The 70,959-nt window shown below is 42.0% G+C and overlaps 4 protein-coding genes and 2 non-coding genes across 7 annotated transcripts in view; 4 read left to right on the forward strand and 2 right to left on the reverse strand.

Moving 5' to 3' along the window:
* Positions 1-11,207: 11,207 nt before the first annotated feature.
* Positions 11,208-16,470, forward strand: cd83 (CD83 molecule). Its single transcript, XM_020654601.3, has 5 exons — positions 11,208-11,337; positions 11,451-11,587; positions 12,583-12,811; positions 13,934-14,037; positions 14,137-16,470. Exons 1-5 carry the CDS (start codon positions 11,292-11,294, stop codon positions 14,302-14,304), a joined length of 684 nt encoding a protein of 227 aa, XP_020510257.1. The 5' UTR covers positions 11,208-11,291; the 3' UTR covers positions 14,305-16,470.
* A 1,680-nt stretch (positions 16,471-18,150) lies between these two features.
* Positions 18,151-18,232, forward strand: trnas-aga (transfer RNA serine (anticodon AGA)). The gene has a single exon. It is a non-coding gene; the product is annotated as a tRNA-Ser (tRNA).
* Positions 18,233-19,056: 824 nt separating this feature from the next.
* cfap418 (cilia and flagella associated protein 418) lies at positions 19,057-25,800 on the forward strand. Its single transcript, XM_020654609.3, has 6 exons — positions 19,057-19,300; positions 22,042-22,144; positions 22,382-22,446; positions 23,262-23,327; positions 23,544-23,639; positions 24,541-25,800. The coding sequence occupies exons 1-6, from the start codon at positions 19,155-19,157 to the stop codon at positions 24,698-24,700; spliced, it is 636 nt and encodes a 211-aa protein (XP_020510265.2). The 5' UTR covers positions 19,057-19,154; the 3' UTR covers positions 24,701-25,800.
* trnas-aga (transfer RNA serine (anticodon AGA)) lies at positions 21,498-21,579 on the reverse strand. Its single transcript has one exon. It is a non-coding gene; the product is annotated as a tRNA-Ser (tRNA).
* A 140-nt stretch (positions 25,801-25,940) lies between the features above and the next one.
* Positions 25,941-33,938, forward strand: wdr73 (WD repeat domain 73). Its single transcript, XM_020654611.3, has 9 exons — positions 25,941-26,986; positions 27,846-27,980; positions 28,803-28,870; positions 29,348-29,433; positions 29,537-29,625; positions 30,262-30,329; positions 30,752-30,916; positions 32,351-32,710; positions 33,632-33,938. Exons 2-9 carry the CDS (start codon positions 27,922-27,924, stop codon positions 33,868-33,870), a joined length of 1,134 nt encoding a protein of 377 aa, XP_020510267.2. The 5' UTR covers positions 25,941-26,986; positions 27,846-27,921; the 3' UTR covers positions 33,871-33,938.
* A 6,771-nt stretch (positions 33,939-40,709) lies between these two features.
* plekhf2 (pleckstrin homology domain containing, family F (with FYVE domain) member 2) overlaps positions 40,710-70,959 on the reverse strand; it is a 31,294-nt gene continuing 1,044 nt past the window's right edge. Inside the window, exons 1-2 of one of the 2 annotated variants that reach the window (XM_065957568.1) lie at positions 64,518-65,352; positions 40,710-47,555 (exon numbers count right to left, since the gene is read on the reverse strand). In XM_065957568.1, the coding sequence (XP_065813640.1) occupies positions 46,804-47,555; positions 64,518-64,569 (804 nt within the window). In that variant the 5' untranslated portion in view covers positions 64,570-65,352 and the 3' untranslated portion in view covers positions 40,710-46,803. Of the gene's footprint in view, positions 47,556-64,517; positions 65,353-70,959 lie in introns of those variants that run through there. The other variant, XM_020654606.3, reaches the window with a different exon arrangement.

Genomic DNA, 70,959 nt, shown 5'->3' on the forward strand with positions numbered 1-70,959 from the left:
GTCAGCATGACCTGATCAGGTCTTGCCAAGTTCTCGTAACTTATGTTATGTTTAAAAACATTTACAGACATATTTTTTTAAAAATGTAATTGTTACAACTCAAGAAACATGCAGTTGTAATAAAGTTTCACGTTACAAGGTTATAATTTGTAAAAAAAAAAGGTATCTAGTCTTCTTCTGGCGTCATTCAGCCTCTTTATACAAAGTTCAAATTCTTGCTTTTAAAAGAGTCAACTAACAACACAACAGGATCTCAACACTAAATAAATAAATCATGACACAGAGTGCAGGGAAAGCGTTTATTGCTCTAGTCTAGAGAGAAGAAACTGGATGGACTTCACAAACGTTTGGCTCTTGTTTGTTTGATGGCACGTTACAGTACTTTGGTACACAGCACAATCCCATGATTCACTATGGCTTGGTGGTTTTTGCAAACAAATTCATGAATGAGACAATATAAAGAAAAAACAGATTTATGAAACAGTGTAAAAAACTGTAAAAAAACAAACACAACAACAAACTATACCTGGGGAGGAGTTCCAGTTTCAAACAAATAACACTTACATTCAGATAATAAGAAAAGATACATTCATTCCAGCAAACACTGGAAGTGGTAACACACAAGAAGAGCACTTTTGTTTTACTTTTGCATAGCGAGGCAGTGGGGATCGTCGCTCTTACTTGGCCTATAACAAAATGTACATTATCAAGTGTTATTGTGACCAGTTCCTGCTAACACTGCACCTCCGTCGGAGGCTAAATGATTTAAAAAGTGAAAGAGGATTGGGAAGCAGGAAAGAGCATCTTCAGAGTTCTTCAATGTTTTGAAATATGATCCAAACTGATTCTCAGATTTAAGACAAACATTAAGACTGAATGAAAATTAAACTTGTTAGAACTGAAACAATATCAGTGATTATCACGGCTGGAGTAAGTTATAAGATTTTATATCTGATTTTTTTGTCCGAAGAATCCTCAAGTGTGTGATGTCACTACGATTATTTTACTGCTCCCGTTGTTGACATCTACGATTACAGGTCACCAACAGAATGCAGCCAATGAGAGCGAGCACAATTGGAAGACTCTGCTCACACTTCAAATTGTTTAAAGCCGCACATAAACCGTCTTCTCAGGCAGGATTTCAAGCTAATTATTTTTTGTGTTTTTCGCTGCAAAACAGAAAACACGCAGCAGGACAGCCAGCTGACGATGTCGATCGTCCTCCATATTTGTTTTTCTTCTGAAGTCACGTTTGATCTCACAGAGTGTCTGTCTGAAATGGTTACTACAAACGGCAGGTGTGTGGGTCTCCCATCTGGGTTGCGGTGTCTAGTGTGTGCGTTCAGATTATGATAGTAAAAATCTGAAATTGTCCTCATATCTGTGGTCTCCCACGTTTTTTAAAATCTGTTCAGCTTTGAAAATCATCTAGTGTGTGGCCAGCTTTAGGATTACATTACATTTCAATCATAAAGTTTTTCATGATTCTGTTATTATTAGCATATTTACCTGGCATGTTGTCTAGCTCCCCGTCTTTGTGTAAAGAAATTAAGTTTGGACTTCTAAGTCACCAAAGAGAACTCAGTTTAACCCCTCTGGAAAACCAAAGGGTGGTTAGAAAAAGTGCGTAAAAAGACTAAAATTCTACTGTAATGGTATCTCAATAAGCACAAAGTAGAATGATAGATCTATAAAAGTGCATAAAAAGTTTCAACTCTCTTCGCTGATGTGATATGCAGATGATATGATGCTTTACCTGAAACTGTCCACACCAAATTAGGACTCATAGGGCATCTTGGCAGTGACTTTTTCAAGAGTTTTGTGCATGTTTGAAAGCCCTCATTCCCCCCCTAACAATTCAGTCGTGTCTCATCTCGAGTTTTTATTACCAAATATCAATTTTTTTCCATGATGCCAACATCTCGTCTACATCAGAAGGTCGCCAATTAACTTTTATCGTTAAAACTGCTTTACAAGAATCACACAACGCTCCGCTCAACAGTGTGCATGTGACATACACAGCTCTGTGCAGCGGTGAATTACGTTTTAATCACACGACAAAGTGATTAAAAAATCTAATTCATTGCCAAAAAATGTTATAATTTAAATTTTAGCTATTCGTTGTTGCAGCCTAAAACTCTAAAGATGGATAATGTAACATTTCCAAGCAGCTCGGGTAAAATCAGATCGATATGAAATGATTTAAATATTTAAAATGTCGACTTCTGCTTTCAGATTTAAATGGAATCGTAACGGATTCTGCTGGTTTTTATAACATGATTTTTTTATTATCATAAATTAATAGTCGGTCTTTGTGCTATTTGCTCATCTGGCATTTGGGCGATATGTTTTGTGACTTTATGAAAGTCATCATAGTGGTTTTTTTCCCCTTAAAAAAAAATATATAAATGTGTGCTTTGTTTAATTCGACTGGTGTACAGGTGGACCAATCAGGTGCTTTCTGCTCTTTCCTGCTTCGTCTCTCTTTCACCTTCCTTGCTGGTTATTCTTTCTAACAACATTCCCATTAAAAAGTGCTTTGAAAAGGAAAGACAGATATTTTTCAGTGCAAATATAAAGTCACCTTTTAAACCATTCATTTCCAAAAACACAAAACGGAAACATCACAATCAATGTTCTCGTAAGGCAGCCATGTTAGAATGTAAACACAGTGATATGTGGATTTATTTGTTTTCTGGCAATCGATCATTCCTATGTAGCCTACATCACTGTTTCCTAAACATCCAATTAGTAATCTAATCACACGACAAAGTGATTAAAAAATCTATTAATAACACAAGACAGATTTTGATTTGTGCACGTCTGTCAGTTGCATCTCAACCCTTTTTGTCCCTGATTATTCCTACAGCTACCTAATCTCCTATGTTACTATTAATACCATCTTGTTCTCGTTTCCCTTCGTCCCTTTAATGCTCTAAACAAGGGGTCCAAATATGACGGCTGAGAACCATCTTTAACTGTTCTTTGGGAAGCTTTGAGTCATTGCACGAAAAGTAAACAAAAGAAAAATAAACAACAACTCCAAGTCGCAGAGTGGGAGAGGCTGCTGGTTCAGGAAGTGTTTTTTTCAAACTATACACTAAATGCAAGATTTATATTAAATATATTATATATTAATAAATATTAAAACAAGAGCATAAAAAGGATCACATAGGGTTTATCCCTCGTTTTAATATCATTTCTGAGAAGTCGAAGCATTCCCTTTAGGTCCCTTTTTAAAATGTCCATTTTTACAGCAGCATTAAACATGCTCACAACCTGGTACAAAATAAGATTTGGGCCTGAGTTAGCTCATGTTCTTTTGGCACTAACTGTACAGAGGAGGATTTTTCTTGTAAGGCTAAGAGTTTTGCATGATCGGGGGCTTGGAAAATCTGAGTGACAGGCGGGAATGTTGTAGCAATTTGCCAGGAAGGTAAACGCCCGCCTGAGCTCCACTTCTTTACGTCTAGATGGCCTGAAAGGTAGTTTAGGACATATCCAGGATGGCCATCGTTTGGCCTTAGAAACCAAAGAGTGACTCATCCTGCATTCAGAAAACATGGAACCCAAAACCTTCTGAGGTCCAAAAACAAGAAAAGCTTGATTAGTTACATATTAGCACCATTAAGAGTTAGCACCGGTCAAATCGTCTCTTCTGATAATTAAACTAGGCGAGTCTCATGCCCAAACCGTCAGTCAGGTAGCTGTGACCAAGACTTAACTTCCTGAACCAGAATCTCCTCAAACGCTGCAACTTGATAGAAGTTTTACCGGAAATCACAAAAGACTTTTACCTTAGCAAACAACAAAAGTGATGAGATGTTAGTTGTTGTTTTTTGGGGGGGTAAAAGTTATCTTAGTTTGAGTTGATTTGATATACGGGTGATCTCTGTATATCAAGCTTTTTTCTGTGATCTCTGGCGGCTGCATTAAGACATAAAAAAACACTAAAAGCTACTTCCACCAAATGCCGCAGAGGATGGAATAAATACTTTAAATAATGGGGGTGTTATGTAAATAGGATGTAAAGCAGGAAACTTGTTTTTCTAGGTCAAATCAAACAGCGGTAAGAGTCACCCAACAAGAGATCAAAACAGATGTGAGTCCTCGAGTGTAGCTGCTTCACACTGCTAGGCACTGCTAGCGAGGTAGTGGGTAGTTTCATAGCTTATTAAACATTTTGAAAAAAAATAGACAAAGCTTATATAAATATTGCTTAACATCTTTCTAAAGTGCGAGAGGACGGCAAGCAGAAGCCAGAAAATCTTGAGCGGCAGTGTACCATAGAGACAACTGGTTTTCAGAGCTCGATCGTTTGTTCAACTAAATGATCGCCCCATGAAGAGGTAGCAGCAGCAGCAGCAGGATAACGGACCCTGCAGCAAAAAGGAAAATAAGAAAGGTTACCTCACAGCGAAGCCAGAAGTATTACAACTCATCACCCACAGAACAAGTAGAATCCAGCCTTTACTGTTCAGAGGACATATGATCCCCCTCCTCCACCTTTTCAAACAGACCCCTCCTCCACCTTTTCTAACAGTCCTCCTCCACCTTTTCTAACAGTCCCCTCCTCCACCTTTTCAAACAGACCCCTCCTCCACCTTTTCAAACAATCTCCTCCTCCACCTTTTCAAACAGTCTCCTCCTCCACCTTTTCAAACAGACCCCTCCTCCACCTTTTCAAACAATCTCCTCCTCCACCTTTTCTAACAGTCCTCCTCCTCCACCTTTTCTAACAGTCCCCTCCTCCACCTTTTCAAACAGACCCCTCCTCCACCTTTTCAAACAATCTCCTCCTCCACCTTTTCAAACAGTCTCCTCCTCCACCTTTTCAAACAGTCCCCTCCTCCACCTTTTCAAACAGTCCTCCTCCACCTTTTCAAACAGTCTCCTCCTCCACCTTTTCTAACAGTCCTCCTCCACCTTTTCAAACAGTCCCCTCCTCCACCTTTTCAAACAGTCTCCTCCTCCACCTTTTCAAACAGTCCTCCTCCACCTTTTCAAACAGTCCTCCTCCACCTTTTCAAACAGTCCCCTCCTCCACCTTTTCTAACAGTCCCCTCCTCCACCTTTTCAAACAGTCCCCTCCTCCACCTTTTCAAACAGACCCCTCCTCCACCTTTTCAAACAGTCTCCTCCTCCACCTTTTCAAACAGACCCCTCCTCCACCTTTTCAAACAGTCCCCTCCTCCACCTTTTCAAACAGACCCCTCCTCCACCTTTTCAAACAGTCTCCTCCTCCACCTTTTCAAACAGACCCCTCCTCCACCTTTTCAAACAGTCCTCCTCCACCTTTTCAAACAGTCCCCTCCTCCACCTTTTCTAACAGTCCCCTCCTCCACCTTTTCAAACAGTCCCCCTCCTCCACCTTTTCAAACAGTCCCCCTCCTCCACCTTTTCAAACAGACCCCTCCTCCACCTTTTCAAACAGTCCCCCTCCTCCACCTTTTCAAACAGTCCCCTCCTCCACCTTTTCAAACAGTCCCCTCCTCCACCTTTTCAAACAGTCCTCCTCCACCTTTTCAAACAGTCCCCTCCTCCACCTTTTCAAACAGACCTCCTCCACCTTTTCAAACAGACCCCCTCCACCTTTTCAAACAGTCCCCTCCTCCACCTTTTCAAACAGACCTCCTCCACCTTTTCAAACAGACCTCCTCCACCTTTTCAAACAGACCTCCTCCACCTTTTCAAACAGTCCTCCTCCACCTTTTCAAACAGTCCCCTCCTCCACCTTTTCAAACAGTCCCCTCCTCCACCTTTTCAAACAGTCCCCTCCACCTTTTCAAACAGTCCTCCTCCTCCACCTTTTCAAACAGACCCCCTGTGGTCTAAATGAAACATCTGTGCTTTGGTCAAAATATAACATGAATTAAGCACCAGAGGAGCAAAGTAGGGCACAGATGAATGATGAAATCTTGATGTGTGTCCCTGTCAAGGGACTGTAGAATTAAAAAGGTGGACGACAAGGCAGCTGCCCAAAAGTGAAGCCAAACAATTAGAACTCCCCCTACTGAGTGGCTGCAGTGTATGATATAAGCTCCGCCTCCTCCATGTCAACAGATGGGACATGGATACATTTTCTCCAACATGGTTTCTGTCTTACTATTTAGAACTTTAGAAACTGTGAGTGTCTACTTCAAACAGACACAATAATCTGTTCTGCTGTGGACTGAATCCCCTGAGTGACCTTTGACCTTAAATCAGGAGGTTAAAAGCGATATTTGGTTTTAGAGGAAGGGGTGGGACCAGACGATCCCCGCTGCACAGGCTCTGGCTCCAAATGCTCATCATGTCAGCGGCCATCACAGAGGGGTGTTTTAGCTTTGTTTTTGTACATACAGAGGAGGTGGAGGCGTGTTGTCCATCTTTATATACAGTCAAAAGTAGGGATGCATGTTAACGGGGAGAGGAGAAGGGTTCAGATTTTCTATTTTCCCTGGATTTGTCACCATGTTAGTCTGGTTGCCATGGTCGCAGATCAATCAGATTTGGTAATCTATAAAAAGGGAACCCGCTCTGGGTCTTTGTAACATAACAATGAGTAAGGTCTGTTACCTGCTTTTTGTATCATAACAATGAGTAAGGTCTATTACCTGCTTTTTGTAACATAACAATGAGTAAGGTCTTTTACCTTCTTTTTGTAACATAACAATGAGTAAGGTCTTTTACCTTCTTTTTGTATCATAACAATGAGTAAGGTCTATTACCTGCTTTTTGTAACATAACAATGAGTAAGGTCTATTACCTGCTTTTTGTAACATAACAATGAGTAAGGTCTTTTACCTTCTTTTTGTAACATAACAATGAGTAAGGTCTGTTACCTGCTTTTTGTATCATAACAATGAGTAAGGTCTTTTACCTGCTTTTTGTAACATAACAATGAGTAAGGTCTGTTACCTGCTTTTTGTATCATAACAATGAGTAAGGTCTTTTACCTGCTTTTTGTAACATAACAATGAGTAAGGTCTTTTAGCTGCTTTTTGTATCATAACAATGAGTAAGGTCTTTTAGCTGCTTTTTGTATCATAACAATGAGTAAGGTCTGTTACCTACTTTTTGTAACATAACAATGAGTAAGGTCTGTTACCTTCTTTTTGTAACATAACAATGAGTAAGGTCTTTTAGCTGCTTTTTGTATCATAACAATGAGTAAGGTCTTTTACCTGCTTTTTGTATCATAACAATGAGTAAGGTCTTTTACCTGCTTTTTGTAACATAACAATGAGTGAGGTCTTTTAGCTGCTTTTTGTATCATAACAATGAGTAAGGTCTTTTACCTGCTTTTTGTTAAGTGTCTCGAGATAACACTTGTTATGAGTTGACGCTATACAAATAAAAATTGAGTGATTGATTACCTGGTGCCGAAAGAGAACCAGAGCAGGGGACGCCCATGAAGTTGATCCTTTCCTCCTTAACGGTGCCCTCCGACTGTGAAGAGGACAGAAAAAAATCAACCCTGAACATAAAAACCTCAGACTGTTCTCAAAAGTCTCACAACATTAACACAAATGTTTTGTAGTTAGGAGGAAGATGCTGTTTTCTAAAATGAAACAGTCATCAGCTCGCTCTTGTCAAAGCCACTAGACTCCTCACACAGCTGACCCTGTGTCCACCTAGCGTTTATTTTCGTTTATTTTAATTTAGTTGTTTTCGATGAGGTTGCAGCAGAAAGCGGCCGCCTGGAGAAAAAGCGCAGCGCCCAGTTCTGCTTTTTTTTGTGTGGCCGCTCCGAGAGCTCAAGCTGAAAATCTTTCAACTTTTCAGGAAGGCGCTGTTGACGTCACCGCGCAGTAAAAAGTAAAAGAGCAGTGTCGATCATACAGCGGCTGCTGTCAACAGACTGTTGTCATGGAGACAGGACGGCGCTTTTTCTGCCCGGAAAAAAACTCTTAATATGTTTGTGCTAGTGGTCGATTCTTATGATGTAAATTATTATGGATTGGTCAATAAAACTAAAAACTAACCACCTGTCTGTACCGAGTGAACCCACTCATCTGGAACTGGAACTGAAAACTGAATGTAAATCAACTCAGACACTGTGGAACAAACCTTCCTGAGGGTCTGAGAGGAGAATATTGAGATTTTTAAACGCAGTCTTAAAACTCATTTATTCAGTCTGGCTTTTATATAGTGCTTTATATAAATTCAAATCTTAACATTACTGTTTTGTCTTTTTTATCCAACTACAATTTTAAATATTCTATGTATTTATTTTAATATCTTATTGCTTTTGTGTTGTATTTAATTTTTTTAATTCTTATTGGTGTGCATTAGTATCTCAGTGATTTTTTTAAACAATTTTTTCGTCAATAACTTTTCTGCCCTCTTGTAAAGCACTTTGAACTGCAATTTAATTTGTCTGAAAGGTGCTGTGTAAATAAAGTTTGATTGATTGATTGAACTCAGAGCTCAGGGTTAGACTGAGAGTTTGGTGAACCTTTAAGAGGAGAGATGTAACTGTTGTTTCTGTTTCTTTAGGATCTGTAAAGTTGTCAGACAATCTCAGAGTTACAAACACCAGGCTTCCCGTTTCACTCGCTCTAAAATATAATAAAATGGATGACTTACCGTCTTGCACACCGTCTTGGCCTGTAGGTCAACACATTTGTCCAGCAGCATCACTCCTTCTTTAATCTCCTTGCACGGTGTCATGCAGCCACTCTGCGACCCTTCGGTTCTGTAGTAGGCGAAGGGCTGCAAGAAGAAAAAAGAACAGCACAAAGGCAATCTGATAATGAGCAGATTAAAAAGTGATTTTCTACAAGTTGATGTAGAGGCTGATTCCCTCAGCTGTGTTCCCCTAAACGTACCGATTCTATTCTGTCCCCAATATCGGTATCAGCCTCAAAAACCCCAGATCAGTTTGTAAAAACATCTCAGCTACATGTGTGCGTGTTGAGGTGAGATTTTTTACCGTGTCGTTTTCGCTCCATGTGAGGTCCCAGTTTGGGTTGAAGCTAACGACGTGTTGGTCACAGCATTTATATGTGGAGTTGCTACGCATCACCTCCGAGCTGCTCCTCACGCTGGTAACAATTACTGGGTGTGCAGAAGAAGAAGAAGAAGAAGAAGAAGAAGAAGAAGAAGAAGAATCAGGCATGTGAATGTCAAAGCCGTGTTTTTTCATTTTTCCCTCCAAAACCTGAAAGCTTCCAGATCGGGTGCTCAGAGGTCACACTTTGCTGAACGTATCTCACATATACTGAATTTACCTGCCACTAAATGTATCAAAAAATATAACAGGAGGATCGTCAGATTCACCTTAAACCTGTTCACCTGGGACGTGATCACTCTGTCGACAGCATCAGAAACATTTATTCTATTTGACGCCATGACACGGGCAGACACGAGGGAGTTCTCAATCAAAACAATCATATAAGATGACGTCGAGGCCGGCGGGGAATCATGGGAGTGATTCTGCTACTGCACCCTCCACGGTTGGGGCGGCACACGATCCGGGGATCATTCAAAGTGCTTTCTCTGTTTCATCTCACCTGTCTGAGTTTATCATGCAGGTGTCTGTATCGTAATCAGAAATGATAAAAAGTGGATGGGTGCGTCTCTCGTTGTTTTGCTGTTGTGTTAATGTGTTGATCTTTAGTGTTTGAACAGGCCTGTTAGTATGCGGGGGAGGGGTGGGGGGGGGGGGGGGGGGTTGCGAGCTAAACAAAGGGGTGTAGTTTAGGAATTAATCCATCAAAACTCCGACACGTTTTTTTGTGTAACTTAGACAAGGTGCAGGAGTTTAAATGACATTTTTATTGGGTGCACAGGGATTCTATTTTTGGAATGGATATATTTAGATTTTTACTAACGGGGACAAACATGGTGCATATGGTACATTATATTCACTCAAATGGTACTTTAAAGCTTTAAAACATTACTTACATCCATGCATTAATTAGTTCTTAATTGCTGTGTTTTTTTAATGAATTAAGTCAGTTTAATCAATAAATGATTCTGAAGAAAACAGAAAATAAGACCCCCTGAATGTGACCCCAATGTGTAAGTATTACAAAGATCCCAAAAGGTTGACAGTCACCTCATAGTAACCTCAAACTTTCCTGACACGTGCTGGGGATTCCCCTGAACTTTATGTAAACAGAAACTGACCTTCTTGGAACAACAGGGGAATCCCATTGGCTGCTTTCACTTTCGTAGGGGGTTTACAGACTATATCTACACTATAGAATAACAGATTCACGTATTTTTGCATTGTTTATGTGCTAGCATTAGCTCAGGGGATTCCTATCACAAAATGCTTCTTTATTGAACATGTATTAAAAAGTTAGCAGAAAGTCAGTGCAGGTCCGGCGCAGCTAATAGGACGACTCGACAACACAGCAACAAAGAGAAGAAAAATCAACCAATCAGAGGGTCACAAAGCAGAAACAAGTGTAACTATGATGTAACAACAATATGTGTGAAATATATTAAAGTATAATAACAACAGTAAACAAAGAGTTACATGTGATGTGATCGGTTAGAAAGGAGCCGCAGAACCTCATTCGAAAAACTGCGATTTTAATGTTTTTTCTGTTTTCTGACAAATTTCTTCAGCAAATAAATAAAGTTTTAGATATTCAAGTAAATCTAGAGGTGGCGACAATCGATTTGGCTGGTATTAACTTGACTTTTATGGGACAGTCACTTAACAATACAGTATTTAGGGTATGAGAGCAGGCCTACTAGCTTAATGCCGGTGTCTTTAAAAGTTTACAGGACTCTTCCTGTCGACGTCACTGTCGCGCCGATTTGTCCAGAAGTCGTTAAACTTCACTCCTATGAATGAACGTGTGCTTTTTTTGAGGCATTAATATGCAGCCAGAAGAAGTTTAATTTTGTTGGCGCAGCATCGCTAACGGGATTAATACGTAATGACGTAATGACGTTAGCCCGTTAGCCCGTTAGCCCGTTAGCACGTTAGCTTTGACATGTTGGTAAAATAAAGTCACAAATCAAAAGCTGCATTCTCATCAGGGACTCTCAACATAACGCCAACGACGTCTTACTCACTGTGCACAACATATAAGTAGATAAGATGAAGAGATGATTTCATGATGATGATCTTGTGGTGCAGCCGCAGGACACGCTGGAAGATAAAAAAAGATGGCAGAACGCATTAAGCCCCGCCCCCACCACGCCCCCGCCCCGCCCCCGCCCCGCCCCCATCACGCCCCGCCCCCTTCAAGGAAACCGTTCCTGTTTAAAATAAACACACTGCTTACTTCTGCTTTCGACATCGTGGTGTATAAAAGCTGCTTCCCAGAATCAGGACCAACAACATCATGATGACTTCAGAGTTTATCAACGTGGCTCTGCTGCTCTCTCTGTGTAAGTATAAAAAACTAATCTCACTTCATTTCAACAAATATGATCTGTGTGATATCTCCTCTGACGTCTCTACATGCACAGTGATCAAACCTAACGACAGGTGTGTTTCTCAGGTGGGTGTCCTACTCTCAGCATGACTGTCAAACACGACGTGGTGGAGGTGAAGTCTGTGGTGGGACAGGACTCCATCCTGCCCTGTCCCGCGGTTTTTAAACCAGGGGTGGAGTACTTATCACTCACATGGTACAAGGTAAAACACACCTTTATTTCATGTGTTTGATTTATACACACAGACTGACACTTTTGGATTTCTACTTCAGTTTGTGGATTTAAAACAAATAATTATATATATTATAATTTCCTGGCGCTTCAGCGAAAGCACACACGGCCTCATCTGATTGGCTGGTTTATATTTAAACGTTTACTTTCACTTTCTGTAAGGAACTCTGTCTAAGCTTAAGTAGGACAAAGCTGTACTTTTCTTTTACAGTATGCAGTTTAAACAGCATAAAGTTTAACAGTTACCAGCCTCTTCTATATATATTACAAATGTTTAGACAACAGAATCCACGTTTCATGACCATGAAAATACCATTTTATCTCTGTCAATTAAAGGTCAGGACATTTTATTTTTTTTGTACTTTTCTAACCAAAAGTCAGTCATTAAGGCAGTTTCTATGAGTAACACTGAACTATTATAGATTTAAAGCAAATGTTCTCTTGAGACACTTTACAAAAGAGCAGCTTAAAAGACCTTCCTCTTTGTTATATTATTAGTTTGTTCACACCTGCAGAAAACTCCTGAAAAACTCCTGATATCTGCAGAAGTGGTGGGTGGGGGGGGGATGTTTATCATGGTGCATAGACTTCAGCACGTTTAACAAATACATTAGGAAAGTTACTTCTGATGAATTTGTGCATCTTAAACTGTGTTCAGGAGTTTGCCTTTGGACTGGATGTTGTTTTTCACACCGTTCTAAAAGGATTGAATGTGCACTTTGTTTTTCAAAGCGTCAGCACTTTTGGAAAGTGTTGATCATTAGAATTAAAGAGGCAGTGTTGTTTTTTTTAAGTGTGTGTTATAAAGAAGCACTGAGGGAGGAACTTATGCAGGTGTTTAGCAGTATCACATTTAAAATGATTAAACTACAAATAAAACCACCGTTAGTGATAGTCAGTGAATGAAACAGTAGTTTAATGATGGTTACGCAGGTCCATAACGTATGTGTTCTGATGATGTCACAGGCGATAGATCCTCCCTCGTCCCGTCTCAGCGGCCTCCTGACCCGAGACCTCCCGAACGGCACGACGAGCTACTACCTGGGCATGGAGCGAGAGATGGAGCTGCTGGAAGACTCCCCGGACGTCTTCATGCCCAACGTGACCTGCGCCGACCGCGGCGTGTACACATGTTACCTGGCGGCACCCGTGGGAGAGCAGAACAGGGAGAGGCAGGTCGTCCTCAGTGTGGCAGGTAATACTCACCTGAAGTTTCTAATTTCTCTTAAGAGGATTCATTTATTTCTTTTTTGTGGTAAAGTCGCTTCTCTTGTTTGAATAAGAGTCAGACAACTCTCGTATCACAGTTTGTGTTTGGCGTCCTGACTCCGACCTCGTCGCTTCTCACAGTTTTATTTTACATGAAGACATTTCAGTTGAGTTCAGTGGGAGGTGAAACATCGCCTCAGGTGTCGTGATTTGAATCAGAGGAAGTCCAGACTCAGTCAAGTTTCACACCATGGTTTCAGAGTGTAGGTTTCATAGTGAGAAGACCTTTCAAGCATGTCTGCTTTTAAAAACGTGGGAAACCCCCCCCCCCATAAAATCTCACTTCAGAAGAATTAGAAGTAACTCGTAGCCTCTTATTGGTTAACAAGAGCTGTGTCTGAAAGGAAACTACTCTCTGTGAAGACAGGATGTTGTAAAGGTGTGTGATCATTATCCTACCCTGTATGGTGCTCTCGTTGTATCCCTTAGCAACACCTGCAGGAGCACCAGAGGAGCTTTGTGACCCTGTATAAACCAGCTCTCTCTCGCTCCATGAAATACTCGTTTTCTGTTATTTTTTGATGTCACTTAAATGTCAGCAGTAAGGCGGGAAAAGTCACTAAAACATAAAAAGATTCATTCTCAGCCTTCACAACAGGATATTAATAATGCTTTAAAAATGCAGCTTTGCAGGACAAAGGAACTTTATCCATCCAAACATTAGCAGCCTCTCCAGAAACAGTCGATGAGAAAGCGTCCTTGTGTGACTTGATTTGACTAACTGAAGGAGTTTCTCATGACTCAAAGGAGTGAAGAGAGATAAAGGATCAGCGGTCATGATAAATTGTCTGCTGAACACGATCTGTGTGTGTGTGTGTGTGTGTGTGTGTGTGTGTGTGTGTGTGTGTGTGTGTGTGTGTGTGTGTGTGTGTGTGTGTGTGTGTGTGTGTGTGTGTGTGTGTGTGTGTGTGTGTGTGTGTGTGTGTGTGTGTGTGTGTGTGTGTGTGTGTGTGTGTGTGTGTGTGTGTGTGTGTGTGTGTGTGTGTGTGTGTGTGTGTGTGTGATCCAGTTTATTCCGGCTCAAACTTCAGTTTCTTTTCTCCTCCAGATTGTTCTGATGAGTCGTCGGAAACCCTGATAAAAGACGCTTACATGGTGGTTGCCGCCACGCTGCTGCTGATCTTTGCACTCATTATTTTCAAGATAAGCTATGTAAGTGATTTTAAATGTGCTTACACACACACACACACACACACACACACACACACACTGCAGCACTAACACAGTTTCTCTTTTCTGTCTCCGTCGCAGGTTTGTTTGAAGAACATCCTCCGAGAACGAAACGATACGACGATAACAACGAAGGAAACGTTATTGGACGCTAAGCTCAAACCGCTCGGAAAGAAGGACCTCATGTCGATTCAGACTTTGGGTCCCAAACCGTCGAAAACCACCACGAAGAAACACGCCTGTGTTTGAAGAGAAAGTCTGCGCTGGAGTTTCTTCTTCAGCAGAAAGAATCACAAAAACCTCAAAAGGGTTCTCAAAAATTGAGTGTCTTTGACTTCATTTAGAGAACTAATGAAACATGTTTGAGCCTCTGAGTGAAACATAAACAAGCCGAAGGAGGCTTCGAGGTCTGAGTGTGAACGCAGAGCTGAAAACAACACACTCAGGGGTAGTTTTGCGTCTCTTTACCTTTGAGCTTTCACACTGAATCTACGTCGGTACGACATCACTGCAGACGTTTAACAGCAGTGCAGTTTCTCTCCTCTTACTCGTCTGTGTCTACCTCTAAATAACTCCGCCCCCATCATTACGCCTCCATCTTTGCCTTTTCTCGGTCCTCTTGACTCCCCAGGCTGACTTGGTCATTTTTTTCCTCCATCCTGGAGCGCTGCACTTGGAAAATGTTCACTTCAGCACTGGACAGCGCCACCCATGTCCGCCTTTAATGACTCTTTTTCGGCCATCCTTCTTCACCTCTTCCCCCTCTTCATCCCCCATCATTACACCTCCTCATTACGGCAATGTGAAAGGGGCTATTTGAAGAAAGAGGAGGGAGGAGTTTATGGAGAAAAGGTTGTCTGTTGATTTGTTTTATTCTTTGAGATTTTTATTTGTTGTAAAGGAGGATTTTAAACAGGATTATGTAAAGTTAGACAAAGTTCTAATTTAAGTGCACACTTTGTAGACATGTTACATCTGTTGTTTTGAAGTGTATGTTAGTTATTTATGGATTTAGAGACTTTTTTTACTTGGTGATACTGCACCTTTAATTTCAGAGTTAAATGATTATCATGCATCTCCTTTTTGTGGTCTTACTGAGAATATAGACACATTATATAAATCACATGACAAATATGTCCCAAGGCTTGACCCAGAATTTATTAACAAAAAGAAAATGTTGGTAGCGAAACAAATGAGTAACATATATTAAATAACAGTAAACACACATTCTTATTTTTGATATCTTTTCGGACTTATTTACTTTGTATTTAATATTACTTTGTGTTTTTTACTCATATTGTGTGTTTGGATAACCTGCTGCTGTAACGCCACAATTTCACAGTTTGGGATCAAAAAAGTAATTCTATTCTATTCTAAACCCAAAATATGGAAGCCTGCTATACTGACTTGTCTCAAATGTTTCTGAACATGAAACCAGACGGAAAGTCTGAATCATTAGCAGAAGTGTGACTTCTTCTAAGTACGCCTCCCATGTTAAATATAGAGGTGGGAAACTTTGCATTTTACTGTATTTTTACACTTAGGGTAGATATTAAAGACGGGACGGGCCTGTCTTTAATATCTGAGTTTGTTAAAGTCTCTGTGAGTTATTCTTCATAAGGATGCACAGAGAAAGCAGTACAGATTAATACATGTTTAAACAGTTACATTAAAAACCTGTATCTCAATCAGGAGAGACAAGATGATAAAGAACTTTATTTTTTATTTACAATAACCTCTGGAAGTTACAATCCAGGATTTATACCTTTGACCTCTCCCTAAAGCCGTACTGAGTTGGAAAAAGGACTTGCAGGAGTGTGCAGCTCCCTCTACTTTGAACGAGTTGTAAGAGACTCTGAATCTTCAGGAGCCGGTGTCCTCTGAGGATTTTATCGGTCTTCTTATTGTGACTCTTATTGACCTTTTTTTTGGCCTTGTTTGATGCTTCTTGTATTTTGTGATCATTTTATTCTTGTGTTTTATTTCTAAAACAAAGTTAACATGTCTTTATCTGGCAGCTCTTCTAAAAGATGTTCTTAATCTCAGTGAGACTTTTCCTGGTTAAATAAAAAAATATTGGATAATGTGGAAATGTGACTTTGTCTCTTGGACTCTTTGTGGTTTGTTGATGTGTATCAGACTTCAGGCCACCTCTGCATGTGTCAGCGCCCCAGTTTCCAACCACCCTAGTCCTAATAGTCTGGACACGCCCCTGAATTACTGACAGTAGAAGGATTAAGAATGGATTTTAAAAAAGGTTAAAAGCAAAAGGTGAAATCACAAAAGCATGAAGACGTGATTTAAAGGATGTTTCTGTGGATATTCAAACCCTGTGTTGTGCAGGATTTCTCTTTTTTTATCTGAAATGCCCAAACTTCAGAGGATATTGTTGCAAATAAAGTTTCTTTAATGTTTGAGGATAATGTTTGTTGTTGTTTTGTGACGGTATTATTACGCAATAAAAGAAGAGTTTGTTGTGAGCGGTAGATCTCCTGACTCTTGTTTCCTTATCTGAAATTTGAAAAGTAAACGATTCAAAGTGGAAATAAAGACTCAAACAGAGTGAAGGGAACATTTGACTGTTAGGAAATGATCTCCTTAAACTGAAAGTTGTGGGTGAAACGGTGCCGATGACACCAGACAGCTGTGATTTCCTATAGATTAACATCCGCAATATGCACAAAAAAAACACCTTTAGTGTGAATTAGGTCACTGTAAACTCTTTTTCTTATCTCTTCAAACTCGCCAAAAAACACCACAGGCAGGGGCGTGTCCAGAGGTGGCATGGGCCCCCCTTCAAATCTAATTGGCCACCCCAAAATCTTTAACTATTACTGCCAGAGGCGGGACTTGTGTTCATAGTTTCCCATGTGAAGATGTTTATTTACAATATTTAAAACACTTTAAATTGTGACTTTAGACCAACATATTGTTTTGAGTCCTTGAAGAATTCAGATTAAAATATGTATGTGGCTGTTATCTTGCCTCAGTTGGACACGCCCCTAACCACAGGATCATCTTTAAATGCATTCAGATCTTTGTGAACTTACACAAAGTAAAGGAAGTGGAGATTATTTTGTAATTTCTGTGAGCATACAGAGTGGAAAAATTCATCTTTTTGCGTTCACAGTCATTTAATAAAGAGACAACTCGGCTTTCTGAGCTGTGAAAGCAAAATGATCACACAAGGAAAATTACTGTAACATGGGTTTAAAACAACATGCATCTGCACACTGTCTAACTTGCAAACAAACATTTATTGACAACGTTTCAGTTCTAGCCAGTGTGCGAGAGTTCACCTTTAATTAAGTTTTTGGTGGAGACATTTCTCTCCTACAGTCCTGTGATGGATGTGTGGAGGTTTTTTTCTTTTTTACAATAAAATATAAACACAGTTAAAGAAAGTCATGTTCCTATTGTTCCATGGTTTTATTTCAACAGTTATTATTGTCACATTGCAACATTGAAAAAAGGGATTGAAGATGATTGGAGTTTCGTCCACAAGAGGGCGCTCCAGGATCGTTTAAGGATTTAACTGTCAGGTACTTTTTATTTCCTCGACTTTAACATTTATGTGACACAGATGGAAACAAACATCTCGTGTGGTGGACTCTTTTCTCTTTTTTAATCTTAATAATAACATGCACCTCTAAGGACAATGCAAAATATAGCAGACACAATTCTACACATCCGAACTTTGCATCCACCCTGAATGACTTTACAGACACTTCAGACACTGTGTGCTGGTCACAGGCTCATGAACATGAACCAAGTGTAGCCTACAGAACAGGAAGGACAATTAACTAATGAAGTATACACTTATAATCCTTTGTAATAACATATCTGCCCAAAGAAATAAGATGTATACCGTGTTGTAACTCTTCCACCTGGCCAGGTGCATGCGATTTGTTTTTTGGCAGGGATGCATTTCTTGGTATAACACCGGTACTGCCTTTATTAGACTTTTCAAAATGATATATTTTTTAAACAAAACATTTATATGAATTGTTAGTTTTCTGTACATACATTAAAAAGCTGTTTTTAAAAAACAAACTCAGTTTAGCAGCTCGATATTGATGACAACTGAGTCATCTGGTTGTCGTGGCCGAGTGGTTAAGGCGATGGACTAGAAATCCATTGGGATCTTCCCGCGCAGGTTCGAATCCTGCCGACAACGTGACGTTTTGTTTTTGTTCTTCACAACAAAAAACTATAATTTAACTTTTATTTAACTTTACCAAATTGAAGCTTAGTTGTCCTTTAGGGTATGCTAACAGCTAGGCTAACCATTCATTACTTATTTGATAAAGTGTATAAACGGAATTAACACATAACGGTACTTCCTTTTCAGTTTCAAAATAAAATATAATGCTGAGTCAAGCACTTGACAGTCTATGTTCTAGATTCAAGATGTGTAACCAGTAATAAAAGAGACAATACCTGTAGTGTTTTATTGAGATAGTCTGTCACATTTAAAAGTCAGTAATCTCACATTTACTCATATTTTTTAAAAAGTACCTCAAGTTGTCAAACAAATTAAGTTGTTAGAAAAGGAAAATATTTGCCTATTGATAAGAAGTATTTAGAAACAGAAAATGGTAACACTCAGGTGAGATACTAGGATATATATTCAATTCAAATCAAATAACTTCAGTTGTGTAAAAGAGCATCAATGCACACACAGCTCAGCACAAAAAACAAACAAAAACACACACATAGGAGTCTGTATTAAAAGCATGATAAATAGGTCATAAATAAAAGTTATGAGAGATTAAAAGAATAGTGTTAAAAATATATAAACAAATGGATCAGCCATTCATGAGCCTGAGAGATCTGTATCTGTGGCCGGAGGGGAGAAGTTTGAAGAGATGTGTGTGTGTGTGTGTGTGTGAGGTTTGTCCTCCTGTTGTAAATGCTGATTGGTTGTTGTGATATTGAAGGTTGAATCCTCTTTTTCACCAATGTAACTTTTATTTTGAAGGCAAGGCGGCTCCTCTTCCGCTCTGTTACCTAGCAACGTCGAACGCTCGCCTGCGTGCTCTCGGCTGCCTGCTGCTGGGTAGCTAGGTTAGCTCAAAGCTATCTGATAGATCGACACGATGATCGATGAAGGGGACGACGACCTGGACGAACTGCTCGATGAAGTGGAGGAAAAGTTTTGTCGTAACGTCGCCGTCACTTCGCGGGCTCTGGTGACGTCGAGTGAGGCTGGGAAAAAAGACGAAGACGGTCGGAGAAAACAAAGGTAAACAATGTAAACAATGTAAACAATGCTAACTCTGCTAGCTGAAACACAAGCAGTGGGATGTTTTCATGTTTTCTTTATGTTTATTTTAGTTTTGTAGCCACCGTGTTCTGTTTAAACGACCTCAGCTTCACTTTAATGATGAGCAGGATGTTATTAAAGTCAGCTGTTCATAACAACAACAACAACTTTCATCTTTCTAACATTGTTGTGAAACCAGATTCAAGATTCTGTTTGTTTATATTTTGTGTGATGAGTCTGAACACATTAAAACAGATGAAATGTTCTCACAGCCCCAAAGCAGCGTGACAGACTCATAAAGCTGCTGAGGATTAAAGTCAGGTCCTCAGGTGCTGCTTGTCAACAGGTAAAGCAGGCAACTGTTTGAGGCCCCCAGGACAGTAGGGGCCCCACAACGGCTGACACACTTTAAACCACAGCATATTGACAGTAGGAAACCTCCCTAATGGGGCCCCATGGGACAGCACTCACTCTCAATGCCCTGCTAAGTGTCACATTCAAGATTCAAGATTTTTATTTGTATTTGTATTTGTCACGTGCTCATCCAGATGTGCAGTGAAATGTGAAGATGCAATAAACACTCAAATGACTAACACATATATACACAGTAAAATAGAATATAATGTAAAAAATTTAAAAAAAGAATTAATTGAATATACAAAATATAGAATAATGTAAAAGTGTCCAGGGTGTCAAAGTGCAATGTGCAGATTAGAATGTGTGGTGTGTGTGCATCATGTAGTCACAGTTCTGTTTATGTTTTTATCTGAGGAGAGTGGAGTTAACAGTCCGGACAGCCGGAGGAAAGAAGCTCTTCCTGAGTCTTTCTGTGTTCGCCTTGATGTGTGGAAGACGCCTGCCAGAGAGTAGCCACGTAAACAGTCCGTTACCTGGGTGGTGGGGATCACTCATGATCCTGTTTGCCCTGGCTGTGCTCCTCCTTGTTAAGTGTCACATGCATTATTGTGGGAAAATAATAATGAGCGCTGGTTGGAGGGGCCCCCAATGAATGTTTGCCTAGGGCCCCAACAGACCATAGAAGCCCCCGCCCCCCCCCCCCCATGAGGTCTAAAAGTAAAAGTTTCTAACTTAGATTAGAAACAAACTTTGAAGGTGTGACTAAACTTTTGTCTTCGTTAGCTGAAGGGGAAACACTTTTATTCTGATCGGAAAGGCCATGTATTTGTTCGGTGTCTTTAATTGAATCTTACTGAATCCTAGTATTACAGTAGGCTGTAATTCCCATTGGCTTGTTGATTTGTAAACTTACTGATGGTATTTTAAGGGCCTTTGATTGCAGCACAGAAAAAGGTGTTTGAAGAGATATAGTTACCACGGGAACAGGTCCTTCAAATTCCTTACCTTACCCCCCATATCCCACACAAAACTCATAATGATGCACAAAGTACCAGTTCTACCGTGGTGAAGAAATACTGAATGCTTATTTTCATTTACCCAAAGAGAAAAGAGAACTTGATTGTGAAGACATTTTAAAATATCCACTTTAGGGCCCGACCGATATGGGATTTTTTTGGGGCCGATACCAATATCGATATTAGGCAGACAAAACAGCGGATACCGATATCTGTCTTAGATTTATCTTCAATCTGTAGAGATTCATATTCACATTTATTGTGTTGATCTCTCAAATGCAGTTATGTTATAATTCACTTAGCAGACGCTTTTATCCAAAGCAACTGATGCTCTTTGACACAAATGAAGTTCCTAACGGATAAATAAAATTATTTGAATTGAATATATATCCTAGTATCTCACCTGAGTGTTACTGTTTTCTGTTTCTAAATACTTCTTATCAATAAGCAAATATTTTCCTTTTCTAACAACTTGATTTGTTTGACAACTTGAGGTACTTTTTTAAAAATATGAGTAAATGTGAGATTACTGACTTTTAAATGTGACAGACTATCTCAATAAAACACTACAGGTATTGTCTCTTTTATTACTGGTTACTTCTTACACATCTTGAATCTAGAACATAGACTGTAAAGTGCTTGACTCAGCATTATATTATATTTTGAAACTGTGAAAAGGAAGTACCGCTATGTGTGAATAGCCTAGCTTTTAGCATACCCTGAAAGGACAACTTAGCTTCAATTTGGTGAAGTTAAAAAGACAATACAAGCTTTTTTTTGTGGAGAACAGAAACTAAACATCACGTTGTCGGCAGGATTCGAACCTGCGCGGGAAGATCCCAATGGATTTCTAGTCCATCGCCTTAACCACTCGGCCACGACAACCAGATGTTCATTAGGATCACAGAAGTCGAGCTGCTAAACTGAGTATGGTATTTAAAAACAGCTGGCTATTTCAAACACAACTGGAAAGTAACTGAGCATGTTTGTGCATCCTCACTCCACATGATGATGCTTGTTGTAATTAATATAGCGCCCTCTGCTGGTGACAGGCAGAAAGCTAACTGCTAGTGTAATACAATGATCATCAAAGGAAATTTTAGCCGATACCAGTATTCACCTGATAAGCTAATATCGGCCGATATCATCGTCTGGCTGATTAATCGGTCGGGCTCTACTCCACTTTGTTTAAGGTTTAAATTGGTGAATGTTTTCTCCCCACAGGTTTCAAAAAGCTTCAAAATCCGGTGTAAAAACGACGACCTAACCATTACATATTTAAATGATAAATATGAAGGTTTCATTAAATGTTTTTTTTTACTTAAAGTTTGGTTTCTTCTGATTTAGCGCCACAAAACCTGCACAGCCCATAAGCAGCATCTCTGAAGATATCGACGCTCTTCTGGAGGACTTACTGGAGGACGACTTCCCTGATCGTCCTCAACAAAAGGTGATCATGTACAGGAATCAGGGCCTGACCGATACAGGACTTACAGGTCCAGTACAGATATCGATTTTAAGGAGAGAGAAAATGTAATCTGTCTTAAATCTCTGTTTGATCTGTAGAGATAGATAGATTCATGTGTTGTGTTGATCCCTCAAATGCAGTTATCAAACACTTGTGGAAAAGATTTATAAAAAAAGACAGTATCGTCACTAGCTCTTCATGTACATGCTTTCCCCCCAGACTGACCAGTTTCCTAAAGCGACACAAGAGGAGAAGAAAGCATCCTCACAGGGCGGAGGGAGGAAGTAAGTTAATTCATTCATTTTGAATTTAAAACATCAACAACAACACGGTCGGATTGGAAATCATAAATAAACCGAGATTCCGATCCAAATTGAGGGAATGTTGCATCTCTGGGAAAGGAATCAGTTTATGGAGCAATCTTTGCAGAGAAACAGAAGAATCTGAATCAAACATATTTAACACAAATAAAGTCAGTACGTTGAGGAAATCTGATGAAATTTGATCTTTAAAGGAGGAGTCAGTAGCTTTTGTCGTTGCAGTTTGTAAACACAACATTCAAACTGGACCCCTCCTTCTGGGCTCATCGCCAACAGAACAGTAAAATCCAGTAAGAGGACAGAGTCTCTGCAGACACAGTCACCACCTCACATGTACGGAGGCCCAGAGGGGACGATGGAGCTGCATTTATATTCTGCAAATTCAAAACATTGGAGAGAGCTTTATTTCTCTCCCCCCCCCCCCCCCTCTCTCTAGAGTCACCATGTGGTGGACACTGAAGCTTCAGTGTTTATCCAGCTCTGCATCGAGTGAGGCAGCAGTATAATATAAATGACTGCTTTAGTCAGTGGAGTCTGGTGGCTTTGGAAAGAGTGATGTGATGGCTGTTTGTGGCACCAAAACACATTTTCTTCTTTTCCCAGTGGCCGGGTTCAAACGTGACCTCGGCCCTTTGCTTCATGCCGTCCGTCCACTCATTTCCTAAGTTGTGCAATAAAAAATACTCGTATTTGTGATGTTCTGTTTTGATTCTTTTGAAGCTGAATCCTGTTTTTTCTGTGCGTTCTGAGACAATCTGCACTGTTTGTTTTGGATCCAGGTGCTGTCCTGTTTTTGTTGGCGGGAGTTCTGCACCAAATGGTGTCGGAACAGCGACGTCGAAGAGGTGTGAAAACAATCATTTATACTCTGAGCGTGTGAACTGTCTCGTCTGTTTTGGGTTCACAAAGACACAGAGCTGATCTTGAATATTATTTAGTGAACTCAGAGGTCAAAGTTCACCTATTAAATAAAGCATACAAGTATTTAGACAAACAGGAACATAATGACGTACATGTTCTGCCTTCTCCTTACCTGTTATTGATCATCACCGTGGCAACAGGTGTTGTGACCAGCTGAGATGTACCTCCTGTGACTTCCGGGTGCTGATGTTTGACGACTGTGAGTGGGACTCGTCCTGTGATTACCTTTTCCTCAGGTGAGTCTGCAGTGACACAAACCAGACCATCAGCGACAAGAATCCCTGTTTCATTACTGATTATAAATAAAGATGTTACAGATATGGATCCTGATGAGGTGATTTATGGAATACAAGTGCAGAGTTTCACAGATGTTTTCTAGGTAGGAGGAAGAGACTACGACACACATGCAGGACAAAGGAGGCGCTAACTTCTCCGGATTAATTATCAAATTCAGAGAGAAGAAAGAAGAGAAAATGTGTCACAATTTGTAAGCCGTTGGGCGCCATGTTTACTTCCCACTTGGGGGCGTGTCCAGACTTTTTGACTGGGGTGGCGGGCCCACATGGGGCTGACTTATGCAGGGGTGTCATGAAGTTTTATTAATTGTTTTACCCTTTCTATCAACACTCATGATTTGGGGGCGCGCTGGTGGTGCAATGGTTAGAGTGCGCGTCCCATGTATTGAGACTCTCATCTCAAGCAGTAGGCCCGGGTTCACCTCCACCTGTGGCCTCTTTCCACATGTCATTCCCTGCTCTCTCTCCCTGGTTTCCAACTCTGTCCACTGTCCTCTCTCTGCATTAAAGGCACAAAAAGCCTAAAAATAAATCTTTAAGAAAAAAAAACACTCATGATTTGTACTAGTAAGTAACGCAATTTCATAGCGTATACGTTTTCAAAGCTTGATCCTTTAGGCAGGAAGAAAGAAGCTCAGGACACAAGAACTCAAATTATTGTTTGATGGAAGTAAGCTAATTCATTAAACAGTAGCTCAAGTATTTTTGACTGAATATTGACATTTTGATCCACTCCCTAACACACCACAGTGTCCTGTTTGACTCCATACTAGTGAGTCAGTGAGTCGGAGTGCTGAGGAGCTGAGTTTATTTATCCTCAGTGTCTCTGCGTTCTCTGTAGAAACAACATGCCGGACCGTCACAAGCTCCGAGCCAAGCTGAAGAGGAGGAGAGGTTTCCGGGCGTACGCCTGTCAGTGCAGCTGGATGTCCACGTCAGAGCCGACAGACCTCAGAGACCGAGATCAGCTCAGATGGGTCTGTGGAAAACACCAGGACTGAAGAACACAAACACTCACTGAGACGATACAGTCAGACACACTTCTACTTTCCATTCCTCTCTCTCTCTCTCTCTCTCTCTCTCTCTCTCTCTCTCTCTCCGTCTGTCTCTCTCTCTGTCTCTCTCTCTCTCTCTCCATCTGTCTCTCTCTCTGTCTCTCTCTCTCTCTCTGTCTCTCTCCTCTCTGTCTCTCAGCTCACACAAAAAAATCAGCAATGAAATCATGAGAATGGAAACTGGCAGAGTTTCGACGGAAATATTTATGAGAAGTCGAAGCAGCTTCATCAATAAAAAACCATAATGTTTTTAACATCTTTAATGGCTTTCACACTCGCGCAAAAATCCTTAAAAACCTCCTGAAGTGTTCACTCTGAGCGTCATGTGATCACTCAAACATCTGAATGTTTCTCTCTTCACTCTGAGCGTCATGTGATCACTCAAACATCTGAATGTTTCTCTCTCCACCTGAAGTTTCTCCTCCAGCCTCCTCGTAGTTATTCTGCAGAAAGTCAGAGTGAGCTGATGTGAGAACACAGCAGGATATAATCAGGAGAATTCACCTGGAGCCAGTGGGAGGAGCCAGTGGGAGGGGCCAGTGGGAGGGGGTGGTGACCTTTATTCACTGTGATCACTGCACGACCATAGACTGTCTGCACGCCACCTCTACCATCTCCGTGCTCTAATGAACCTGCTGCTGCATGTTTCCTGTTCTCCAGGATGTTCTTCTCCTCTCTTTAGTTCACACTGAGATTCTCTACAACTACACGTAGCACTGATATGAAGACACATATTCTCATTATAGCTCTGCTGCTTCATCCGCTACTTCCACGTTGCTCTTTTTACCTCATGCCTCATGAGACCCGCCGCCCCCGCCCGAAAGAGCTTATGTGGAAACGTCTTTTTTCATCTCCTATAAACACTTGAGTTCGACGTTAAACTGGACCAGACGATAATTGAAACACTGATTTGTTGAAAGGTTAATCAAAGATTTTATTTTTAATCAGTGTGAATCAAACCTGAGTGCGATCTAAATATTAACATTCTGATTTTCATAGAATACATTGTTCCATCCTTTGTCTGATAATAAACCTGTTGAACTGTTTTCCAGCCATATTTATTGAAATGTGTTGCGTCCTTTGATGTCCCATTTTTTACACTTTGCTTTTTGCACTCAGACTTTACTCTAAACAGCAGCAGTCATTGTTTTATTCTTTGTTCTTTTTAGCACAACTTGTAGGTGCAATGGGACAAAATCTGTTAAACTCATCGAGGAATAATCATAGTATTGAATGATTGACTTTAAAGTAACACTCGATGGGTATTTCCTTATAAATATCTGTTAAAGGTCACATATCATCCTCCTCCTCTTCTTCAGTGTAAATAAGTCTCAGAGCTCCTCAAAACATGTGTGTGAAGTTTCTTGTTCTAAATCCACTCTGATCCTGTATTTGATCATGTCTATAAACCCCTCTATTTCAGCCCTGCTCAGAACAGGCTGTTTCTGTGTCTGTACCTTTAAATATGTAAATGAGCGATGTCTGACCACGCCCCCTCTCTGGAAGGGCTTGGGTGTACTCGGTGCTTTCTCGCTCCTATTGTTGTCCTATTGTTTACGGTGAGAAGGCAGACTCAGAGGGCAGAACAAACACCTAGCTGTGGGAGTGTCACCCACCTGGGGGAGGGGCTACTGCCCTTTGTGATGTCATGAAGGGGAAATCTCCAAACGGCCTGTTTGAGCACACATTTTCTGAAAAGTGGAGCAGGCAGAAGACGGAGAGGATGGACTTTTCTCATCATTGGGGGGTTTGTAGACAGACTAGAGACGCATGTTTGTGTTAGAGGAACATGGAGAAGAGGATTTAGCAGAATATAAATGAACTGTAAGCTTGTTTTATTGTTCGTCTTAATTAGATACTGATTCCGTGTCTCAACCTGTCAGTGCACAGTTAATAAAACCCAATAGTACAAGTTAAAGTCGACATTATTTCTCACCTTATTGTCATGTTCGCCTGTCAGATTGTACCTCAGAAAGTATTACAGATGTTTCGTTTTCTCAGGAACGATCTGTATTCTTGGTTCATCCTGCTGCTCAAGTCAGAAGAAAGTTGTTTGAATGTTGTGATTTGCAGTTTCCTGTCCTGTTGTTGTTGTTTCTCAGTAACTGTGTTTGCAGTGAAGATAGTCTGCTGTGATCTCGATGCGGCTTCTAGCAGCTCACTGATGGAGAGTCACAGCTTAGTGAGAGGAACTCTGCAAACACAGACAGAGCCACGAGGAGCGACAGCAGGGTGAATATTTCAGTCTCTGATGAGTGACAGCGAGGTGTGAGTGAGTGCACTGTGGGTAATGCAAAACCTCATTTAGATTTTCATGTTTTTTTTTATTCCACCTGCTGGAACAGAAGTAACAAATTTGAACTAAATCGCCTTCAGGATAAATTCTCATTCAAGGAGGACAAAGAGATGGACATTTTTCTTCAGGATTCATCCTCAGAGAAACTTTTCCTGATTACATTTCTTGCTGTTTTTGAGGACAGGTCATTGGTCCTCGTGGTCTCAGCAGATGTTGTTGGGTTTTTGTGATGTTTCTTGTGTGTGGCCTTTTTGCCTTTATTAGATAGGACAGCTGAAGGGAAAGGGGAAATGTTTGGAGAGAGAGCGTCAGGGCTCAAATCCGCCTGTGGCTCCTTTCCTTCTTCAGACTCTATCCACTGTCCTCTCTTTCAAATAGATCTGATCAGCCTGCAGAGGAAACAATAAATGAAAAGTGTATTTATAAATATATCAACACATTTGGTAGTAGGCTAAAGGGGAAGTATTATTATTATTATTATTATTATTATTATTATTATTATTATTAATAATAATAATAATGTATGCGTTTCCTACTATGAGGGACAAAAAATGACAAGTATAAATAAATAAATGAATATTAAATTAAATTAAAATAAATTAAATTAAATTATGAGTATGAATATGAATGAAAAATGAATACATTTATTGATACATTTTTTTATTTATTCATGAATTTATTTATTTATTTATACTTACACATTTTTTGTCCCTCAGTGGGAAAGAAAATCCGAGTAGAAAGCAGTAGGCTGATCTGTCCAGCAGGGGGCGCTTTAACTTTATCCTTCACTTTAAGAAACCCGCGGGAAACTCAAGAATGAGAACTACAGGAAGTGAAACATCAACACAAGTCTCCGTAACGTGAGAGGAAGATGGAAGAATCACAGTTTGAGGATGTTTTAGATGACTGGTTCATCGAGTCTCTGAAAACGTGAGGAATTTACGCTTTATGTTTTATAGACTGAAGGGTTATCCGTTTATTTACGTTGCTAGGCGACCCTGCTGAAGCGAACCCCGCTTTAAAACCCCTCACTTTCATCTCCCCTGCTTTTCCTGCAGGTGTAGATTATATTTATGTAACTTTAAAAGACATTTCCTTTATTAAATTGAGCTGTTTTTCAAATCGGCTGTCACTTTAAACACTTGGCTGTTTCAGTTTCCCCTAAAAGGACAACTTTCAGAGCTAAATCCTGCTTTTCCACAAGTCAACACCAGCCCAGAAGAGTGTAAATTATGTTTCAGAAACTTACACTAAGTGGGTTAATCTCATGCCGAATTGAAAAGTAGTTTCAAATGATTCAAAAAATGAAGTCACAATGTGTAGTTAACGTTTTTGTGCTCATGCTCGAGCTAGGAAATGTCAAATATGAGCATTTTATGAATGGAGTCTGGTGGTAAAACAAAAAGATCCTACAAGTTTGAAGATCAAAGTCAACCTTCAATACTTCCACATGTGTGTAGACTCATAAGGGGGATGTCTGGATGTGATTATAATAGTGAAACTGTAAAATGTATATCACAGCAACATTTCAATCTGAACACCTGTGGCTGCTTTCAGGTGTCTTAAACTGTTTCTCACACTGTGTTCCTGAAGTTCAACAACACATGACAGTCTGCCTGCTCAGTCTACAGCTCTTATAACATCATGTTCTGTGAATTCACGCGTCTGTGATCCTGGTCCTGGACTTGAGGATTTTGCAGACACACACCTGTTGATGTGTTCAGGTCAGTAACTCAGGTCTGCTTCGTTCAGGTACAAAGACCTGCATGTGTATCAGCTGGAACATCCCACACAGGTCATCGAGTGGACGTCGGGGAAAAGTGAGTAAATCTAACGTTATAAGCAACATCTGGACACATTATAGTCTTTATTATCACCACACATCAGGACTTACTCAGCTGACAGCTCGGCCTCTTACTGGTTTGAACCACAGACTGTAACAGATCCCATCACTTCACTGGCTCCCCGTCTGTTTTAGAGTTGAAGATGTGACTGATCACTTTAGAATCTTGTCTGGGTCCTAACCCCATTTACGTCACAGACATGCTGACCCCTTGGGATATGTTGGGGCCTCCGGGTTGTTCCTAACTTTAGGGATGGAGGTAAGAGGGTGGAGTCAGAGGAATAACAGCGAATACGTAGGCTACTGAACATATACAATGGTTGTTTTTGATATCGCAGGAGGAGATGTTTCCACAGCGCTGCGTTCAGACACAGAGTGAACATTGAATATCTTTGTTTTCCCTTCTTAACGTTTGTTTGTTTGTTTGTTTGTTTGTTTGTTTGTGTTTTCACAGCTGTGTGCGTCGTCGGATACGCTCCGTCTCACAACGAGATCCTGGAGCTGCGTTTACCTCTGAAACTGTTTGCTGATGAAAATAAGGTAAGGCGTCCAAACATGATGACTCACCTCCCGCTAAATGCCCCCCACCCCCCTCCCCCCTCCCCAAATGTCACTATAAGCTTCTGCTGCGTGTTGTGTTCAGGGCCTCTGTGCAGAACGGGATTTTAAAGTCGCTCACGGCGGTTTCACAGACGGTCCTGTTCACTGCCTCAAACACGTCCCAGGAACGAGGTGAGTTTTCTCAACATTCATGTGGAACAAACTCGCTCTGTTTCTCTACCTGCTCTAATGGGATGGGGGGGGGGGGGATAATATGCAGGAAGGATTTCTCTTTTGTAGGATGTCATGTAGGTAGAAAAACTAAAATCTCACAGTAACACACATTACAGAAATACATCGATACAATCTCTTTTATTTGAATGATCGATGGAATCAAAAAGTTCAAAAGCTTTAAAAAAAAAACTCTAACATGAGCAGAAGCTCAGTCTGTAGGGACTTGGGTTGGGAACCGGAGGGTCACCGGTCTAAGTCCCGGTGCGGACCGAGTCTGGAATTTGTCAGGCAACTGGAGTTTAAGCACTCGAGGTTAATCAGACACATTTCTGAACAAAAGGTGAAAAATGATGATCTTGATTCTACTTCCTCCGATGTGAAATGTTGCTGCTTTTGTGTTTTTTTTAATTTGATTGTAGAAAGCTGAAATGTTTTGTGATTTTTCCACAGTTGAGTCCTTGTTTTGTGGTTTTACTACATTTAGTTTGTGAGGGTGGAGGATCTAAATGTGTTCACAGCTGATTCCCCCTCATGAGCAGGAAGAAGGATGTTAATCACGCTTCATGTTTTCTGTTCTGTGGTTGTGTTTGTCAGGTGTGTTGTCACCAACGACGGGCGGAGCTCAGACCTGCAGCTGTGGGACCTCGGAGGAGACGACAGCGGTACGTTTCATCAGCTTTAACATCAGTGTGAAGTAGACCTGCACGATGTGACACGTATACACGATGTGTGATAACGATATGAAGGGACATAAATAGATTGAATAGAAGAGGGAGACAGCTCTCTGTGTTTTGAATTTAGACTGACTGAGCAGCTCGAGTCTGAAACCATGAAAACTTACTGGATATAAATGGTGTTTATTAGAAGTGTTCATTTTAAGCTCTGTGATTGGCCGGCTGTTTAAAAAAGGAAGTCTATCATTAACGCACTGAAGCTACTTTAAGTCAGTTTTATTTTCTCACTTGTTGCTTCTCTGTTTTTATTCTAATCTGTTTTTTTAAGTGATTTCTAAAATGTTCATTGGAATCAGATTTTTTCTCTTAAAGTGATTGGTCACTTGCTTTTTGTTATCGTCCAATCACAGACGTGATCAGGAAAACAGGAAGTATCGAGGGGAGTCGGAGCGCGTCGGAGAGCGGCAGCAGGATCGCAGCTCGACTCTCGTCCCCGCCTCGAGTTCTCCACGGAGCTCGGAGCAGCGACGTCCGACTGAGCGAGCTGACCTCAGGACGGACTCTGTACACGCTCGGTAACGCTGACCTCTTTCATGTGCCACTCTCACTGATCCACACACACACACACACACACACACACACACACACACACACACACACACACACACACACACACACACACACACACACATGATGCACTTCTTTATGATGGTGGCTGATCTGTTTGACTGTCAGTAGAAGTTGTTCGGCATAAAAACACAGAATCTGTGGACTCAGCGGGCTTTGACTGAAAGAGGAGAGAATCTGGATCTATCAGCCGCCATCTCTAAATCTCTCTAAACCAGGGCTGTCCAAAGTGCGGCCCGAGGGCCATTTGCGGCCCTTGAGAGGATTTTTTGCAGCCCGTGACTTAAATGAAGAATCAGAAGATTTTATTAACAAGCGCTGAACAATATTCCTAAAATAGAAAATGTTCAGTAACATGTATGTTGTTGTTTTTTTTAAATCTACAGCTTTTACTTTTTTCCACATTTTTTTGTAAACTAGCAAGAAAAAAAGTTTGGACACCACTGCTCTAATCAGATAAGTGCATGCAAACCTTCTCGCTTTGCGAGTTACTAGTCTCAACACACTCGCCCACCGCCGGCACCAGAAAACCCAAAAAGATGGCCACCTGTGCCTGAAGGTGGAACATAGTCAGACGATATGTTGTGAATTCAGAGACTGGCAGAGGAAAACCATTCCACTCTGTCAGAGGGGAAGTTAATGGATTTGTTTTGAGGTTAAAATAGTCGTATAATAAGTGCTTTCATAGTAAATCCTGAGATCCTTGAGCACAGAGAGAGAGCTGCAGCTGAAGACCTGACCCACCTCCTTCAGTCCGACTGACCTACCTGCTTGAAAAAAAAACTGATTAGACTTGAGTGACATTTTGATATTTCACTCTGTTCCCTCTTGCTTTGCTGAATCAAATTGCGGACAGTAACATCAGCTGAAGTCTCCTGACACTAAACTCCCGCTTCAGGCGTCACGATCTGACCTCCGGCGCTCTCCTCTCCTCTCCTTTAATATTTGTTTCAATTAAAATGATCAGTGTGTAAAATCCACCACCAGGGGGCTCTAAATCAAAACAACAACAATAGATGACGTCGAGGCTGTCGGGGAATCATGGGAGTGATTCTCTCTGCTACTCTACCCCTCCCCCCCCCCGCCCCGGATGAAAACGAACTCTGAGTTGACCGTAGTCATGACGACCGGGTGAAACCGACCATGATGAGCTAATGTATCAGAGTATAATTGACATGATGTTTTTATCACAGCAGCACAAACAGCAACAGAACGGCAGCTTTCAGGAGCAGCTTTCCTTATGCAGCGACCTATGACGTAACGTCCGGTGTTTCCATGGCAACCTAAAATAACCACACACATAAACTCTGATGAACCAGTGACGCTGTACTAGAAGGATCATTTATATTTTGGTGACGTGTTTTTTGTTTTTGTCCCAACAGAGGCCGACTCAGCGGATCCTCTGACGTCTTTACAGTTTGTGAGTGACAGCGTCTTCCTCGCCGGCTGCTGTAACGGGAGCGTTTACGTCGCTGACACTCGGACGCCCGACGCTCCTCAGCTTTCACCTCCGCCGGCGTCCTCAGCGTCATCGGCCCTCTGGTGGACGGACGCCTCAGAGGGTCTGTCCACCTGCAGGCTCGTCAGACTCTCCTCGTCTGGTCGGGCTGTGATGTCAGATCTGAGGAAGCTGGGTGGAGCGGTGAGTCAGGCTCAGCTGGAGGTCCAATCACGTCGTTGCGACCTGGGTGATGTCACGGTGTCATGGGCTCCGACGCTGGACGACTGTGTCGCAGTGTCAGGTTAGTTCACAGACTCACAGTAAGCCAGAAAATATTCCCACTTCAGAATCTCTGCTGGGATTTTATTCTGTCATGTGACCCCGATATCTTTTTGTAGTAAAGGACGTAAAGATCTTAAAACAAACGTTCATTTAACTTAAAGCAGAGATACGTAACTCTGCCCCCTAGTGTTTAAAATGTGTACTGCAGTCCAAATTCTAAACATCATAGAGAGCTGTCTCTCCCCCCTCCTCTCTAGAGTGGATGCTCACTCAGGTCACCATGTGGTGGACTCTGAAGCTTCAGTGTTTATCCAGCTCTGCATGGGTCTGTAAACCTTTCTGTGTTCTAACCTCTCTCCATTTTTCAAAAGCATCTCCAATATTGATCCTAGTTTGAGCACGTTTCTGCTCGTGGAGCTTATTAGAAACATGCAGAGGCTTTTTAGGTCGGGTACAATCACTTCTATCTGAACCACTTCTCTTGTTGGTTTGACCTGATAACTGCTCTCATATCTGACAAACCGAGGGGCGTGTCTTAAAAGCGCCTACCTTCTCTGGTCCAAACAAATCCAGAGCATTCAGGAGCAGAATGTAAAGTTAGAAGGAGGACATACTGGCTGCTGCATTGTTGTCAGAGAAGCCAGCACTTCAACATAGCATGTTTCCTTAATGATCAGAGAGTAAGATACCTTTATCATCTCACTCTCTACACATCTCACTGATTGGACCTTTAAGGGTTTGTTTTTTAAGCTTTTAACAACAATTACAAGAGAATCACAGCTTTTATTCACATTCTTACGCCCTCTTTAATCAAAACCTACATTGAACAAGTTAATGAAGCTTTTATTAACACTAACAGTTAATTAACTTGAATTATTCAATAAGAAACACCTTCCAAGATGAAGCGTTGACAGAATCCTTTGTCACCTCCCTCCTGCAGGTTTCAGCGGAGTCGTTCAGATCTTCGACACCTCGCTCTGGAGGTCGGAGCTGCAGGAAGCTCGGCCGCTGTTCGTGCATCGCGGTCACACGGTTTCATCTCCGCCTGAAGACGGCGTCCCCGTCCTCGTCACCCACCACGTCTGGCATCCTGAGCTGCCGAGGACGCTGCTGTCTGCCGCCTCAGACGGCTCCGTGCACGTGTGGGACTGGGTCGACCAATCGGCAGCCAGCAGCTGATGTTCTGTTTCAAAGTGTATTAAAAGACAAATCAATAAAAAGTGAAAAAACACAAAGATTAAAGGAGATCTATTCTGCTGATCCATCTTTAAATACAGACATTTAATGTTAAGATGTCCGTACTAAACCTTTTTTTTCACAGTTTTTTTAAACACGTTACTCAGTTGTTGGTGTAATTCCCGGACGTGGTTTCCTGCTGCTCTGAATGAGACGTTACGAGAACTTGGCGAGACTTGGCCAGAACCCGAAGTATGAGAGCAAAGTTGTAGGACACGCCCACCATGAAGCTCACTCAAACGTCCCTACAACTGCAAACAGCTGGCCAATCAGAAGAGAGTGGGCATGTGGGGAGGTGGGGCCTTAAAGAGACAGTAGCTGACGTTAAGCGTTTCAGGCAGAGGCTGAAAATGAGGGATTTAACTGACGGACGCTGATGATCAGATACATGAGGAGGTCTTTGAGCGTCACATCACAAAACATTACTCAACAGGCGTCCCAGACCGACATCATTAATGGTGAGAGTGAGTTTAAGAGATCTACTTTAAATAAATCAACTTTCTTCGCTGTGCTCCTTCCTGCAGGACAGAAAAAGCGAACAGCCGAAAAATCTAAGAAATGGGAAAAAGGCAGAAGTTAATTTCACACTTTGCTGCCTCCTCTCTCTCGCGCGTGCCACTTGAGCGTATCATTAGACTCTCTCCTCCATAACCACAATCTCTAAATAATAAACTGCAGCCTGGGACTGAACTCCTCCGTTTTAGTCCTCACTCAGAGCTGAGTAAATATCCTGTAATCCCTCAGTGCTGTTAAAAACACACAGACAAACCCTCCACTTCACTCTTCAGTGTTAAAATGCAAAGAGATTCTGGGGTTTTCATCTTTTAGGAGTTCACTGTCTGTGTCGTCTTCTGGTTTGTTTAAAAAAAAAAATACCATTATGCTTCAAACTATAAACTCTCCACCAATAATGCAACATTTTTTATTTAGAGCTTTCAGTCACGGGATCAGTGTGGAGCTCAAGAAACTAAACTTCTGTTTCAGGCGTCACTATATGACCTCTCCTCTTTAAACAAAAAGAAAAAGTCATTTATCCGCAGTGTAGTGGCAATCTAACAACAACAAGTGCCACTGGAGGGAATCCGAAGTCATTTCCAACTCATGGTGTGTAAAAAAGGAAAGTCCGCCGTTGATTACGTTTGAAGTCTTTTATTTCTCAATCTTAAAAAGCACCAACAAAAAGACGAGTGTATACTGCATTAGACAAAACGAACTCGTAAACAAAAACAAACACTAAACGCAACAGGATCCAGACAAGATCTTCACACACACTCATGGTTACCTGTGTCTCCCCTTTCTCCTTACCTGTGGCTGCGCTAAATACCTACTATGCCCAGGTGTGCAGGTGACGTAGCAGCAGAAAACAACATTCACATAACAACACACATCAAATTGGCTACAACACACAGCATGTGTTGTATTAGGAAGTTATGTACAAGAGGTAACCGTGCTCAGGCCCGGTTAGTCCTGGAGCAGTGTGACCACAGGCCAGCGGGGAAACGTGCCTAATGTGAAAACGCCCTGAGATTTAATGTAAGGTTGTTTTGTCACTTGTTTCTTGCGCCTGTGGTAACACTTTCAGGGTACAAGGGGACAGGTGTTGCAAATTAGCATTTTGTTATAAACACTAAGAGCATTGCATCTGGAACTTGTGCATGGCCGCCCCACTAATATAATGGTAGGGGAAACACTGCATGTTAAATAAACAAACAAATAAATAAATAAAACAAAATCTTTAACTAACTCCATATATTAATAAATTTTGAAAAGAAAGAACCCTCCATGCTGCTTCATTCTGTAGCGAGGTTTTTAAATTGAGCGACAGAGCGGCGCGCTGTGAGTCTGAACTCTCTCACGGCCTTAATGACTGCAGAGACGTTAAAACTGAATAATCTCACAATGATCCTGCAGACTCTTTAAAAACACAGCAGAGAGAGAGAGAGAGGTGACGTCTACGCTCAGCAGGCGGCTCACTGAGGAGGCAGCGAGTGACTGACAGGTTTTATTTTAGCTCTAATTAAATTCATTACAGAAACATTTCACTTGACTCTGTTTAAAAAAAAAGATCCCAGCAGTCTGTAGACGGATGAGAGGCGTTCAGTTTGACTTCACTCCTGATAGAAATAAACCCTCGATGTTCACGCTGTGCGAGGATCCATCAGAGCTCATTTTTTATTTCTGAGTCAGGCTGCACTTTGTGAGATTTAAAGCTCCCGCATACAAACAAAATCATGTTTATTGACAACACAGGAGCTGAGTCTTTAATTAATATTAGCTGGTTATGATGGAAGGTAAGACTCTGTTTTGTTCCAGATAAACTTCCACTTCCACTGTCCCTGTTCCTCTTATGAAGGCATAAAAAGTCCAAAAATAAATCCAAAAGAAAACCTACTCAGGTGCAAAGACATCAGACCTCTCAGGAGTATAAATGAGTTTAGAAATGACCAGCAGTGATGTAAAGGCAATTTAGTACAAACTTGTTAAAACTGATAAAGACCTAAATGATTGTCATGATAATCTAAGCCTGCGCTCGGTGTTTGGCCCCGATCATCATCACCTGATTACGGTTATTATCCTCAATTTTCAGGTGACTAACGGTCGCGTTGATTACCTGTCGCTCACAGTGTTTGAACAATAGGGCAGCGCTCAGTACTGACGCCAGAGAAGAAGTAAACCATTTTTCATTTATAGCAAATAGAAGTTATTTCAGATATAATCGCCTCCTGAAACTGAACAGGAACAGGAAGTCTTTCTGACCAAACCAGACATTGATTTCTATCGTTAGACTGATTAATACTGGATTGCTTCACAGAACTTCTACAGCCTTACACTCCCAACAGATCTCTTAGGTCCTGTGGTCAGGATTTATTGGTTCCCCAGCTGCAACCTCCGCTGTTGAAAATTGAAGCAGATGTGGAAGTGCAAAAACTGGAGATCTTTGAGTGTCCGCTAACCCGCCTCAGCTCCAGCTCTCAGCCTGTCGTTAGGGTGACTGAAAGTTAGACTGAGACAGCATTTCCAGCATGGAGACCGCCATCGATGGGACTCCAGCGCCCCCTGCAGGAACAGACGGGTGACGCCATCGATGGGACTCCAGCGCCCCCTGCAGGAACAGACGGGGGACTCAGGCTTCAAACATTCATATTTACAGTCTGTGATTGCAAAATGTATATTATTGTCAAATTGATTGAAATTGCTAAATTTCAGCGTCAAATTGATTTATAATTGTTTTGCGTGGTATCGTTACATCCCTAGCAGTTTCATAAAATGTATATTAATACAAATTAAAAGTACCCGTTAAAATACCTTACATTTATTCTTCAGTAGATGTACTTAGCATGAAGTTAGTAAGATGTGTTTATGAAAAGCTATTTAATCAAACATGATGAGATTCTGACCTTGAAAAGGTGTTTGTACTTCATTTTGGCCCCAAACGGAAACACAAACGATCCAGACTCCAATCATAGCTGTTAGCCTAGCTGTTAGCCTAGCTGTTAGCCTAGCTGTTAGCTTAGCTGTTAACCTAGCTGTTAGCCTAGCTGTTAGCCTAGCTGTTAACCTAGCTGTTAACCTAGCTGTTACCTAGCTGTTAGCTTAGCTGTTAGCCTAGCTGTTAACCTAGCTGTTAGCCTAGCTGTTAGCCTAGCTGTTAGCCTAGCTGATAAATATCAAAACATGAAATAAATCTAATGTTTGTTTCCCGCCAACGGACCAGCGGATATTTTCTTCTTCTTCGGTGTTAATTGGCAGTTGGTTTAACAGTCGATTGGCTCAATTTCGCCCCCTCCTGGACTGACTGTGAACTGACTCTCCTCCAACAACGACGTCAACGTGCAGCAGTGCCATCTTGTGGCAGCGGAAGGAAATACAACGATGCCTTAAAGTGTGCCTCGTAAATTTAAATACTGGTCAACGTAAGTGTCCCGTTAATATACTTTACTGGAGTCTTTATACCGAAATATAATATATATATATATATATATATATATATATATATATATATATATATATATATATAAAAAGCTGTTTTTCAACAGTTAAATAACTTCTTGACATTGAGCGACAGTTTCGATGTCTTCCAGTCAGGTTTTAGACAAAATCACAGCACTGAGACAGCTCTGGTTAAAGAGTTTAATGACATCCGTTTAAACACAGACAGTGGCAGAACCTCAGTCTTAGTTTTACTTGATCTCAGTTCTGCGTTCGACACAGTTGACCACAATATATTACTCGACCAACTGGAAAACTTGGTGGGAGTTTCAGGCACAGTACTAAACTGGTTTGAATCCTACTTAAAGGACAGGGACTTCTTCGTGTCTATAGGTAACTTCAAATCTGAGCAAACAAAAATTACTTGTGGAGTTCCCCAAGGTTCCATCCTGGGGCCTCTTCTGTTTAACCTCTACATGCTCCCACTAGCTCAGATTATAAAAAAACAATAAAGTAAGTTATCATAACTACACAGACAACTCACAAATATATATAACAATGTCGCCAGGCAACCATGGTCCCATAAAAGCACTGGGTAAATGCATAGAGCAAATCAATGAGTGGATGTGCAAAAATGTTCTCCAGCTAAACAAAGACAAAACTGAGGTTGTTGTTTTTGGAGCAAAGGAGGAGCGACTAAGAGTCAGCAATCAGCTTCAGTCAGTAAGATTTAAAACCACAGACCAGGCAAGAAATCTGGGCGTAGTGATGGACTCAGACCTCAATTTTAAAAGCCACATTAAGACAATTACAAAGTCAGCCTACTATCACCTGAAGAACATATCAAGAATTAGAGGACTTATGTCCCAGCAGGACCTGGAAAACTCCATGCTTTTATCTTCAGTCGTCTTGATTACTGCAACAGTGTCTTTACAGGTCTGCCTAAAAAAATCAGTCAGACAACTGCAGCTGATCCAGAACGCTGCTGCTAGAGTCCTCACCAAAACCAAGAAAATGGATCACATCAGTCCAGTTCTGAGGTCTTTACAGTGGCTCCCAGTCTGTCAGAGAATAGACTTTAAAACCCTGTTGCTGGTTTATAAAGCGCTTAAAGGTTTATGGCCAAAATACATTAGTGACCTCCTGATTAATTACGAACCATCCAGACCGCTCAGGTCGTCTGGGACAGGTCTGCTCTCTGTCCCCAGAGTCAGAACCAAACACGGAGAAGCAGCGTTCAGTTTCTATGCTCTTTATATCTGGAACAAACTCCCAGAAAACTGCAGGTCTGCTGAAACTCTCAGCTCTTTAAAATCAAGGTTGAAGACTCACCTGTTCAAAGCTGCCTTTCATTAAACAATTTTAATAAGATTTTAAATGTTAACTCTGCACTGTAACTTTTAACTCTTTTTATACTTTAATTGTATTTATTTCAATTAATTTCATTTGAATTATTTTTATTTGAACATATGTTCAGATTTAATGATTCCAGTGATTTAAAAAAAAAAAAATTATGTTCTATTTTAATGTTTCTTTTCTTTCCTCTGTCATGATGCTTTTGATGTCTTGTGTGAAGCACTTTGAATTACCTTGTTGTTAAAATGTGCGACATAAATAAACTTGCCTTGCCTTATACTTCACTGAAACTTTATACTGGTCTCTACACGACGGTGAATTTGGGCCAAATTAAGGTGTTTAAATGTTTTAAATATTAATAATATTAACAATATAAAATATTGTTTTCAGACAATAGGGAGGCAAACAAATAATAAAGCAAACAGACAAATAGTTTTAAAGATTACAAATAAAATATAAATAAAAGCTGTGTTGTAAAATAATGTCTATTATGAAAATAAAGTAATTTATAAGATAAAACGTCACAATTTCTAGGCCTACATAAAGTTACATCTTTGATCTTGTGAATTTAATTTTCTTAATATTATACCTTTATTCTCTAAATATTGTCCTGTTATGCGGTCCTTAAACTCCGTCATACAATTGTGCCACATGAGAGGGAAATATTTCACTTCCCTACATTTTTCACTTTATTTAAAATTGAATAAACAGCACTTGAAGGCACCACTGTTACTTTTTTTCAGACATTTAAAGGAAGAATGTGCAGCTTTATGATCCAGTAGATGTCGCCCTTGAGCACCAGCATTAAACCAAAACAAACTGCTGTTTGGGGACACTGCCATTATTCTGAAGAGACTTGGGTTGGTCAGCAGTTCAAGCCCTGGTGCGGACGAAGTCTGGAAACTGGTCTGGTAGCTGGAGAGCAGCCAGTTCACTTCCTGTCATGTTCAACATCAGTGTAAAATTCAATTTCCCCTCGCTGGATTAATAAAGGATAACATCTGAAGAAACGTTCAAATGATTGGTCAGTCAGTTTTATTCGTAGATAATATAAGTTATGAGTAAAACTGCATTTATCCTTGAGAGCAGAAGTTATCGACCTGTAAAATATGTCCATATTCTTTATATTATCTGTAAACTAGTATAGCACGCTCACTGCACCTTAATATGTATATTATAATCTGAAGAATATACCGGTACTTATATCTATAGCATTTATTTATATTCATAGCATCCCATTAATCCAGCCATATACACCCAATAATTCACTTTTTTTTTTTAGTCTACATACTAAACTGTAAATTTTGTAATTACTGTACATAGCACAGATTCTTGCACTTTCTGCTTATTGCACTTCTGGTGAGATGCCAAACCTCATTTCGTTACTCTATACTTGTATATGTGTAATGACAATAAAGTTGAATCTCATCTCATCTCTCGTTTTCTCGATTTGAAGACCCAGAAAAGAAGAATAAAAACAACAGAAGACAGCCGTCCATCTTTAAGTTATTTATAGACAACGTACACGTAAAGGTTTCTGAGAGGTTTAGTAATGAACACAGGATATGCTGGGTTACATTCTGATTGATTTAGCCCTTCTTCTTTTTTTTTCTTTTTTTTTTAGAAGCTTTTAGAAAGAATTAAAACAACAAAATAAAAGAACTAAGAAAAAAAACAACACCATAAAGCAACAGAGAGGAAATTAAACCTGCATGAAACAAAAAAAAAACACTTGATCATATTTTCAGTCGCTCAGGACGTCTCCTCTCCTCAGATCTCAGGATCTGCAGCTTTTTTAAGTTTTTCTTTATTGGAGAGGACAGCTGATACGCCCCCTTGTTCCCTATCCCTCTTCCTGCATATCATCCCATGTCCCCCGTATCCCATTTTTCAAACCCGGCGCAGTTTCAGAAGATCACTAAAAGGACGTTTTTCCTCACCTCTGTAACTTCTGCTAAAGTGCACATGATGGATTAACACTGGGTCGTTGTAATATAGCAATGAGTAACGTCTTTTATCTGCTCTTTTTGTAAAGGGTCTCGAGATAACAACTTGTTATGAATGTTGCGCTATACAAATACACATTTGATTGATCGATTAACCCAGACAGAGACTAACAAAAAAGTTCCAAACCATCATGGCGGCCGGTAAAGGTCATGATCAACAGAGCTTCATGAAGGACTTTACTGAGGAGCAGTGAAGAAAAGTTTACTCACTGATGCAAGAAGCTGTGGAGTGTGAACAAGCTGCAGATACTGACAGGGAGGAGGAGGAAGAGGAGGAGGAGGAAGAGGAGGAGGAGGAGGACGAGGAGGACGAGGAGAAGGAGGAGGAAGGGGAGGGAGAGGAGGAGGAAGAGGAGGAGGAGGAGGAGGACGAGGAGGACGAGGAGGAGGAGGAGGAAGAGGAGGAGGAAGAGGAGGAGGAAGAGAAGGAAGAGGAGGACGAGGAGGACGAGGAGAAGGAGGAGGAAGGGGAGGGAGAGGAGGAAGAGGAGGAGGAGGACGAGGAGAAGGAGGAGGAGGAAGAGGACGAGGAGGAGGACAAGGAGAAGGAGGAGGAGGAAGAGGAGGAGGAGAAGGAGGAGGAGGAAGAGGACGATGAGGAGGAGGAGGAAGGGGAGGGAGAGGAGGAAGAGGAGGAGGAGGAGGAGGACAAGGAGAAGGAGGAGGAGGAAGAGGACGAGGAGGAGGAGGACAAGGAGAAGGAGGAGGAGGAAGAGGATGAGGAGGAGGAGGAGAAGGAGGAGGAAGAGGACGAGGAGGAGGAGGAGAAGGAGGAGGAAGAGGACGAGGAGGAGGAGGAGGAGGAGGAGAAGGAGGAGGAAGAGGACGAGGAGGACGAGGAGGAGGAGGAGAAGGAGGAGGAAGAGGACGAGGAGGAGGAAGAGGAGGACGGCCGAGCACAGGGAAAACATCGTCATTTCAGAACTGTACAACAAAAACAAAAAACCCAAACACACATCTGTACAAATGTACAAAAATCAACAGGATTAAAACGCTGAATCATCATTTTTTTTTAAATCGTCCGACGTGGTCACCGTGGATCTGACAGGACGACGTCAGAACTCGGACCTGCATCAGAGTCAACGTGCCAGCTTTAAGTGCAATCCACAGCACACCTGAGGCCCCCCCGGACGCCGTGTGCTTCTGTGTCCGCCTCCTCCATCATCTGCACGGGCGGGGGGGCGGCCTCGGCGAGTATAAAGGACAGCTGGTTAGTGATCATCATGTTCAATTCTCCAATCACTTCAGTTGCTGTAACCGCAGCAACAAAACACACAAACAGCAAATTAAATCTGTAAAACGTAAAAGAAATAAAAAAAGAAGAGAATCCCTTTCTGCTCCCGGCTCTGCTGCTGAGTGTACGTAACCACGGTAACCAGTGACCTCGTCTTAAAACACACCAAAAAAACCAAACTGAGACCTAAAAGTAGTTAAGTTAAAATGTAGATACACATCTGGTGGAGCTTTTGGATGCAGCTGCGACGGTTTGATCTCAGGTAGAGTCGACTTCAGGTGTTTCAGGTGTGGAGACGTTTATTAACCATCACTTTCTATCAATGTGCACCTCTGAAGAGCTTCATACACACATCATCCTCCTGCACCTGAAGCTACTGAAACCCTACGTTGTGGCCAGAGACAAAGATTAAAAAATAAAAGGTAAAGTAAAAATCAAAAAGGATTTATCCAGCGAGTTTCATAAACATAACTGAGTCAGAATTCAGGTTTTCGGGCCCCCAGTTTCCTCTCCACACATTCATGCCAACATCTCTTGAGGGACCTCGGCTGGTAGCAGTGTTTATATATCGAGTAGAAGAAGTGTGTGTGTGTGTGTCTGTGTGTGTGAGACAGGACGAGCAGCAAACATTCTGAACTCATCAGTCATAAAAACATGTGAAGAGGCAGATCTGTCCTCCATCGCAATGTTCAACGCTCTGATAACATAATTATAACCCCCCCTTAACTAAATGATTTCTTCTTCTAAACAGCGCCCACAGAAAAAAAGATACATTTTTGCTGCAGTCTGATAAATCATCATGATGATAACAAACACAAACGGTGCGCTGCTTCAAGCAGAGAGAGAGAGAGAGAGAGAGAGAGAGAGAGAGAGCGAGCGAGAGCTCAGTCATCGGTGGCGTTCAGGAGCATTTTAAACGTCAAAAATGAGAGAATTTAACCCTGAAAAGTTCTTAATTAGTCAGTGTCTGCCACTCACTCTGTTTGACCTTCATCATAAAGATTGCAGCTTCTGATGTTTGCATATTGCACTCTGCCGTGTTGCAACATAAACAATACTTAAATTGATTTTGCAGCCCTGACGCACTCTGAAGCAGAACGGGCGGGGGGATCGTTTACGGCTGTGATTCAACACAAAGAGGTTTGAGATTGAACATGTATTTTTGACAGTTTGAGTCCTTTAAACACAACATGGTGTGCAAAGAAACTGCTTGTGTTTAAAGCCCTTTGTTGAGACGAAGCTGGACCCCATCAGGCAGAACATGATGAAGACCAGGACTCGGTTTCTAAGCAGTATGGGAGTCCTCGTCTCCGGTTTAAGGAAGTAAGGGAGGATTGATTTTAAAATGTATTTCTGCTCATAAACAGGAGGAATATAAAGTATGTGAGGCGTCTACAACAGGAATGAAACTCTTCAGAGGAGACAGCAGGGAAGAGAAACTGACTACAGCAACATTTGTGATCGTGACCTTTGTGCTCAGCAGCAGGTAGTTCACCATAATCCAGAGCGGCCTTTTCACTTCCTGATACGGAAACTGATCACATGATCTGAGTCACACACCTGTCATGAGATCTGAGCAGTGAGAGGAGAGTTCTGGTGGTGGAAACACAAGAGAGAAACAAACAGGAAGGGAGAGAGAGAGAGAGAGAGAGAGAGAGAGAGAGAGAGAGAGAGGACGGCTAAAGAGCTTGTGATGGCAGAGAAAGTTCCACCGAGGGGGGTGAAGTCAGAGGGGGGCGTTTGTTTTGTTACCCTTAGAGTCGCTGACAGGAAGACGACGCACTAACTTCTTGACTTTCTTTTCCAGGAATCAGAATCCTCCCGTGACTGAGCAAGGAGGGAGAACACAGACTGATGCAAGACCTGACAAAGACCTGACAGAGACTCAAAGCATTTCACTATTTTTTACATCTTGTTTCTGATCAAAAGTAAATCATAAATTAAAAATCATATTTTGAGCATCTTTCTTTTAAAATAAGTCTACACCTTTTTTAAATATCTAAAATAAATCTGCGACTTCAGACCTTTTCCCACTACAGAAACCGAGCCTGCAGCCGCCATCTTTTCTGCAGAGGATCCACAGTTTGTGTTTTACTTCCTCCTTTGACTTCGTCTTTGTAAACTCTCTCAGACTGGGTGCACAGTTTGAGGAATAAGTTACCAGTTTAGCCACATTTTTGAGTTTTTTTTAAATCTTCTAAACTTTTCGGCACAACGTGATATCAAATGTATTTTAATAGTCAGAGCGGCAGCAGTTTGTGTTTTACAAACAGAGAGACAGACGAGGAGGTGAAACCGTCCAAACGTTACCAACATGTTCATGTTGGTAACGTTTGGGTTCAGAGTGCAGGCGTTTGTCTGCAGGTTTCAGTGATTCAAAACAAAACATCAGTCAGTGTTGTTCCTCACACCGTGTCCTGACAGCACGCCAGCGTTACACGTCGTCGCATCGACCATGATCACTCGTGCCCGTCCACACTGCATCCGTTAAATATTTCATTCTTTGATCTGTGAACTTTTTGTTTCCCCCTCGCAAACATTATGACATCTGGTGCTTTTGTATTGATGAGCTGTTGACTCAAATCACAACACTCAGAGTATCGATGATTGACGATCAAAGGTCAAAGATCAACATTTAAATCATGGATGTGGATATTATTCATGCACCGTTATCTCCCCCTTGTATAACAAGCTAACCAGCTCTGTGGAGTGATCAGAGCCGTGTAGAGCCGCCTCCCTCGTTTTTCGTTTCCCGTCCACGTCTATGCGAGCTGCAGAGAGGGAAATAGAAACAAGGCGTCGGGGGGGGAGACGGCGCTGCTTCACCGGCAGAATCAGACTGGTTTAGTCGCTGACGCTTGCGCCACGTGCTGTTAGGACATGCTGTAAAATATTGTGAAAATATTGCCCCCTGCTTCGATGATATCAACTTTGCAACTTGTTCATTTTGACTTTTTAAATTCTATTTCTATCTATCAGCCGTGCACAGCTAGAGCTCTATGAACCCCCCTCCCAGAGTAAAGCAGCACGGTTACTAAATCAGGTTTTTTTTTTTTTTTTACTTTTCTGCAGCCTCAGGATGAAAGCCACCAGCTGCTCATATCAGCGTATCTCGTTTGTCTGTTTGTCTGTTTATCTAGTGGAGCCTGAATTGGTGAAAACTAAATTCTAGGTGTCAGAATCAAAATCTAGGAGGGAAAAACTGAACTTATCTCCAGCTCAGCTTTCTGCAGTCTCCAGTTTCTTCTTCACCTCATTCAACCAGTTCATCGTCTGGGGTCCCAAACTGACTGAAAGTAGGAACTAGAACCAGGTTGTGAAGTTCCCGTAGTGGAAGAAAAAGACCTTTGACTATCTTCACATGTGCTTTTTAATCACTCCTAAATCATTATCTGGCTGATTCAAACTTCTTGCTAACAAACTTTCCAGGGAGAGTCTGTATTGAACTGTTGCTCGTTAATCCTTTCAGTTTGCAACACACACACACACACACACACTCGCTCCTGTCTAATGTGTTTCAGGCTCTACCTGTCAGGAAGTTTCTGGGGTTTTTTTTTTGCATGCTGGGTTACTTAGAAAAAACAACCCCCACTTTCCGAACGCTGCATTTCCACAAGGCACTATGTGACATTACAGGCTGAAGGTAGAGTTAGTCTTCAGGTGCAAAACACTCACAAGGAGACCAGCTGATTTGTCAGAAGCATCTATATTATTAGGGTTAGCTAGAAAAGCTCTGGGTTTAGCGTAACGTCTACATTCTGTTATTTATAAAAAAGTGTTTTTAAGCTCGACATGAAGCTGGAGACAGATTTACAAAACAGGCCGATAAAATACCAAAACGTGTGTTACAAAATAAGCCTCTTCTGGTGTCACACCTGAGGGACAGAGGGGGATAAAGGTTAGAGCACCAAACATGTGCTATCTCCCTGCAGAAATGACAAGCAGTCATCATGTGTAGTTCACCGTCATTAAAAGGTCAAAGGTCATTAAAAAGGAAGAGAAAGGTGGAGGGGGACGTGATGCTTCTCGTTAGCACCGCTGTGTTCTGTAGTGACGAGCTGCAGCCTGATTAACAGTCAACAGAGACGGGGGGGGGGGGGGGGGGGGGGGGGGGGGGAGATATTTCCTGGAGTCCTGCAGGTCATCCAGTATATTCCACATGTGATTGTTTAATCAGGAAGAGGTTAATCCCAGCTGGAAAAAAACAAAAAAAAAACAATAAAACATTTTGGTTTGACCTCCGGAGAGAATTAATCCTCAAGAGGCGGAGAACGACCGATGATGGAGAGGAGAGAAAGTAGTTCCTCCTGGACGTGTGGACGATGACGTCAGGAGGAGCGTTTTCGTCTCTCAGTCGCTGCTGTCGTCTTCGTCGTCGTCGTCCGACATGTTGCTGCTGTTGAACTTTGACCCCGGCCGGCTGATGGAGTCCGAGCGGATGGAGAGGCCTCCCGACGTCAGCTGCACGAAGCAGAACTCGCAGACTCGGACCGGTTTGGACGACTGGCTGGGCAGGAGGTACTTCTTATCCGAGCACGGCCCGCACACCACGTAGCCGCACTTCCTGCAGTGATGGCGGCGGCTGACTGGCGTGAACTTCACCTTCTGGCAGCGCATGCACACCGTCGCCTCGGAGTCGGGCACCCAGACGGCGGCGTGCTCGCCCGTCGGGGACTTTCCGCTTTTCTGCAGCAGGTCGCCGACACACTTCCCGATGTGGTTCATCCACTCGGACTTCTCCGTGGCGGTGGCGGCGTACACGGCGAAGGACTTGGTGGGCGTCTTGATGAGCCAGCCGTTGTGCAGGTCGCCCTCGTCGGGCACCGTGTCGATGGTGACGCTCTCCAGCGGGATGATGTGCTGCTTGTTGTACTTCTTCTTCTGGATGACGATGTTCCCGTACACGAGGATGTCGTTGAAGAGGAAGAACTGCCGCGCCTTGGGCTTCTTCCGGCACAGTTTGGTGAGGACGCCCTCGCCGATCAGCACGCGGCCCGGGATCGCCAACGGCTGCCCGGCCGCGCCGAAGCAACCCTCCACCACCGCGATCCGTTTGGAGTTGGCCTCGCTGTTGGCAAGCCGGTCGACCATCTTCACCTCACCTGCAGGAGAACGGAGAGAGGGGAACGTTTGAGTGTTTTTACATTTTCACAGATTTTAAAAAACAAAGAGGAAGTCGTCGTAAAAGAAGAAATAGCACAGCAGCGCTCTCAGGTTTCTCCCAGTAGGCCTTTAAACTGGCTGAACTTGCTCCTTAAAGGTTGAGAAATAAATAAATCAGTTCCATATCAAAGTTTCCCCGACGCTCTTTGAAAGACACGAGATGGAAAATAGAGGCGGTGTAGTTTGAGCTGCGTCTTCGTTCCTCTCCTGAAATCACTCACTAAGTCACTCTTCCTCTTTCTCTCACTTGTTGAATCTCACTTTCCTTATCGACGTCACCGTCTGAGCGCCACCACATTTCAAACATCCAAAGAGGCGTCACATGTGCGCAGAGTGTCACGCTCTGATTTAACAGGAACATGCGAGGATTAAAGTGGAGCTGCACAATGTGACTTCACGCATCGATCTGCTGATCACATTCAGATTAACAAACATCTGATCCCAGTCATATGTCGAGTTTATCAGCTCCAGCTTTTGATGTTCAGCTGCTGCAGAGTGAACATTTCATCAAAAACAACAAAGCATGAGTTCATAATCCTTGGCTTGTTCTCAGTTCAGAACAAGATCAAATATATTTCTGACTTTTTCAAAAACACTGTCACTAATATTTCAAACAGATATTATGAAACTTCTCTGAATAATTCGGACCAAAGAAACTATTATGAAGAAAGAATAAAATCCTCTTTCAGTCCATTTATTAGCTTCCAGTGCAATTAGAGATGCAACCATTTCTTTATTAGTTGACCAGCCTGAGAGATGATGTGCCGATGGAAACATGAGCTAATCACACCTATTTGGTTTTTTGAACCAGGCTGTAAACATGTTCATCTCTTTCAAAACAGGCTTTTTAGAATGGGTGTGTATGTGACTTCCTGTGCTTCTGCAGCCAGCCTCGAGTGGACACTCCAGGAACTGCAGGATTTTACACTTCTGCATCAATTGGACCCCGGTCAATTTTTTCTGAATATTTCCTGTTCTTTTGGACATTTTAAAGTATCTGGTCGGAAAAAAAATCCAAGATAAAATCAGAGTGAACAATTTAAAAGTTTGTGTCCAAAAAGGAAGAAAAAAAACCTCTGAAAATGTTCTGGAGTTTGGTTCATGTGTTAATAGGGCTGATGTGCTTGAGATCACCCTACTCTTACATTTTATCTAATGCACTATTTAATTAAGAGGAGAAATGAGGATAAGATGCTTTAATCCGCATCTGAAATCTCCCATAAAAAGTCCAGTTATGAGACCAAAGAGCAAACACCAGGAGGTTTCTCTCCTCATGAGCAGAGAGAGCTTAGTGCTTTAGGTTTCTCTCACAGCTACACAGAGCAGGTCAAAGGTCAGTGGTGTGAGAGATGGACGAGTGCTGGCTCTGCGCGGCCAACCTTGAGGGTTGGGTTCGGGCTGTGACCTCAGAGAGACGCTCACATGCGTGACAACAAACTGAATATTGAAGACATGAAGATGAGCTCGCTTTCTTCAGATCCACTCGGATATTTTCCACCTCAGTGAATTCTACTCTGACACCTAGTGTTTGAAATGGGTACTGCAGTCTAAATTCTAAACATTGTAGAGAGCTGTCTCCCCCCCTCCTCTCTAGAGTGGATGCTCACTCAGGTCACCATGTGGTGGACTCTGAAGCTTCAGTGTTTATCCAGCTCTGCATGGGTCTGTAAACCTTTCTGTGTTCTAACCTCTCTCCATTTTTCAAAAGCATCTCCAATATTGATCCTAGTTTGAGCACGTTTCTGCTCGTGGAGCTTATTAGAAACATGCAGAGGCTTTTTAGGTCGGGTACAATCACTTCTATCTGAACCACTTCTCTTGTTGGTTTGACCTGATAACTGCTCTCATATCTGGCAAACCGAGGGGCGTCCAAAACGGCCATGTGGGGGGGTCGCCTTAAAACCACCTACCTTCTCTGGTCCAAACAAATCCAGAGCATTCAGGAGCAGAATCTAAAGTTAGAAGGAGGACATACTGGCTGCTGCATTGTTGTCAGAGAAGCCAGCACTTCAACATAGCATGTTTCCTTAATGATCAGAGAGTAAGATACCTTTATCATCTCACTCTCTACACAGCTCACTGATTGGACCTTTGAGTAAAGGAAGTTTAAATCCTCATGTTTGAGAGTTTAACAACAATTCATATCAACTTATTTATCCACATTAAAAGTCTATTGAAAGTAAAACTTAACCACAACTTTGCCCAACAAACATCTACATAGTGTAAGAGGTAACTTTGGTCTAACAACAGGTTATGGTTTGTCTGTGGGTGGACTTCACTGGAACAAACTTCAGCCCTCACTAACTCCCTGGAACACAAAGCAGACATAGTGTAGGTGTTGTTGCACGCTCGGTTTCTCTCCACAGAGCTGGAGACGAGGCTAATTAACCAGCAGAGTCCGGAGCAGCCTGGGCCGGACTCCCCAGTGATCTGCACACTAATAACCCAGAGAGAGAAAGAGAGAGAGAGAGAGAGAGAGAGAGGACAGAGGGGGCTGCTGACATGTCGACGCTGTTAAGAGAGGGATCGCTGCCCAACGCAGAGGATACCGGCCAACCAGCTCCCCCCATCAGCTGACAGATGACGGCACTGAGAGCAAAGTCTCCAGAGAGCGAGAGCGGCATAAATACAGGCCGGAGGCTCCAAACCCAGCAATCAAAGCGAGACAGAGCGGGGCGAGAGAGAGAGAGAGAGAGAGAGAGACTGAAAATACGACAGGAGGAAGAACCAGCTGTCTCTGCTTTATAGTGAATGATGTTTCAGCGCTTACATCCTCCAGGAAGCAAGAAATCAAAAGAGGACTGTAGGAGCATGAAATCAATCTCATTATATATTCAATTTAAGATAAAGAATAAATCGTGTCCTTACGGGCGCTCACATGAAGCTCCACGACAACGGCCGATCGTTTGATATCGTTTATTTCCCGATCAGACCCAGAGCGAGGAGGATGTGCAGTACAAGACACGATCCGCTACGGGGAAAAATAATATACATTTGGAAAAGAGCGCAGTGACTGCAGCACAATGCACAAACCACTAGACTACCGGCGCCCTGAAACTTTTTATTCTTTATCTTTCTCGCCCTTGAGCTCCGGCATGAAACCAAAACAACTCACGCTGCATTGCGATCTTTGTTATGCTGGTATCTTCACACTGCACTTACCTGAAATGAGCGTGATCTAGAAACACAGTTAAGCAGTGAGTACAGTATGTTATTCTTCTTTTCTCTAGTCCCTCAATTAAACAACTTTTATACACGAGGGGAGGAGTCAGCCGGCCGTCCTGGCGATGTAAACAAAGTGAAGATAGGACTCTGAAAACTCTGAAAACATCACAGACAGTGGGACTCGGATGTTACACCCATTGTAGACAGTCATGACTCACAGAGTTATTTTCAGAGGATATACTTGATTTCTACATTTAAGTTTGAAAAATCACAAATAAAGGCTCTAAGTTACATAAAAAGTTTGATCTATGCAAATCACGATCTTCTGCAGCTTTAATTCCAGCGAAAAGAGCCTCGAAATACGACGCTGTGTTCTTTAAGAAAATGCCGCAGACACACAGGAGAAAGTGATTTTCATTTCTCTACAGCTCAGCTGGAGTTGGTCATTTTGAATGCCGATTTGGTTACAGAAACAGCCGCGGCTTTAGATAAGCTCAATGATTAATTCATTAGGAGAGCTGTCCTCTCTCTCAGCTTACAAGGAGCTGCTGTTTACTGCCAGGAGGGAATCAGAGTAAACCTGCAGCCCCACAAAAACACCACCAGAAAGAAGTGGATCATGAATAATGTGCGCACTGTGTTCTCCACAAAAGGCGAGATTAAGACTTCAGCCGACATGTGCGAGTTAAGGCACAGGAGAGGTTATTATTGGACACACGGCATTATGCTTTGAAGGAGGTCAGACATCATTAACCTGCCTCTGTAACAAAGGAAACCAATTCCATCTTCAAGCACAAACGTTTATAAGAGCGGGCCGTTATTTCAGACCTGAAGTCAAAATGTCATCAGACCTGAAGTCAAAATGTCATAACCACATCGAACAGAATCCACAGGTCAATGAGCCTATCAAGCAAACATCATAGAGCCGAGGTAATCAGCAACTCATGATGACACACATCACACAGAGATATTTTCTACATGTAGTTTTCCTTTCTCTCTTTGTCAATAGTATGTTTGCATGGAACCACACTGTGCAGAGGATCTATTGTTTCTCCCACGATTGGTGCCAAACTCAATCACATTTCTGAGGGTCTTGAACCCGAGCGTACTGGACGATTTCAGGCCGTTTCAGACCTGAATCAAAAAGACTTTCCTGGAGAGGATGCGCTCCATACACCTATTAAATGCCTGAGGTGGAGGGATGCTGCCCCACCCACCCACAGTCAGCGGCTGAAGGACCTTATGTCCTGTTTAGACCTCGAGAAGATTCACTACTCGGTCAATGGCTGTAACGAAAAAAAATCAAAAAAAAGGTGTGGGGACCACATTCAGAAACTCATCAATTTAAAGAAACACTCTCCTCTCCTCCACTAGTCTTTTTGAATATACATCTGTGATATATTAATATCATACAATTTGAATCCTTATTGCCTTTCTTCCATACTTTTGCACTTTTCTGCTACTTGTCCACTTCTGTATTTTTCCCAACGCACAGTATGTTATTTTAATTTATTTCCTTATTTTTTTCCCCACGTGATTCTTTTTATTTCAGGGTCTATGAAACCCAAATTCCAGCACTTGCTTGTCCTTTAACTGCAGAATTTTAAGTTTAAAAACTGTGATCGAAATTTCCGGCAGTAGACAAGGATTTGAGGGAGTGATGGAGGAGGTTGCTGATCCTTTTGTATCTTTTGCTCATTTCAAGAGCTCACTGTACTGTATTAATCTGTATAAAAAAAACTAATAAAAAAAAAAGAAGAGGTTACTGTGTGGGAAAGATTCATCTGTGAGGACAACAACAAGATTATCTGGAAGTTGTGCAATGCACTGTTGAAATACAGCAGTGGTTGACACAATGCCAGAACTTCAAATATCAAAACATTCAAACAATGCTTCAACACCACGGCAAAAAGTAGAAGTTATTGCGTTATTTCTTGTTTTTATTTTATAAAAATGCCAAGCAAATACCTGCATGCCGTCTACATTTCACAAATACGTTGTCAAAAGTTTAATACAGAAATGTTGTTGAAGGATTCATTCCTGTCTGACACACCTGACTTCTGAAACAGACGTATTGAGGAGTATTAAAGTAACACAGGGATTAGGATTTGAAATTGGCCTGGTAGCTGGAGAGGTGCCAGTCCACTTCCTGAGCACTGCCGAGGTGCCCTTGAGCAAGGCACCTAACCCCCCCACCAGCTCAGGAACGCCCACTGTGGACAGCCCCCTCACTCTGAGACTTCTCCATTAGTGCATGTCCATAGGATCCTGTTGGTGCATGTGTGTGTATTTCAGCCTATGTTTGTGTAACAATCAATAAAGCATAGTATTATTATTATCGACTTCAGGAGGCGCCAGCCCAGCCACACACCACTCCTCATCAACGGCACAGCAGTGGAGAGAGTTAGCAGCACAAAGTTCCTGGGGGTGCAGATAACTGACACTCTGACCGGGTCCCATCACACCAGAGCTGTTGTGAAAAAAGTGCAGCAGCGCATGCACTTTGTGCGTCGGATGAAGAGAGCACACCTCCCTCCTCCTATTCTCACCACCTTCTACAGAGGCACTATAGAGAGCATCATAACAAACTGCTTCTCTGTCTGGTCCGGAGCCTGCAGTGCCTCCGACTGGAAGTCCCTGCAGAGAGTGGTGAGGACGGCGGAAAAGATCATTAAGACTCCACTTCCTCCCATCCAGGAGATCACAAAGATCCGCTGTCTGACCAGGGCTCAGAAAATCAGCAGAGACACCTCCCACCCCCATCGAGGACTGTTTTCGCTGCTGGACTCTGGAAAGAGGTTCCGCAGCCTCCGAAGCAGAACTTCCAGGTTCTGTAACAGCTTCTTCCCACAGGCCATAAGACTTTTGAACATGAAAAAATAATCTCTCCATTCCCCCTCAAACCCCCACACAGGACTACCTCACTGGACTGTAAAATACAATATAACATGCAATATATTTATCTGTATAGTAATTTTACTCATAGCTTTTCTTTTTATATCTATTTATATCTGCACCTTATTTTTATATGTAAATACATGCTGCTGTTTTTTATCCTGCACTACAACGAGCCAAATGCAACAAAATGTCGTTCTTATCTGCACTGTAAAGTACAAGTTTGAATGACAATAAAGAAAGTCTAAGTCTTTAAAGTTTGTTCACTTCTTTCCTATTTTTTGTCACAATGCGGTTGCCATGGTAAAAGTATTGTAAAGTCTGAACACTTCCCTACATGAATCTTGCAGATGTCGAGAAATAAAGCCTGCTAATGTCCCTCATTATAATAACTGGCAAAGAGCAGGAGCCGGGTCTTTAACCCAGAGAGAAACTCGGTCAGATAAACGGTTCAATCAGGAACTCAACCAGGAAACTTTAAGTGTGATCGCAGAACATCCTGTGAAAGTCGCCTCGTGAAACTTCTTTGACTTTAAACAGAAACAGGAAGTCGAGTTTTCCAACTCTTCTACATGACCTGCATTTAAACCTCCAGCAGTTCCACACTGGGAGGCCCCCGAGAGGAAGGGAAGCTATGAGTCAGACGCTGAAGGGAGAGAGTGAGTGACGATGACAAAGACGGGGAGTGAAGAGAGAAAGAGCGTTTCTGTGGGCTGTAAACATCAGTGAAAAAAAAAAAAAACAAGGACACCCATTTATCCTGCGGGGGTAATGTGAGGGCAGATGCTGTCGAGGACAAGCCATTGTCATTGCCCCCCTCTCTTCTGTTGGTCTGTTTGAGCTGTGGCTGCTGTGCTACAAGGTAGAGAGTCTCACTGTGTACAAAGCTGGCTGCAGAGCCTCGAAACACTCAAAACAAACTGTTTAAAACACGGATCAGTGCAAAGAATCCTCAGATTTAAACACAAAAACAAACATAGAAGTATTGATCAAGTGCAGTTCAGCTCCTTTAGACCCTATTGGAAATGTCTCCAAGCCAGACGAGAAACTAATCATTCCCAATAAAACGGGACCAGTTGGAGAATATAATCGGACCCTAAGTTATTTTGTTGTGTGCTCAACGTGCTCAAACTAGGATCAATATTGGAGATGCTTTTGAAAAATGGAGAGAGGTTAGAACACAGAAAGGTTTACAGACCCATGCAGAGCTGGATAAACACTGAAGCTTCAGAGTCCACCACATGGTGACCTGAGTGAGCATCCACTCTAGAGAGGAGGGGGAGACAGCTCTCTACAATGTTTAGAATTTAGACTGCAGTACCCATTTTAAACACTAGGGGTCATATTTTAAACCCAAAGCTGCCGCAAGAGAAAGAGAGAGGACGGTCTACATTGCAAAAAGACATTGCCGATGTTTATCCTGACAAACTTACTCCTTTATGATTCTGCTTGTTATAGATTTCAGAAGTGGTTAAAAAAAAAGGAGCCCAAACTGCAGATCAGAAAATAATCTGTGACTTTCTTGCTGCTCATTAGTTTCTGCAATGATCCCATTGTGGGTGGCCAGGGCTTCTTCTTTTTTTTGTTGCCTTTGTATAATGAGGTTGTAATTTAAAATTCTGGTATTGTTGAAACCCTCTAGGGCCCCCCACAGGCCGGACCTTTCAGGCAGAGCGTGGACTGCTGATGTCTCTGTGAAGCTGAGCAGCCATATTTCATGAAGTTTCAGTCTGTTACTTCTCTGATTAGAGTCTTCTTCACAGCTCTCTGTGGTTTCTAATCAGTTTCATGGTCTCTCAGATCTTGAACGCATGTTTTTTTTTTTTTTTTTAAATGGGATTTGATACGGCCGTGATAAGCAGAGAAAAGTGTTTCCACTGTTCCTGCAGAGGACAATCTGAGGAAACATGAAGCTGATCCCTGAGGGTGTGAGGGAAAATGTCTGAAAATGAAAGGTTTTTTTGTTTTCTGATATGAAACTATCTGTCCTGCTGCAGGTGGTCAGAATCCTTTAAACAGGTTTAACTTTGAATTTTTTTATACTTTATTAATCCCGAGGGAAACTCTGGTTTTACACTCTGTTATTGTGCTCCTCACACACACAGGCCTGAATCACACACATGCACAAACAGGACCTGTGGACATGCATTAGTGGCCTCAGCGTCCTGTCTCTATGACATCAGTTTGTTGACAACGACCATTGTATGACCGACACTGTTCTGTTACTTTTTACTGCATGTTTTATACTTGAGATCGTTTATTTCCTGATCAGACGCGGAGCAAAGAGGATGTGGGTACAAGACATAGGAGGGAAAACTACGGGGAATAAGAGGGCTGGGGACGTCAATAGTTCCTTTCTGACAAGCTCAAAGATTTTCAACTCTGAGCGGCCGCACAAGGAAGGCGCCCAGCTGCTTCAGACCACACTCCGCTGATACAAACCCAGCCGCCAACATCGGTGATTTTTGAATGAGACCCGGTCAGACAACTTTTTTTCTTTTTTTTTTTTAAATTAATTTTTGGGCAGAGATAGGACATCAGGGAGAGAGAGCGATGTATACGTTGCATCACAGCAATAATTTAAAAAAAATGTGTTTTAATTTGAGGTTTGTTGTGTAAAAAAGAAATGGTCATGTTTTAATTAAGTTGATTCAGCGGATTTGAACCCGGGCCGTGCGCTCTAACCACTGTCCCACCAGCGTGGCACCAGCGTCACCAGGGACAACTTTAACAATGACATGGTCGTTGCAGAGGAAATCACCGCCTGTTGTCTTGGCAGTGTGTTTTTGCGTTTTCATGTGGACGAAGATGTTTTAAAGTTGGCGTGTGTTGACGGGATTAACCGAAGGAGGAAAACCTTTTTTTTTTTTTTTTTTTTTTTTTTTTTTTAAATACACACCTACGTATGGGTAAAGCTTTAACTGAGCCTTCCCCTCAGGTTACAACTGCAAAATGCAAAGCCTCATTTCAGCGTCATTTTCTTCTCCAGGCAGGAAAACAAAAAAAACTGCTAACGTGCTCGTCTGAAGGAGAGAGTTAATCATTGGTTTTCAAAGCAGCGTCAGTAGGTCTGATGTTGTTATCTCTACTACAGTGAGCGACCAAAGTGCACTGACACAGTTACCTCGTATCAGTGCTCTCCTGTAAATCCCGTCATCAGGATTGATTGAGCAACACGTCGGAGTAGGAGACTTCCTCTCGTCACTTTGCTCTAATATAATCAGATCCCGGTGTCTGGTGTCAGTAATCTGCTTTTCAGAATACTGTTCTAGGTTATTTAACCGGCGGGAACATCAGTTCAGTTTTGGTTTCCATCACCTTTAACAAGATTAACCTCCAATCCTGTTATCTGTGCTCATCACACTGCTGCTGCTGCTGTGTAATCCTGTGTGTGTACCGACAGGAGGTCGAGATAACAGCTCTTCAGAGGGATCTCTGTGTTATCAGGACAGTCCTCCTGTTTCATCTCAGGCAGGTTGTGAATGAATACTCCGGCCAGGTGTGAACCCATTTAGACCGAAAAAAAAACAACCTTCCAAAACCTTCAGAAAAACTGCACATTTTTCAACATCTCATCAGGTCTTAAAGATATACCCTCAGTCATGGCATCAGGTGTGTTTCAAGGCCCTGACACACCAAGCAGACAGCAAAGAACTAGTGGCGGCGATCTCCTTGGTGTGTGTGCTGCTTCATGAATCACTAAAAAGAAAAGTGAATCCTCTAACGGTGAACTTATTCCTCACCAAAGCAGCAGCAGCAGCAGCAGCAGCTCTGGGGTCATCCTGTTCTAACTTTACTCTCAGCACCAGCAGGTCGATGAGCTTAGTTTGAATAAACCGCCTACCTTCTCTGGTCCAAACAAATCCAGAGCATTCAGGAGCAGAATCTAAAGTTAGAAGGAGGACATACTGGCTGCTGCATTGATGTCAGAGAAGCCAGCACTTCAACATAGCATGTTTCCTTAATGTCTGATCATACAGTAAGGTATTTTTATTATTTAATTAACTACATATCAGAGTTTTTCCAACAGGTGACCTCTTCCTACAAAACCTCTTCTCTGAATCAGCAGTCAGGTGTACTAGATGCCAGCATTAATTGTTGTGACACAAAAGGTAAACATCGGTTCATGCCACATTATTTGTCGATGGATCGATGCGTCCACAGGGCAGATATCAGCTGAAAAAGATGATGAACTGATGTACCAGTGCATCTCTATTAATCATGTCACAAAGGGAAGGGTTAGGCCAGCAGTTGGTCGCTGCTGACCTCAGCTGTCCTCAAACGCTCAGCAGCACCACAAAACTCCCCCCCCCCCTTTTTAGGTCACACGCTGACGTCAGCAGAAGTTTGACTTTGAGTAGCAGTCGGTCAGAGTTAAAATTAACTTTAACTTTGAAAACCCGTAAATAGAAATGATGCTCCAGCAGCTTTAGTGTTATTTCTCTGAGGGGGGGAAGAGTCCCTCAGAGCCCTCAGGGACTTGGGTTGGGAACCAGAGGGTCACCAGTTCAAGGCCCAGTATGGACTAAGTAAGGTAATCTGGTTGCTGGAGAGATTCCATTGGGTTGGTGCTTCATCTTGCAAACCTAAGAACCAGTTTGCTTTTCCACGGGCAAGGTCAGCAAAAGAGCCACGTCATCATCACGCCACCGATTAGATACGTCACTGAATACATCTTTGATTTGCTGCCAATGAGCCCTGAGCAAACCAACAACTTGGCGCTCATTCTGTGTGCAGAAGCCCCCCCCCCCCCCTCCCTCTGACATCTCTCTGTAGTGCACGTCCATAGGATAGTTTGTGCAAGTGTTATTCTGTATTCTGGGTCGAGAGTTAATGTAGCATAACAGAGTGAAAGACTGAACTTCCCGTCTGGGATTAATAAAGTATGTCTTCTTCTTTTTCTAAGTAAAGAAACACTCCAAGTTATTCTGAATGTAGAAACATGGATAAAATATTTTAAAAAGACTCGAGAAGCTATTTGCACTCATCATCTCATTTAAGAGCTCAAGATCTGAACGTAGGGCAGGACAGGACGAAGGCCCCGTGTCCACCTAGCGTTTTTTTTCTCAGCGCCAGCGTCTTTATTCAATTGTTTCCGATGAGGAGAGAGCGTCTGCAGCTGCAGGCAGCCACCTGGAGAAAAAGCGCAGCGCCCAGCGTCTTTTTCTCGAGCGCTTTGCCTTTTTTGTGCGGAAAGGCGCTGTTAATTCTATGTATTTTAACCTCCTATGGATCGTGTCTTGAACCCACATCCTCCTCGCTCCGCGTCTAATCAGGAAATAAACGATCTAAAATAAAAAAACATGCAGTAAAAAGTAACGGAGCAGTGTCGGTCAAACAGCGGCCGTTGCTAACAGACTTGTCATGGAGACAGGAAGGACATGCAGCTCTTTTTTTCTCAGAGCAAAAAACACTTCATGCAAGCCCTCCTGAGCGCACAGCCAGCGCTTTTCTGCCCGGAAAAAACTGCCAGGTGGACACAGGACTTACTGATTCCTCCGCATATATCCAAATAGAATTTTTAACCTAAAATATCAAAAGCTAGCAAACTGCCGAGACGACATTTCCTCCCTCTTCATTTCGGATTCAGGGTTTCCCTTACAGAGGCTGCAAGAGATACTCAGCATAGTTGGTGCCAAACTTATATCCAAAACAAAAAGACAACACAACAATAAGGACTGGACAAGGTGACACTGAGGATACATGTAGATGCACACTCAAGGATCTGATTTTGAACCACTTGCCTCAGAACTGTTATGGAGACACATGAGCTGCAGATATCAAGGTCATGACCCAGATAAATGTTTTTATAACTGTGTGTGTGGGTGTTTGCAGTTAAGAAGCCAAAATCTTTCAGTAGTATCAGTGTGTTTTGCTTTGCTGAGGTTTGGATCCATCCTGTGAAAGAGACATGAGATCCCGTCTCTCCTCGCTTTGAGCAGCAGGGAGGGAGTGTTCTTCATCGCTCTTCTTCTGCAGGTTCAAACACATCAAGTGTAGGAGGCCACAAGATCTCGCTGACTTGATTCACATCAAGTTCAAACGCGCAGAAAAAGAAGAAGAATGACTCGTCGGAATTGATCAGATACCACACAGCTCTCACAGAAAACAATTACAAAACTTCAGATTTGCAACAGATGACTATCACTACTGTAGAAGTCACATGATGTGAAGTATTTATTTTGATTTCAGGGCCCCTCTGAATACGTACGCTGCACCTTTCTTTTGCCACCTGTGGGACTAAAAAAGTTCTGTACATCCTACAAACTTTAACAGCATGCCAAGGCTTCATCAGAAATGGACACTTTGGGGATGGGTTGTCTGCCATGATGGCGGTAGAGCTAAGATAACGTAAGCATGTAGAAAGATGCCTCAGGTGTTTCCGGAAAAAAAAATCCACCTTATGCAAGACGAAACAACCATGCAGACTTTTACAGGGTTGGTAATCAGCGAAGGCAAAGAGTTTCAATATTATCACAATGTTTTAGTCTTAATAATGTTATTCCTTTGTAATAATGCAACTTGTCCCAAAAAAAGGTCATGCAGTGCCTCCTGCGTGTGGGCTACTTTTAGGTTAACTACAATCAGGCGTTTTCACATTATGCACGGTCGTTTTGTACCATGCCCGAGCACGATTGCTCCCCCATCCCCTCTCCCCCTGCTGTTCTGCTTTCACATTAGTATACTGTTTTGTGCCCGAGTACACTTGCATAATAATGACCCTAAAGCCAACAGCCGGTTGATAATCTCAAAGGATCGTCTTTATTTTTTAAATATTATTCACCAGAAACTAAAGTCTTGATCGGGACGTCTAATACCTGCTGACGAGCGGACAAAGCTTCAGGGTACACAAAGATATTTGCAGGTTTGTAGCAATCCTGTAACTCTGCTGAAGCAGTGGGCCGCTGTCTGCAGAGAGACGAGTCTCCCTCTTGTAAGTTTGCATCTCCTGAATCGCACCAGCTGTTGTTTTTGCTCCAACATTACTGTCTTCATTTACAGAGGTCAAGAGTGTTTTCTACCTGCAATTTTTAGTATTTAAATGCAAAAAATGAGCCGATATATGGGGCCTGGGACTTCTATCTTTGAAAGTGTGGTTATCAGTTTAAAATAAACAAGATATTTGCACCCTAATGAAATGATAATTGTTCAGTGAAGACACAGCTTGCTCTAGTCATGCCTCTTTCTCCTACTGATAATTTACATCACCTTCCTTAAGGCCATTAGTCGCCACCACAACCAAAACCACAAGGCCCCCTTTAATAGACACAGACTCCATACATGCAAGCTCCAGGTATTGACCATGTGTAGACCAATGGGCAGTAGCTTGTATCATGTGGAAGTCAAAAAATCTGGTATCGTAGCAACCTTACAAATGACTTAGTCACCTGAGAAACAGAACCAAACATCATGCAGCGTCCTGGAGTCTGAAAGGAAACTCTCTGGCTCTGTGAGCATTCAAAACTGAAGCTAACCAGGCAGTGTGCGCTCTGTGCACAGAGCAGATTTCTCCTGGTCATTAGTTTGAAAACAGACACTTATAAACTGAAGTGTCACAGCTTGTAGCTCGGCGTGGACTGTGGTTGGCCTGCTGTTAAAAACGGGACGGACAGGATGGAGTTCGTGAGGAATGTGCTGTGAACAGGCCTCCATCTGTTTCCCTCATTCTGCTGAACTCGTGCACTGCAGGCCGACCTTTGAGCTTTTCCAACGCCTACAAAACCAACAGGTAGCAGAACGCGATGACAATATTCTTGGCTTCCTTTCCACATTTCCTCCTTCTGCACGATCCCCAAAAAAAAAAATATTATTTCAAATTCCTTTAGCTGAAAATCTTGCCACCTCCCGATCGACACAAACAGAGAAAACACCTGGAATATAAAATAATCCATTCCTAAAGGTGATCCTCAACCGTCAAGATGCTAAAGCTAAAGAATATAAATGTCTTTAAAATTAACTTTAACAAGACTGTTTTCTAATTTTCTTTTACAATCTATTCATTGGTTCTCACACAATCCTGCAGGGTCTTCTTCAAATGACTTTCTAAATCTTAATTAACAGTCCAATAAGCACCGCCTCACCTGCAGCATGTGTGCATATTAACACGACGAATCACTTTCAGGAAAGTTATGGAAAGAGTAACTTAAACAGCACTTATAAACGTCAAAACGTCAATTTGGAAATGAATTTGACAAAATCCATGTAAGCCTGTGATCAGCTCTGCAGCTGGCTTTTTTTAAAAGTAAAATCTATCTCCACTGAGCGACAGTATCTACGTACTCGCACTAAAGTTTGCTTAAATCTGTCTGACTCAACACTTGACTTTGATTAAATTGTAAACAAAAACATGTTAAGATGTTTCGACCATGTTGCAGATTTCTGAAAAGTCTAAAATGTTTGTCTGCGCCAAAGAACTTCTTTTTAAAGGTTTAACTTTCTATTCACTCTTGTTTTAGCTAACGCTACTCCCTCAAATCACTGGTTGGTGTCAAACAAATTTGAGAATGATGTACTCATGTATGAGATGGGCTTCCTGTCACAATTCTTGCATGCTCTTGTTATCTCACTTCCTTTGACTGCCTCATGATTCAGTAATTATTCATCATGTCGTGTGGGTTGAGATGTTACAGATTAAGATGAATTGTTACATCACTGACGATATATTAAAAACAGGTAAAGCAAGTTTTTTCTTTAATGGCAGTTTGACGAGATAGCAGGGGAGTGTGTGTGTTGTGTGCCTCAAGGCAGTGGTTTAAGACCACTACTGTTTTCAGTTTTTACAAAGCATTAAGGATGACAGCTGCACATTAACGTGCAGACTTTGCTGTTTTCACATCAGACTCATATCTGAATTACAAAAACAAAATATCATCTTATCATTTATTGCAATATTGATTATGCCTTCTTTTTTCTAAGTGTTTTAGACCAGAGGAAAAGAGGAAAGTGTTTCCGAGTCTGTTGATGGGGACAGCAAGACCTTCATCCCTTCCTCCTTTTCTTAAGAACTATTCAGACTGCTGTTACAAGGCGCGATATTTACATCCCTGTAACATTTCGCCTTCAATATGAATGTTGCAGAGGCGTAATGGGGTTTCCCCCTGTTATGTGAAGCTCACACTGTGCTGTGCTCTCTCACACTTCAAAAAGCAATAATGCAATGTGAATTCACAGACTGGGACACCAATATTACGTCGTTGCAGAATCAACATGAATGTCTGAAGGCGTAATGACAGCGGAGCTTAGTTGCATCGCTGTTGAGAAATTGCACTCTGAAAAGGGCTTTAGTTGTCACAATCCAAGGCAGGTAAGCCAGGTAAGCCGATTACAAATGTTAACCCTGGCAGGTGTATCCAGGACTCATATTGTACAAATATCTGTAATATGGGGAAGCTTCAAGCTGTGACTATGTGTAACAGTGTCACTGAATTCCATCCAAACATACGATGGTAGAAGAGCTTTTAAATCCTCAGCAGCAGAGAGGAGACACACTGCTTTGACGGGACTGTAACATCTGCTGAGGCCACATGAGAAAAAAGAGAAGTGAGATGTGAGTGAGTTGAGTAATGCTTTGCCAAAATGTGTCCAGATATGGAAATGAGAAGTGTCGATGTTGAAAGTAGACAATGACTGTACTCACTACTGCCTTTCTGTAAGTCTTGTATTGTTGCTGTGATGCTGAATATGTCTCGTAGATATTCTGAGGCTTTGATGCAAACTTAAATCGTTTTAACATCAAAATAATCTTTAAAGCATCAAACTGCATGATATCAACAACCCGCAGTCTAGTTCCAGATTCAAATCACTGTCAGTTGAGTCTCTGCACTTTTGTTTTTTGGCTGTGTCATTGCACACAAAGCAACGCCAAATCATCAGCAAGCCAGGCTGTAAACATTAAACAACTTGTCCGGAAGAAAGTTTTGAATTATTTTGAGATATGCAAACGTTTTTACATAGGTCTCCTCCGCTCTAAATCCATCTCTCTTACAGATCCTGCGATTATAAACCCAAAAGTCCCATATCGGTCGGACCCTACAAATAAAACTGGGTAGAAGCTTTGGATTGAACAGCCAGTTCAAGCTACTTTACAGACAAAGTCATGTCACTACAACACTAAAATCTACAAACTGCCTTCAAGAGGCTCCAAAAAAACATGAGCACCTTGTTCCTGATATATGAACCTATGATGCAGATGATTTTTCTCTAATAATGCAGTATTGTTTTTTTTCTGCCGATAAATCAACATTTTCCCCCAACCTGTAGCTGTCCAGTAAGGATGCATTTCTACCAACACATGGCTGTGCGTGTGTGTGTGTGTGTGTGTGTGTGTGTGTGTTTAGAGTCGGGTGTGTGCGAGCTGCTGCCATTTAAAGAAAACACAGAAGTAACACTTCTTGAAAGTCATTATCGTATGACACAGTGTGTCTCCGAGATTTAAGTTTAAATTCAGACCACTTAAACAATCCCTTCAGGAAGTTGCAATGTCGTGACCCCGATTATTAACACAAATTTTTACCAATCACCACAAATCCTGCAGCACATTGTTTTTACAACAAGTTACATGAAAAAAATAAAGCCTCAAAACATCACAACTTTCACCACAACTTCTCTAAAAAGCTGTCCCAAGATCAGACACTTCAGGCCGCAGCAATCACAAAAGATTTCCCAGCCCAGGAGGAAGTGATAAAAGATCAACCGAAAAATAAAAAGGCTTTTCATCACCTGCGAGCTTGAGTGGATGTTTCAAACTACTGAGGCATGAAGAAGAAACCACTGAAATGAAGTGTGGCGTGCTCTGGAGCATGTAATCAAGCGCTCCCCGTTTAGTTAATCTGTTCGTTTACCTGTTGTTGTAGCACAGAGGAAGTGACCCGCTCTTCTTATGCTAATCTGCATCCATTTATAAACAGAGACGTGCTGGATTATGTGCCGGGCGTTGGATTACACACCAGAAATCGTGTGCATGCAGAGTGAAAGCAGGTGAGGTGGAAGGAATACCTGTAAGTAATGTCTCCGAGCCACGCCCTCCTCAGCGCTGGCAGAACGAGTTTAACCACGCTGAGACATGACGAAAGGGAAAGACGGGTTAGGAAAGTCTTTGTCTCTTCCAGCAGCTTAAAACACCTGATAAACCGCTCGATAATTTGACCCGCCGCTCTGGCTCGGAGACTGGAAATGGAAGGTGACAGTTTCCTCCCTTGGTAGCGGGTAACTTTAGGTTTGTTCTTTACTAACATGTGACTAAGCTGATGGTTATAAACCACCCAGAAAGAACAAGAGTGCAAGCCTTTAACTTTTCTGTTTCACTGGACTACAAAGTGAGAATCCTTTAAAGACCAGCTGTGGTGCACATGGCACTTTAGAAACCACATTTTCCTTCTTTTAAATTGTTCAATGATTGGGTAGAGACCACATGTTTCAATCTCTAGAGTCCCGGTATCTTTCATTCAGGTTTACATCTGAGCGTTCTTAATCTGTTTTTTTACATCTTGTGTTCCTGCACTGTTTGGGTCATGTGCATCTGAAAAACAATCTGACTTGGCTTTTAAGGTTTAATGTTTGAAACATGACATTTAGTGCTTACACAATCAGTCAACAGTGTTCCCCACACATAGACGATACCTGGGTGGGCCGCCCAGGTACATTTCCGACCATTCATTCATAAAAATTGCTGCATGACAGCGCACGTACCTGCGCCCCCACCTGTACGGCGGTATATCCCTCGCACGCATATTATTTTTGCGAGCGCGAGCAATATTGTATCCTGCAAGGAGAATACCATGCTCTATCTCTCCCCCCCCCTCGCTCTCCTCTCGGCTTCGTGCAAAACTGAAGCTTCTCATGGCTTAAAAATGTAAATGTTCAGCTGCTTGCTGCTGATGCTGGACTCCTATAAATAACTGAATATCGAGTGGAACTTTTCAAACCGCGAGGCGTAGTCATTGTGTTTGGGTCTATGAGCGTGCGTGGATAAATTGAGCAGATTAAAGTTGTCTGCTGCAAAAGCTAAATTAATTTGGAGGGCACAAAACATTTGATATCAACACAAACCTTATGTTAAAAGAAACCCTGCGATAAGAGAAATTATAAAAAAGTATGTTGTTTCCCTGCAAATTGAAGGGTGTCATGAAGAAGACTTGAAAGACTGAGACCATACACTCACTAGATAAACGTTCACGGAGGGAATATACTAACTGAGAATTTGACTCATCGTCTCGTCGACTTCTTTAACTTCCTCATCAGCTTCACTTTTTAACACCGAGAGGCTGCGTCCTCTCTATACAGGCTATGATTAAGATCTTCTCCTTAACCTTTGAGAGCAGGGCGGCATTTCAGTCTCATAACGGTCTCATTACTGAAGAGGTCAAACGTTCAGGAACAATTGTGGCGAGTATTCTGGTGAAGAGTCTCTCAAACCTCTTCAGGGTTACAGGTGATAAAAAGTTTCAAGCACCGACTTTAACAGAAACTCCAATTAGAACCAGTTTATACGTCCGTCTGAGTTGCAGCAGTTGCACAACTATAATTAATTTTGGACACAACATAATCGCCTCACTGAACTCTTCACGACCCATCAGCCAAAACACATTTAAACACACAGTTTTAAATTTGGTTACAAAATTAGTAAAAATAAAACGATATTGATCTCCGTTTCAATTCCATTTTAACTAAAAAAGAAGGACTCCTAGGCAGCCATTATTGGGTCCTTTTATCTTTTTAATTACCAAGAAACTGCAGGTAAACTTCTGCACACGGTCTAAAATTGCACAAACACGTTAGCAACAGTTTGCAACAGAAGCATCGCTGCCGTATTTGTGTGTATTTACACACTGCGCTCTCTCTTTTACTGGCGGCAGCTTTTGGTGAAAAGTACGGCTGAAGATCTGAGGAAGTTTTGATAACGAAAAGTATCTTAGTGTCAAACATTTTGACAACCTTAGGCTATGTGTCCCAACTAGCGTTTTTCCGTTTCTCCGATGTTTTATATTTGAGATAGTTTTTACCCTAACAGACACGGAGCAGAGACGATGTGGGTACGAGACACGAGCCGTTGTAGACAATATTACGGGGAATATCATACATTTTGAAAAGAGCGCTGGTGACGTGCCGCTGTCTGCACGCTCTGGAGCCGGATTAGGGTGTGTGATGTGGAGACAGGAGCATTGACTAAGACCTGTTTGTTTGTTTTGAACCAGGCTGTAAACATGTTCATCTCTGCTGTAAAAACAGGCTTTTTCAATGGGTGTGTATGTGACTTCCTGTGCTTCTGCAGCCAGCCTCTAGTGGACACTCGAGGAACTGCAGGATTTAGCACTTCGGCATTGGCTTTAAGGCCGGAGACTGCTGCTTGGTACAAACTATGCCGATATTGCCAGTAAGGTTTCAGAGGTCCGTCATCCATGGCTGATAAAAGAAGATATCCACAAGTAGTAATCATTTTCTTTATAGATTACTTTGTGAGGACATGAGAAGTGAAAATGCCAGTCAAATCTCTCAGAAGTCTTCTTTATGAAAAGTTGGATATTTATTTTTTGCATCTCAATAGTGAAAATAAAATAATCTTACAATTTAAATAACTCAGATTTTATTTCTTGCTTCTCAGATTTTAAAGATTTGCTGCTTTTATTCTGTTCTTACCTTTATAATTGTAATGTTTCAGTGTTTTGGACGGCTGAAACCTGAAGACGGTATCCTTTTACACTTCCTTTTGAAAGTGGCATGCTTCTGCATTTTATGGTCTTTCGTAAACCGGTGAAAAGAACAATAAACAAGGACAATTAACCTGGTCTGTTTTAAACCACCATGACCTACCTACAGCAGTCGTAATATTTTTAATTAATCCACAGCAACAACAAATGACTGGCAAAACAAACTTTTAACTTCTTTTTTGGAGCAACAACCTGTCACAGCTGAGAAGATATATAACACAAGAGGCAAACACATACAGTGGGTACGGAAAGTATTCAGACCCATTTACATTTTTCACTTTTTTGTTTCACTGCAGCCATTTGCTAAAATCAAAAAAGTTCATTTTATTTCTCATTAATGTACACTCAGCACCCCATCTTGACAGAAAAAAACAGAAATGTAGAAATTTTTGCAAATTTATTAAAAAAGAAAAACTGAAATATCACATGGTCATAAGTATTCAGACCCTTTGCTGGGACACTCATATTTAACTCACATGCTGTCCATTTCTTCTGATCCTCCTTGAGATGGTTCTGCTCCTTCATTGGAGTCCAGCTGTGTTTAATTAAACTGATTGGACTTGATTAGGAAAGGCACACACCTGTCTATATAAGACCTTACAGCTCACAGTGCATGTCAGAGCAAATGAGAATCGTGAGGTCGAAGGAACTGCCCAAGGAGCTCAGAGACAGAATTGTGGCAAGGCACAGATCTGGTCAAGGTTACAAAAGAATTTCTGCAGCACTCAAGGTTCCTAAGAGCACAGTGGCCTCCATAATCCTTAAATGGAAGAAGTTTGGGACGACCAGAACTCTTCCTAGACCTGGCCGTCCAGCCAAACTGAGCAATCGTGGGAGAAGAGCCTTGGTGAGAGAGGTAAAGAAGAACCCAAAGATCACTGTGGCTGAGCTCCAGAGATGCAGTAGGGAGATGGGAGAAAGTTCCACAAAGTCAACTATCACTGCAGCCCTCCACCAGTCGGGGCTTTATGGCAGAGTGGCCCGACGGAAGCCTCTCCTCAGTGCAAGACATATGAAAGCCCGCATAGAGTTTGCCAAAAAACACCTGAAGGACTCCCAGACTATGAGAAAGAAGATTCTCTGGTCTGATGAGACCAAGATTGAACTTCTTGGCTTTAATTCTAAGCGGTATGTGTGGAGAAAACCAGGCACTGCTCATCACCTGCCCAATACAATCCCAACAGTGAAACATGGTGGTGGCAGCATCATGCTATGGGGGTGTTTTTCAGCTGCAGGGACAGGACGACTGGTTGCAATTGAAGGAAAGATGAATGCGGCCAAGTACAGAGATGTCCTGGAAAAAAACCTCTTCCAGAGTGCTCAGGACCTCAGACTGGGCCAAAGGTTCACCTTCCAACAAGACAATGACCCTAAGCACACAGCTAAAATAACAAAGGACTGGCTTCAGAACAACTCTGTGACCATTCTTGACTGGCCCAGCCAGAGCCCTGACCTAAACCCAATTGAGCATCTCTGGAGAGACCTGAAAATGGCTCTCCATCAACGTTCATCATCCAACCTGACAGAACAGGAGAGGATCTGCAAGGAAGAATGGCAGAGGATCCCCAAATCCAGGTGTGAAAAACTTGTTGCATCATTCCCAAGAAGACTCATGGCTGTACTAGCTCAAAAGGGTGCTTCTACTCAATACTGAGCAAAGGGTCTGAATACTTAGGACCATGTGATATTTCAGTTTTTCTTTTTTAATAAATTTGCAAAAATTTCTACATTTGTTTTTTTTCTGTGAAGATGGGGTGCTGAGTGTACATTAATGAGAAATAAAATGAACTTTTTTGATTTTAGCAAATGGCTGCAATGAAACAAAGAGTGAAAAATGTAAAGGGGTCTGAATACTTTCCGTACCCACTGTATATAAAGGACATGTGTTAGCGTGACTAGAAGTCTAAAAGCAGGTGTTCAATCCATCCAAACAGTGAGGAATTCCTTTCTTAGACTAAGAAGCGTGTTAATTGGATACGAATGGATAATACGCTTAAAACAACCAGACTGGAACGAACATGTGAACGAACAGGGGCACAAACACCGACTACTCAGAGAGAGAAGACGAGTGAAACTGTAACTCAGAGTAACCCCTCAGCAGACCTGACTCAGGAAAGTGAAGGAGAAGCAAACTTCCTCATTAGTGGTAGAAAAAGATTCACCAGGGGAAGGCCGACACATTCACTCTCACAGCACACCTGACAGATCATTGGCTGCCTGTACGGATTTACCGATACCTTACAAATATGGTCAATTTAAATCGATTGGACAAAAAAAAAAAAACTATTTTTAAACTGCAGCTTGTTTAATATGTGATTGTAAATTGCATTTTTTTACGGTTTTGTGAACGAGCTTCCATGCAAAGTATTTCTCTCTGAATTGGCTCGTTTTTTTTTGTGCCTGTGAGTCCACGCGCTGGGATAAAGAAACGCCTCCCCACTGAGTTAATATCCAATCACTATGTACTAAAGTTGGGGGGTACACATTACTTTAACATGGCGAGCTGTGAGGAGAGGCAGCGGTGTAGTCAAGATTACACCAACCGAGACCAAGACATACGCCAAGACAGGAGTGCTCCGAGACAGAGACAAGACCAGAGACAAGACCCAGACCGAGGCAGGGCGAGACCAAGACCATGAATATCACAGAAAAATCATCAACTTGTGTGCAGGCGGCGTGTCACTCACTCAGACCGTAACACCGGAAAGCGGGGATAAAACGGGAGGATAAAAATCAAACTACAAATTAATAAAGTTATTTGTTCTTTTAAAAAGAGGCGTTTTCCCTTTTCAAAGTAATAACATGGGAAAATAGTAGTCTTGGCAGTCTTGATCTAAAATCCGGGGTCCGCACTGTCCAAGACCGAGACCTTCAAGAAGATTTGGAGTACCACAACACTAGACGAGGAAACACCGCCGTCTTTTGAAATCAGTCTCGTGGGGACGTTTCGGTTTCAGCGTCGAGTAAAATGCCAAGGAAGATAAAACGGTCAACATAAAAAACTGACTGTGTGCAAACATCGTTTTTACACGTGTTGCTTCTCAAACGGAAACACTGACTGAGTTTACAGCAGGCTGTCACGCAGCCACCAGCGGGGATGTGGACGGGGAGAAAGTGAACGGAGAAGCAGCAATACACAAAGAAATCTCAACGCTGTTTCTGCTTGAAAGTCCGCAAAACAAGATTGGTTTGGTTGGAGGAGTCAATCAGCTGGAGGGAGGGAGGACGCCGCCGTCATTGGTTGGGGAGTCGGGTCACTTCTATAAGGCCTGCTGGGATCCTCAGGAGGAGCGGCGCGTGTTAACTGACCGCAGCAGTAGCAGCTTGTTATTCCTCGGCCTCCACATCATTGTTAAAGCCTTGTTCTTTAAGTTTTTCGTCAGCTCTGAATTGTGTTTTTCTTGTTTGAGTAAATCTTTTGTTTGAGAAGCAGTTTATTACCTTTTTTCTTTTGTGCTCATTTTTGTCTCGTGTTTAAGTTTACAGATTGTTCTTTGTTTGATAGTTGTTTGAATTTGTGAGGTAAATAAATCCTTGTTAAATCAAAATTAATTTTTGCCTTTGGTTTTTGGGGACC

Source organism: Labrus bergylta, chromosome 8 (assembly GCF_963930695.1).
Source record: "Labrus bergylta chromosome 8, fLabBer1.1, whole genome shotgun sequence".
Classification (NCBI taxonomy): domain Eukaryota; kingdom Metazoa; phylum Chordata; class Actinopteri; order Labriformes; family Labridae; genus Labrus; species Labrus bergylta.

Coding starts and splice junctions, on each gene's coding strand:
- wdr73 (XM_020654611.3), top strand. CDS start 27,922: ATGGAAGAATCACAGTTTGAGGATGTTTTAGATGACTGGTTCATCGAG. Junction 27,981..28,802: donor TTCATCGAGTCTCTGAAAAC/GTGAGGAATTTA, acceptor TGCTTCGTTCAG/GTACAAAGACCTGCATGTGT. Junction 29,434..29,536: donor TGTTTGCTGATGAAAATAAG/GTAAGGCGTCCA, acceptor TGTTGTGTTCAG/GGCCTCTGTGCAGAACGGGA.
- cd83 (XM_020654601.3), top strand. CDS start 11,292: ATGATGACTTCAGAGTTTATCAACGTGGCTCTGCTGCTCTCTCTGT. Junction 11,588..12,582: donor TATCACTCACATGGTACAAG/GTAAAACACACC, acceptor ATGATGTCACAG/GCGATAGATCCTCCCTCGTC. Junction 12,812..13,933: donor GGTCGTCCTCAGTGTGGCAG/GTAATACTCACC, acceptor TTTCTCCTCCAG/ATTGTTCTGATGAGTCGTCG.
- cfap418 (XM_020654609.3), top strand. CDS start 19,155: ATGATCGATGAAGGGGACGACGACCTGGACGAACTGCTCGATGAAGTG. Junction 19,301..22,041: donor GACGGTCGGAGAAAACAAAG/GTAAACAATGTA, acceptor CTTCTGATTTAG/CGCCACAAAACCTGCACAGC. Junction 22,447..23,261: donor TCACAGGGCGGAGGGAGGAA/GTAAGTTAATTC, acceptor TTTTGGATCCAG/GTGCTGTCCTGTTTTTGTTG.